The sequence below is a fragment of the Lytechinus pictus genome, chromosome 2, assembly GCF_037042905.1.
Source record: "Lytechinus pictus isolate F3 Inbred chromosome 2, Lp3.0, whole genome shotgun sequence".
Classification (NCBI taxonomy): domain Eukaryota; kingdom Metazoa; phylum Echinodermata; class Echinoidea; order Temnopleuroida; family Toxopneustidae; genus Lytechinus; species Lytechinus pictus.
In genome coordinates, this window is record NC_087246.1 from 4,909,786 (window position 1) to 4,981,874 (window position 72,089).

Below are 72,089 nucleotides of genomic sequence, written 5' to 3' on the forward strand. Positions count from 1 at the left end.
TTAATTGGCTCCATGTATTTTACGTGGCAGAAATATCTTTATCTTCCTTCCGATTATGATGATGATATTTTACTTTTTGTCGATTTTATTAAATGCAGTATACTATTCATTTATTGTATAGCGCCCTCATCCAGAAATATGTCATTATTCATTTCATTTGATTTGATTTGACTTTATTTTACATATTTCACAAGTACAAACAACAATATGAAAACAATATCAAAAAACTCATGAGAATACAAATCAGACAAGGCATAACAATTAATTCAAATTAAAGAAAATAGCGATTTGGAATTAAAGACAATTTAAAAGAGTGAAATATGAGGGAACCTGCATAAAAAAGCAATGCTTGTTAAGTCTGCAGGATCAAAATAAAAATATCAGTATTAATGAGTAGGAGAGGACAGGTAAGTAAATTAATTATAATAAAGTAATGCCAAAATGTGACAATTGTGGATATGTAAGGAATACCAAAAAAAATAAATAAAAAATAAAAAAGGGTCTGCCACTCTATGACTATTATTTATTACTCATTACTCAGCCAGAGCGTATTAACAAAGTACTTGTATATAAAAGTTTACACAAGGACATTATAAGAATTGTTAAGCATCGCTTTCAATTCACGTTTGAATATATTAAGTGAGGCACTATGTACCATATCATGGGAAAGATCGTTCCAAAACCTGGGCCCTTCAAATGCTATTGTTCTTTGAGCAAAGAGAGTGCGAGTACGCGGAAGGTGATAGGAGTCACTTAGCCGGGTGGGATATGTGTGGATTAGATTGTTCATATGAAACATAGAAGCAAATATATCAGGCAATTCATCTTTTGAAAGCTGAAACATGAATATACCAACTTGAAATGCATATATATCAGAAATTTTGAGTACTTTATTTTGGAAAAATAATGGATTTGTATGGGAATAAAAACCAACTTGATTAACCACCCTAATTGCTCGTTTTTGTATCGTGAATATTTCATCAATTAAGGTTGTATTGCAATTACCCCAGGCCAATATTCCATAATTCATATGGGATAAAACAAGTGTGGAATATAATGTTTTTAAAATGTGATCAGGGAAAAAATATTTTAGTTTATTCAGAATGCCAGTGTTTCGAGAAGATATATTACATATATAATCAATTTGGCATTTCCATGATAATTCATGATCAATGTAAAGACCGATAAATTTGGTAGAATCAACTTGTTGCAAATTAACATTGTTTATAACTACATGGTCCGGCAAATAATTCAAAGAGTTACTGAAAAGCATAAAATTTATTTTGTTTACATTGAGTGACAACTTGTTTGCTTGAATCCATGTCTGAACAGACTGCAGTTCCCTATTCAAAATGGTAAGTAGTGAATTAGGGTTACGGTGTGACAAAAAAGGTTAGAGTCATCTGCGAAAAGGATAAATGATAGGTCATTTGATGAATTATTAAAATCATTTATATACAACAAGAAAAGGAGTGGGCCTAGGAGTGATCCTTGCGGTACACCGCAAGAAATAGTTTTCATTTGAGATGTATGATCTTCTATTGAAACAAATTGTTTTATGTTAGTTAAGTAACTCGTGAACCATTCCAAGGCCTTTCCACGCACACCATAATGTGATAACTTGTAAAGCAAAATATCATGATTAATCGTGTCAAAGGCCTTGGAAAGGTCCAGGAATACAACAACTGTGTGCAGAGAATTATCAATAGCATTTTCCACTTTGTGAATAAAAGAAAGTAAAGCGTGTACAGTGGAATGTTTTTTTCTAAAACCAAATTGGGAATTGCATAAAATATGATTATCAGATAAGAAATTTATCAAACGAGAATAGATCAATCTTTCAAGAATTTTAGACAGGGAAGTAAGGAGTGATATTGGACGATAGTTGCTGACAATCCGTCTATCGCCTTTTTAAACACTGGAACAACCTTGGCTACTTTCATATTTTGAGGAACCAGACCAGTTACCAAAGATTGGTTTAATATAAAAGTCAAGGGAGTAAAAAAATTCATTAATGACACGTTTTATGACACAATTCGTAAGTTCGTCGCATCCAGGACTTTTTTCAGGTTTTAAATTATTTACAATATTTTTAATTTCAAATTCAGTGATCGGAGTAAGGAAAATGGTTTTAGGGTTGGGATTTTTTTAGAAAGTATTGGAATCTTTTGTCAGGTTCAGGAATATTATGGCAAAGAGTCGCACCAATATCAACAAAATAGTTGTTAAACACGTCAGCCATATCTGCAAGATTAACAACCGTTACATTATTATTTACAATTTCTTTAGTGAACTCCTTCGATTTCTTTGTGTGTAAAACATTGTTTATCACCTTCCACGTACTCGATGCATCATTTTTATACTTATTAAATTGATTAGCAAAATACTGTTTTTAGCTGAACGTAAACATTGTAGTGTTAGTTGTGAAATTGAGAGGAACAATCCAGTAAAACGCTTTAACTACCAGTCTATCAGTTTCAACTTTTACAGATCACACACATTAGTCTACAGTGTTAACAAACTTCATACAGAAAACTCTAACAATTTCTAGTTTTTGTATTTGTGATTTAATTACAAATCCAAAGTTTTGCTTTACCTACACACGTTAGGCCTATTGACAATAAAAAAAACAGTAAAGAATGAAACAATGATCAAAGCAGCACAACAAAGCATAGATAGATATTGAGAAAAATATTCAACAACAACATAAAAACAAAGAAAAGACCATTTCCCTAAACAAGCATAGGGTTTCTAAAAGGACAATCTAACAATCTAATATATAAATTACATTAGGTGGGCTGATGATGTCATATCCCCACTTTCCTTTTTCTTATGTTATTATATCAAATCATAATCGTTTCATTTTTTCATAAATGTGTAAATTATGCGTTTCCATTATGATGAAATAAATTGCAGCAATAAATAACTAATGCGCTTAATCAATCGTCAATCCAAGTATTTATTTCTTGGTAGAAAATTTGGAATAAACCTAATTTCATATAATGAAATACAAAAGAACAGGTGGGGATATGGCCTCATCAGCCCACCTAATGAATATTCATGAAGACATGCCTAGAACTGTTTCACCGGAATAATGCAAATCTTTAAAATTCAACAATTCGTTATTTGTTATCCGATTTTGATCAAATTTTCAGCATTTTGCTCTTTGAATTTTACTCTATTTATTGATATGTAAATATTTGTCAGCCCGGCGCACCCCTTTAACTTAATACATGACATTACATGACATGTCAATCCTGACATGTCATGTAATGGTTAGTTTCGGTCATGTTCGCTCATTTGGTTTCCGTAGCAGACGATGCCAGCCTGCTAGTATATAGTAAACTTACGCAGACCCTATTCCAAATCAAAATCAATTCCGGACTCGATATTTGCTTCCTCAAACTGTAGCTATATTATCAATATCAGTAGGCAAAATTTTATAGTACAAGACATTGTTACTTTCAACATTAAATGTGTTAAGTTTGTTTGGACTGTATGAATTGTTTCAAATAAAAAGGGTCTAGGAACGGAAACTATCATACGTTAGTCACGTGACGTTGTACACAGAAATATTCCATGTTCTGCCTGCTCGATCTCAAAGTTTGGGAGAAAAATGAGATGTAACAATATTATTATACCAGTCATAAAGTATTATACATCAAACTGTAGGTAATCTATTTAGCATTGAGATGACAATCAATCTCGACCCTTTTTTACTCTTAGGGATATTCCAGAGGGAAAACAAAGGTGCCAGTGTCTCGAAAATATGGTGGTTTTTGACCGTTTGTCATAGCAAGAGTTGTGAACATGGACACTTTCAAATGAACAGCGAGACGTAAATAGTGAATTAATTGTAATAATATTTACATCAAATCAATGGAATTGGATAAAATTTTCACACTATTATCAATCTGGTGTGAGATTATTAATAATTATAAAGATATACCCGGATTTCTGCAATATTACGTTCTTGAAAACCACTGTTCCCTGTGTTGAAACTGTGTGTGTGGACTTACGGACACTCAAATGCACACGACTAACCATTATGCTATATAAACTTCAAAATAACATGGGAAACTTTACATGAAGAACACCCTCTTACGATACCGAAGTAACGAATGTTAGCATTTTATGAGATTTTTTAATTCGACTTTATCTAGTTTGCAGAGGGCGGTAGTCATTTAAAGTTTGAACGCACTCATAGTAGACATGGTAGATGGAATTAGAAGCAAAGCTATGATAAGGGTTTAAAGCACAGAAAATGTATTTCTTTTTCCACTAATAGTATTATATTATTATTATATTATACCGAGGTTTTTTTACCTGACTGCTAAGAAAGCACGAATGCCTGTGAGCAAGCAACCAGGGGACCAACGGCTTAAGGTCCTCTCCGAGGGACCTGGTAATGAGGATAAATGCCTTACCAAAGGTAGCCTCTTGTCGAGGCCCTGTCGGCTGCTTTCCGAGCGAACATGGCAAAGCACGGGAGAGAGCGAAGCAGAGCGCCCGTCACCGGAATCCGAAACCCCCGCTCTACCGACTGAGCTATCGCGCCTCCTATCTGCGCTCTATCAATAGTCTGCACAGACTCATAATTGACACTTTAACCGATAACAGATCTAGAGTAAAGACTAGACACAAAGTCTGTTACAGCCAGCCACAGTAAATAGTGAATCTAGTCTCACTAATACAGACTCTGCATTATGCACTATGTGAATTGCGAAAACCATGGGTCTGTGCCTGCAGACTACACTATCCAGGTGGAAAATGTACTTGATGAGAAGGTGACGTCACCAAGTGATAAGCAACATTCTTACAATCCTCGGCGTGGGGGTTGAGTAGTGCTAGAAAAGACACAACATAGGAAGACTGAATAAGTAAATAAAACAAAAACAAAAAAAACTATCGCTATGCATCAGAAGTCTGAAAGGAACTGGTCGCTTTTAAAAGAGCTTCTAATTCTTGATTTCGTTTCTCCAATGCTTGGATGTATGATGCTTTTGATTCGTTCTCTCGTCGGAGTACTGATATCATCTGGACGTGTGTGTCGACCACTGTCTCTTTCTTCCGAGTGACCTCACCAGCTGAAGAATCCTGTAGTGTGAGATAATAAGATGGTTAGTGTAATGACGAGGGGTGGGATAGTGATAATAATGTTAATTATAAAATTAATGAGAATGACGACGATGAAGATGATGATGTTGGTGATGACAATGATGATGCTGCTGCTGCTGCTGATGAGGATGATGATGATGAAGATGAAGATAATGATGATCGTGATGATGATGGAGAAGAATAAAAGATGATGATAAGGAAGATGACGAATATAACGAGGGCGATGATGTACATCACCACTATAATGATGATGGTGGTGGTGGTGGTGATGATGATGATGAAGATGAGGATGATCATTATCATCATGAATATAATGAGGATAATGATGATGATGATGTAATGATGATGATGATGATGATGATGATGATGATGATGATGATGATGATGATAATGATGATGATGATGATAATGATGGTAATAATCATGTCGAAGAAGAAGAGGGCAATAGCGATAGTGATTTATGTGATCATTATCATCATGAATGGTAGTGACATTATGATCGTGGTGATGATGATGGTCCTCGAGGCGATGGTGACGTTGATGTACACTTAACCCACCTATTACATCAGTTAATATGGTCAGGAAATTTGTGGTACAAGTGTAAAGGACCAGACTCTTTTTGAGCATGCCAATAAATTGCATAACCCTTGGACATATTGGAGAAGTTCAGGAACTTGTTATCTACAGGGTCCATAGGTTCCATGAGGTTACCATCCCGATTGACTACATGTCCACCCACCATTCCAAGCTGAGGTCACACTCTTTGTTTATGTCTAGGGCCCCGCTCGTCAAGAGGGATCGTCCTTCTTACGTAATGATAAGGAAAATATCTCATTCGCGTGCGACCTCACCCTGCGATGACAGATCTATCGCGTGCGTCCTCGCCTGAACTTAAGCTGACGACATGTCTGTTATTTTATAAACCCAGGGTTTCTCTCGTCACAAGAGTCTGCCCTTGTGTTACATAACACATCAAGGACGCTCAGTCGCGTGCAGCCCCTGGCTGAAGCTGAGGACAAATGTTGTTCTTGGGAGAATGGCACTACGTCCATGGGTAACACATGTGTTACCCGTCGTCCATGGCTGCAGCCATGGACCCTACTAAAACTAAAGGATGCTTTGCTCAATGGCAACAGGAAGCTCCTTGATGGCAGGCAGCATGGACTTACAGCTTCCTATAAAAGCTGGTTAATTTCGAATACGAAAAGGCAATTTCTGTGGCATGTTTAACTTAAAAGTAATTTCTTATTATTCTATACCTGCTGCCATGTGAGAGCGCAAAGATGCATGCGGAGATAATCTGTTTTTACGTGACTAGTGCAACTTGATGGGACTTAAGTTTTTAGAGAGCAAGAGAGGTCAAAAACTTAGAACTTGGAGATTTGCAGATACAGTACAATGAGAAGTGACGAATGAACAATGATGAAATCATAATATTTAGATTTGTGCAAGCTTTATATATCAATTTTTTTTCAGAGTAATTTTCAACCCTTAAATTCGCAACAGCATGAATAGCTTCTATCAAATCATGTTTTTACAATGATAGGATGGCTAAATGAAAGGGGGAGAGCATGCTACTATTTCCCCTAGTGTCTCCCATTTCCTCCCCCATTATCTCTTCTTATTTTAATTGTTTACTGGATAGATTTTTTGGGGGTACAGGTACTGTTTTGACGAATGTATCACAAAGCTCTTCGTAACTAAACGGATGACTTAACGCACGACTAATAACCATTTTGGGGGGCTAAATGATACCATTCTTAACTATGTAACTGGTTTAATCATGTTACAAACATGTGTAAAGTCATGCGTGACTTTATAAACACCTTGTCAGGATATTTTTAGGAGCGCTGCCCCCCCCCCCCCCCCCCGTTGATCTGCCCCTGATCTTATATCAACTGATTTCCAGTGTCCTAGTACATACTATTTTCTCCAAAATAACGCCTTGGTCGTCTGGTTGCATCTCATCTATCACGATATCGGAAAGAGTCGAATAGCGAGCAGACGAATTCCGGTTCTTTGCTTTGATGTATTTGATCGTCTTGAGTATCCGTCTGGTCTCGTCGGGTTGGAGTGAATCATTTTGAGCTGAATCTTTCCCCGCTTCCGGATAAATATTGGCACCTCTGCTCAGTATATGAAAAAGACAAGAAATAATTTGAATAATACGATTTACTTGGTACCTTTCAACATTTCAAGTTAAATCCGAGTCAACTGTAACTCACTTGAATCAATATCACGTTCGTCCCTCATTCATGTCATTACGATCATCTTGAATTACTAAGAAATTAAAAAAAGTCAAATGGATTTACACAAGCTTATATAGGCCTAAATAAGTTGGCTTTTTAGCTATAGATAAAAAGATAATCAAATCAGAAATATATACATGACGTATAAGAAAGTACACATCCTATGTAGTATTGCTTTCAAATAAAAATCAAGTTAAAATCTCCAGAATTTGTTTTCTACACTGTTAATGAAAAAATAGATTTCATTTACCTTGTTTGAGCATGACTTTCGGTTCGGGTACGGTATCTTTCGTTATCCGTTCCATTGACACCGGTACAATCAGAATCTTTCGGTTGTAATTTGCCAAGTTTAATTAGTGCTTCCTCCTCAAACATACTCTGTAAACAAAACAAAACATCAAGGCTGACTTAGTTTAACTTATCTTTTTTAAGTCTCCATCATCTGATGCATCGAAATTTACATTGATAAATGAAATGATTATGCTGAGAAAAAAATATGCAAAACAGACCACTCAATGATAACAATTCTGATAGATTCGTACAAGCAATCAGATAATAAATATTAAGATGTAACCAATATTCCTTTTAGAGAGGACATTTTAAATTGACACATTTCAGTTTTATGTCGTACAAGCCTTTCGAGGGGCGGGGAGGGGAGACTAGAGGGCAGCGAGAAAAGATTCTCGAAAATAATTTAAAACCGAGCAATGATATACACCATTAATTGTTGAGACAAAATAACACAGTGAAGCTTCGGACCCAGGATGTCAGCATGATGTGGGAACACAAACAAATGTTATTGACATTGAAAAATTTCCTCTAATAATATAGGAACTATTTTTTTTCTAAAGAAGGTACAAGAGGGGGTAACCAGGGGCGTAACAGGGGTCGGTGGGCAGGGGGGGGGGGGGGCAAGAGCCCAAAATTTCCCGGTCATAATCGTGGTATGAACAAGCAATGGTGTAATAAGGCAAAATTTTGCTAGATATGGCGTATCGGGCAGAATTTATTTTTTAAAAAAGGAAGTTGCGAGAGAGCAAAGCGAGGGAGCAAAAATTTGACATTTTGATTACAGAAATCAAATTTTGTGACAGATTTTGATAAAGTATTCAGAAAATGATATCATTTTAACCCTTCTCTCTTTCCGTGTTTTTTTTTTGTCTGTACACCATTGTGAACAGGATTTTTGTTTTATGGTTGTGCGCTAAGATCTATGCAGCGGCAGCGTGAACAGTAAAAAAAGAAATAAAGAGGTGCACAGTGTGGCACATGTGCCAAAAAGCTACATAATAAAAGTCCCGAGTCATGAGAATCTCACTTAGAGACATTTCTGACATATTCAGTACGTGGGGGTATGATGCGGTAGGATGTGAAAGATATTGTATGTTTGATTTTGCCAGCGCCATAATGAGGCTGCGATGAATGCAAGAAATGCTCCCCAGGGAGGGGAAGTTGTGCACTTTTCGTGCGGGATTGAAATGAATCCAATGACCGGGGTAATAATATGCTGTAACGCGCTTTGAGCCATTCTGGGAAAAGCGCTTTATAAAAATTGGCTATTATTATTATGGGGCAGAGCCCCCGGAAGCTTAGGACATGTTGAAGATTTAGCCAAAATAAACATTAAGATACTTTTTTAGGTGAAATCCGCCAGGGGGCAGCCTGCCCCCCCCCCCCTGTTACGCCACTGGGGGCAACGTACCACAGGGTATCGTCGGTGTTTAAGTTTGGAGTGAAAAGGGAGTGAAATGTGCCCATGGCGCAACACCCACTGATCTCAGTGGCAACACCCCACCCCCTGGACCAGCCTCTGTACACCTTGTTCAATGAACTGGGAATAGTGCATGTCCGGGTCTATTGTTGTTCATAAATTGCAAAGTATTTATTATTTGGTTACCTTCACAGTCGGGTAGTCTTTCATCACACCCAAGACGTCCTCACGAGAGAGAGAAAAAAGCTCGGAAAATCCAACAGAATATACATCAGCTATTCTCCTATAACAATGATAAAAATGAGATTTATAATTGTCTTCTATAATTAAAAATGACAGTGATAACATAACACGGTATAATTGTTATACGAACAATAAAATAGTTTATTTTTTACAGAAACTAAGTTACAAAGGATGTGCGACTGATGTGATAAGCACAGGAGTGGTGCCAATACATTTTGATATGGAGTAAGACGAACTGAAGTTGATGTCAGTTTTGCAAATTACAACAGGGTTAATACGCAGTTAATCGATCCAGACCTCTCTTTTTTAATACCCATCTCTCTTCTTTCATCATCTTTCTTCCTGGTCCCTTTAGATTTCTATCATTTAAAAAAAAATATGCAAGGAAAATTCCTTGCTGAATGAAGGGTTCATTCCTCCAGAAAGCCATGAGTGAATTTAAATGTTTTAATTAGATCTATAATTGTGATCGAGTGTTTTATTTTCGTGTGTAGAGATAGCGTCGTATATTAGGCCCATAAGAATTTGTAATAACACCAGCCGTGGTTTATTAACGCCTTCTTGTTTTGTTGAGGCATTTAGTTTACAGTGTCACTTACTTCCTGATATGCCGATTTGTGGTACATATTTTGGTGTTTAATAAATACACAGGGAAAACCCCCGTTGTCATGGTTACAATTAATGTTAACACAATAGGACGAATATTAACCACAGAATGATGACTATTATTATCATGTAGGCCTCTCGGAAAAATTAATGATCTTGCAATGCATTAATATTATAATATGATTTTGATAGTGCAAATCTTCAAATAAAACTGCACACTGAAAGTCCCCGGTTTTTATGTTTAATTTACCTATGACTGTTTCCTTCGAGGTCGAGAATGCCGTCCTCTCCAAAATAGTCACCTGATTTGAGCGTAGAGATCACATGACCTGCCTCACTATATCAAGTGGGAATACAAAAGTGAATTAAATGTGGTAAATGATAGATAAAACATTTCAGGAGAGATGAAATAATCCATTCCATTCAAAGACAATTAAAGCATAAGCGATGTTGCGTCTCGCCCACTTGTGAAAGTAACCAGAAATATCATGATTTGCGAGGGCACGCAAATGTGGGAGCGGCAAGTGGGTAAGGGGGCGCAAAAATGAAATTCAGCACTATTGTCTGGAGGCATGTGCCCCCACACATGCCGCTCCCATGACAGTATATAATCTCTTAGAAAAATATTGCACATCAAAAAGCAGAAATGCAGAGGGGGGGGGGGGCAAAAAATTAACTACTTTCACGAATGTATTGTATTGTTTTATTTCAATCTATAATTTATTTTTTTTCTTTTCAATAATGATCTTGAGATGTACAAAATGTATTTACTTTGCTGTAAATGTGGAAATAAATGAAATGAAACAATTAAGAATGATTTGAGAGTAAAATTAGCAGATTAATTTAATTTATAGGCTACTGTTAGAGTATTCTACCACAACCGATTATCCATTAATTAAACCACATATTTATACCAGTTTTAATTAGAACAAGTTCAGAATACGGGCATAAATATATTAAACTTTATTTTTCTACTGTTATTTTCAGTCCATATCTGACCCGGAAACAAGAAAATAATACAACTTTTTTGTGGATACACCTAAAATGCAATCACAACTCCACCCACATGACATGGCTCTTTGAGAAGCGATTGAAACCAATGATATGATTTACGAGGATCATTAATTATAGTGCTTTGAAAGCAAATACTGCAATCATGGTAATGGTAAGTAGTGAAAATGTATTCGATATATAATAGCTAATTAACTTTCGATTTTTTATGATATGTTCATTCCATACTTCGCTTCTTCTCCTTCATTTCCTTATATCATTGAAATGTAACATAAGCTGGGGTATCCTGACCAATGTCCCATTTGCCTTCAAGATATTTATTTCTTAATAATTTACAATCATAAAATTGATGTTTTCTATCATACCGAAGTTTAAGTACGTGTTCATCCCATATTTATGATGTATGTTATATTCCTGTAAAAATCATGAGTTCAGTTTTCCATTTCCTTTTCTATTTCCTTTTCTTTCCTGAATCCCATGACAGAAGAGCAGTGTCAAGATAGGTACAGCTCATAATGGAAAATCCAACCGATACTAATGATATCAAATATTATCGTCTTACTCAGTAATCTTGAAAAATCCATGGGACACAATAAACATCTCCTTGGCAACGGCACCTTTCTTATAGACGATATCATCAGGAGTAAAGATACATAAATGCATCTTAAGAACAAGATCATGAAGGAATTCGGGAGGACAAAACTTCAGAATCGAAACCTGTATAATAGCAAAGAAGAATACAATTCAAACGATCGTTTATATGCAATACTTTGTTTATTGGTAAATTTATTTGATAATTAACAATGTGCATATGAACATATTATGACAAATCATAATATTTTCATTTCTACATGCAAATATCGCAAATGGGTTTATTAATTATTGAACATACACACGATACAAGTGAGAGTATATCCATACATAATCTGGATGAATATAGAACCAAACGGAAGTCTGATCAATTGTTCGCTGATTTGTTCGCAAGTCTAAAATGGATGACACTAGACAAACGATTTGAGCTCAGTCGCGTTTTGATGATATATAAATGTGTTCATAATGTAGCACCTTCTTACCTTCAGGTAAACTTAACCAATCCAAAAGATGTACATGAACATCATACCAGACAGAGAGACAGTGGATATTTACGCGTGCACAAGTTTCGCACTGATTGTTATAAGTGTAGTCTAATTGTTTCTCCAATATTTGAATGGAATAAGCTTGATAATTCAATTAGAACAGCTCCTTCTGTCATTTCATTTAAGAGAATGTTTAGAAGAACTTGTAATTTATAAATAACTTGCGGAACATCCACTGTTGTGCGTATTTTGTGTTAGCATGACCTTGATGATTTGGTGTATATTATCAGTATTTTCAAGATGTCGTTCTTAGTTAATTTGATTTATTGATATTTGATTTTACGTCAAACGAGTGCCCGTCTGCGTTTTGTTTGCTGCTAAGTTTGTTAATGTTTCGTTTTACATTCAAATCCTAATGTGAATCTTAATGCAGTAACATTCTGTACATACGTTATGCATTTTGTAAATATGTTTATTGTTATTCAGGGCCCCATGGAAGACCACTACTTATTGGTGAATGGGCTACCCTGTCAAAATATCAGAAATAAATAAAATAAATAAATAAATAAATAAATAAATGTGATTAAGTATTCTGACTATCATAATAAAGATTTATGACTCACTTAGGCTGCATAGTTCTTTTTATAAAATAGTGACATAAATCATAATCAAACATGTCAAACGATTGGCTGAAATCTATCACGTGACCACGGTGACAAGCCAACTATTTCAACTAACATGAAAATTTGCTGATGACTGCATTGTTTGTTTGTCCTCTTAATTTCCTTATATAAAATTACACAAACATAATGCATACATACACAGAATATTTGTGTTCAAAGTCACATTATGTGATAAGGATAACGAGTAAATAAAACATAGGTGCAATATAATGATGCTGATGGTTTTCTGAAGTTATATTTACCAGTGATTACTTCTATGGATTAATGCCTAGTTCTAATGACCAGTCATGGTTTGAGATGAGCATGTTTTATCAAACAAGACTCCACATTAGTATCTTGACTATCTTGTAAAACACACTTATAGAATGATTACACACACTTGTTACATTTAAAACAGTCCAAATGCCCTCGGCTATGCCTCGTGCGTGTCAGAATTCCCCCGAAAGATACACCATGCGTGTAAAGCTCTCGATGGTGGGTATTGTATGCTATGTATTTTGATTTATTATGTACATGTTTATAAATCATTAAGTCATTGTATTTACTATCACTTAATTTACATTGAATAAATAAAGAATCTTACAAAATGTAAACAAAACCACAAAAAAAACCGAACTATATCGATGGTAGATTTTATGAAAATGTCAATCAAGAACGACGAGAAGGTGATTTATTTTTATTAGTAAGAAATTTATATGAACATCGAAAAGAAGCATGGCATAATCCACATAAAATCAAGAACTGTTGATAAACATTTTGGTTTGGTTATTCACTACTCATCAAGCCTATAGAATATATTTTAATTAACATTAAATATTAAAGACGGAATGTTTATTATGAATATGATAAAAAAAAATATATTTATGTAGTTTATACGCCTGGCAAGTTACTTGATTGTCACAAAAAAAAATCAGTGCAAGAAATGTTGATGCCATTTAGTTTATAGACATGATAATGAGATCTTCCCATACTCATTTAATTTTCATTTCGTTTTTTTTCTTTTCAAACAAATACAATAAGTCGTCCCTGTCCCACATCTTGACATTATAATTAGAAAAAAAAAACATATAGGATAGAAAGAACAACATAGACAAGATAGTTAAGCAGCAGGTTGATAAATGGAGGATGCTGCTAAAAATTCATCCGGTTAAACTTAAATATACAAAATGGCAACTATATCTGTACATATACACTGTAGAGCATAATACCATTTAGATTGATAGTGTAAAAATGAACAAGAAAGATAGAATGAAAAAGAGAGAGATATGAGATCTCGACAATTTTGCCCCAGCCCTCACGATCGACGAAACCCACTGATCAACAGGACAATGGAACATAGTTTTTTTCTCCCAAAATGTATACAATGGCGTCCACGTTATATACAGTGGCGTACCGTGGGTCACGGCATTGAGGGGGGGGGTGCACCAGCAAACATTTTGAGTCACTTAATGATCGCGCTTCGCGCGCTCAGTTGCCATGTATATACTGACCTAATAGAGACATTTTAAAGACAGTGCCATTAAACGGATATGTATCTCACTGATCAAATAATGCGAGCACGAAGCGCGAGCTGAAAATTTTTGATATTCAGACCTAGAAAGGGACATTATAAGCAAATTTTTGTTATCATGTTACTTACCGGTCTCGCTAAACAAACAATCCGAGCGCGAAGCACAAGCTGAAATTTTGTATATATTGACCCCAACCAGGGATATTTTAAGGACTATATTTTAGAAATCCATATTCATATAATGTGAGTGCCAAGCGCTTGCTGATTTGGTTAGAATTACATCTAAACACATGAAGCACTTTTTGTAGTCATTATAATCATGATTATCATACGCATCTCACTAATCAAATATTGCGAGCGCGAAGCGCGAGCTGAAAATATAGGAAATTCATACCTGAAGAGGGGCATTCTACGGCTTGTTTGTAGGAATTCACTAAGACCATACGTATTTCACTAACCAAACGATGCGAGCGCGAAACGCGAGCTGAAAATTTTTGATATTCAGAACAGAAAAGGGGACATTTTAAGGACTGATTTTAGGAATTCATGAAGAGCAGACATATCTCACCAATCCTTTAATGCGAACGTAAGCACAGACAGGAAATGTTTTATATTAAGACCTTGAAATGGGGCGATCACTTTAAGTAGTCATGAAAAAGAAGCATATGTCACTACATAAAACAATAATAGCTCGAAGTGCCAGGAAATATATTTGGTGTATATTGACTCGATTTGATAATGTACGTCTCTCAAATGTACTTGAAAACTATAGTATTCCGAAAAAATATTTGATCTATTATATCTAGTTAAACAGACAATGCGAGCACCAGGAACAATGAAGACATAGGTCCTGAGCAAATTATGTTTCATAAAGTTATGAAAAAAATTTATGTAAAATACAGTCACATAACATAATTATCATATAATATAACATTATAATGAACAATAATTTCTTCTTTCCCATTACGTTTCTTTTCCTTTCTCCCTCTTTTTCCCCTTTTCCCCGTTTTTTTTTTGCCAGCCGATTGGGGGGGGGGGGGGGCCACGTGCCCCCCATGACCCCCTGTAGTTACGCCATTGGTTATATGTACTAACAAATATATGTGAGTGAATGATGAAGAACTAAATTAATTGAGAATTCTTTTTCATTTTTCAAACTTCAATTTTAACCTTACACTCTGACAACCGAGCAAGCAAGCAAATAAACAAATATAGTCTATGATCTCTAGCGAATAAGTTGTATAATCCATTAATGCTTAATCGTGAATTCCCATAGGGAATACTTGTTCCCCGATCATGTCGACTGATTCAGGCTCCGACATTCTGGAATAGATTTAATCAGTTGTATGCACCCTGGATTTCCCTTTTAAACAATCAGGATGGTATAACTGTAACTACATTAGTGTTGATACCACACCCCCTCTAAAATGAATGTTACATACTAAAAATACCTTTTTCAATGTTTGTAGATTGACATGAAGAGCGAGTTCCGTGCGGTGTGTCTCTGGAAGGAGACCAAGTGAATTAACGTCACATTGACCACGGGTAGCCCCACTTAAAACAAAAAATATACAGATGTGTGCAATTAAACAAAATAATTAGTACATTACTATGTGCCACTCCCTCACAAAGTATATGAAACTTTGAAAGCATTTTTTTTGGGGGAGGGAGGGTCGATATGGCGTATCGCGTAAAATTAATAAGTTGCGAGCGAGCGAGCGAGCGAAGTGAGCGGGCAAAATTTTTGTCATTTTTATCACAAAAATGCAAGTTAATAGATTTTGACATAATATTCGGAAAATAATATCATTTTCCACCCTTATCCCTTTCATTTTCTCTTTTTAGGGGGGGGGGGGGGTAAGAGCCCCCAAGCTATCCCATCTGTACGCCCATGTTGCTAATATTATAGACATACCAACAATTTTATACTATTACTACTATTACTACTACTACTACTACTACTACTACTACTACTACTACTACTACTACTGCTGCTACTGCTACTACTACTACTACTACTACTTCTACTACTACTACTACTACTACTACTACTACTACTACGATAACTTCGCTTTAAATGCACAAGAGCTAATCTGATCCCCAATTCCACTCCTCTTAGAGCATGGACCTTCTAGTAGGTCCATGCTTAGAGTGAGACGAGGGACCAGTCGTTTTGGAGTGGGATTTACATCTTTTGAGAGTGCATTACAGCTCCTTCTGGAGTGAAAATATCTAAAAATATAAACAGTGTACTACTACTACTACTACTACTACTACTTCTACTACTACTACTACTACTACTACTACTACTACTACTACTACTACTACTACTACTACTACCACCACTTCTTCTACTACCACTTACTGCTACTGCTTCTGCCCCTACTTACCGTTCCCATGTGTAATCATACCACCTAAGTATCCGCAGTTGAACATCTCTTGGAACATTATTTCTTCTCATGTAACCTTTCGCATGATCCTGATAGAGTAAACCAAAATAGAATCACAAGTAGAGTGTTGTTAAAATGATAAGAACAAACATGAACAACTGTAACAATAATAATGATAATAACAATAACGATATAATGATTATTATGATGATGGTAATATAATAGTAAAAATAATAATAATAATAATAATAATAACAATGATAATAATAATAAGAAGAAGAAGAAGAAGGAGGAGAAGAAGAAGAAGAATGATAACAAGAAATAGAAGAGGAAGAAGAAGAAGAAAACACTACTAATGATAATAATGTTTGTTATCATTATTATTTTCATCATCATCATTATGATTTTTGCTATAGAGTCCCCTACTTCTTTAAAAAGTAAATAATTACGTGAAAGCGATTTAATTGCATAAAGCAGAAGTTCGCATACAATTCTCTGGATTATATTAATTACTACATTCGATCTTTAATCGTTTTTTGTTATTATTTAAAATCTTGAATGCTTGAGTGTCCCATTAAGGAATATTGCCAATAAGCAAATAAAAAAAAATTACAATTGAGTGATTTGACAATAATATACAAAATAAGCAAAGGAAATAAGAAATTGAATACATCATATTCTCTCTACTTGCCCTTCAAACAAACAAATGATTAAAATAGACGAGTGAATAATAAAAACAATGTTATAAAGAAATACATATTTAGACCTCATGGTGTATAATAAACTTACCACTTCCCGTTCAAATTCCATTCGGGTCAAGTTGCGATTTCCGATGATATTTCCAACTTGTCCTATAATTCAATGGCAGTGAATATAAGGACCAAAATAATAAATGTCTCTTCTAAAACCTCTACTAGTATTCGAAAGAAACCCTACACAGTAAAGGCCTATACATTATTTAAAGAAACGATGCTTCTCGAACTTTGCAACTAATAGTCCTATGTTATACAGGTATGCTAAGTAATGTCTGATTGAAATTTGCATCTGAAAGTGTGAAAAGAAAGGCAATCAAGAATAAATACATGTCTTTTTGTCACATGTATTATCAGGTGCATGTAATCTTCTTCTTTGTTCCACCAAATACGCAATAATATGAAATTGCTTGTTTTTATAACATGATTGTTTTTTGCTTGTTTTTATAACATGCGTTTTCAGTCTAATAACAGGTGTGTTACGGTTTGTGATTTAACTAATATAACTGAACTCTTCTAATGTTGAAGAATAATTAAGAGTCATATGTGCATATAATAATAATAGGCATTTAAATAGCACCGTCTATCTAGAAATAATCTATTCCGGGGCGCATTGTTTATTATTATCATTACCCCGGTTTTAGCTCGAGCTGCCTTTCAGCGCTCAGTGCATTCAAAGAATTAATCATGCCGGGAACCCATTCACCTCACCCGGGTTGAGTGCAGCACAATGTGGATAAATTTCTTATTTATTTAAATTACGCCATGGATGGGATTCGAACCCAAGACCCTATGTTTTAAAGTCAGAAGACTAATCCACTGGACCACAACGCTCCACATATAACAGGTACAGACTTAGATAACGTTAAGGGTGCAATCCTTTGGGAAAGGTACAATGTGCAGCAGAAATCGAAAAGTGTCTCATCATTTAAGGTAAATCAATGGGAAGAGAGGTGCACTTCCATAGAAGGATATTTCAACCCAATTGTCAACCCATGTCATAACTGTATACAGTACGTTATATCAAATTTTGCAACATTGCAGGGCGATTCCATGCTAGAAAAATCAGCCATTTTCGCAACATTTTTAAACCTACTGTCCAAACAAATGAGGAACTTCAGTTTGTTTTGTGGTAATAATAAAGTACTACTGGAAAGTCATATGAAGAAATGACAACCGACAAAAATATCTTGTCCATGGGTGAATTAAAGGTGAAAATGTTGCGTGTCGTACGGGACATTTCTGAGTCCCGTACGACACACAACATTCTCACCTTTAATTCACCCATAATCCAACATTCTTTTGTTGGTAATCACTTTTTCAGATGACTACCTACTTCATTATTGACAAAAAATAATTTTCTACTGCTCAAGCAATCAGCTAATAGACTTAAAATTGTTGTCAAAATGTCCCGTACGACACGTATGGAATCGCCCTGCAGATGTTGGTACATGTGCAAGTTTGGGGCAAGTTTCACCCTATTTTGCCCGAAAAAGTATTCAAAGAGTTGCATTTTCACACCTAAGGCGTAAGATCGCACCTCTTGTTTGTGTGTACATGAGACATGTTATGTGTAGACGTATGATTGAAAATCTTGATCTTTCAATAACGAGAAAAAAGTAGTCACTGATTACTTTCGAAAGCTTGGTGATTTATAATTCATTTTAGAGGTAGGCCTATACCCTTTTAATAACGTATACAGTGCATATTAAATACGATAATTGACGACCTTATAATAAAATTAAGAAATAAATAAACGAATAATCGAATGAAATAGAAGGGGTCTCGGTTTAAACTTAAATCTTACCAACAACCGTTGCAAAGATGAAAATACCAATCAGATATCCAATAATTTGAATTATATATCTGCATATAGACAGAAAATCAGAAAAATATGTTTTGAATTCAAAATACGAAATTAATTACCGAAGCCATCTATCGCGTATGTACATAGCTATAAAATTTTACACAAAATAATATAATATCAGTGAGATTGTGTATATCAATTCCAGTAATTACACCTTGTTTATTGATGTTGTAGCTTATCTGGGAATGAAATTATATATCATATCATATCATCCATTTGAAAGCAAATTTCATATCGTATACACAAGAAAAGGCCATAATACAAATTATAGATGCAAAGGGGTATAATGATATAATCTAGATGACACACTGTAATAAAACGCTATTAAAATTTTAAACACATTGTTTAAGCTTGTCGCTCTAACAACAAGTTTTTTAACGAAAAAATTGTTTAAAGTTTGTAAATTAAATTGCTTAAACTTTTTTTAAATAACACGTTTAAAACTTTAAATAATTGTTAGATTGACTGGTTTAAACAACATTTTTACTGGGCAGAGTGGAGTAATGAATCTCGATTAATATCGAATCTGACTACAAATATCTGACAAAAATAAAAAAATAAAGTTGACACTTGAGATGTATACTTACTCAACTTCAGTGTGAGGAGAAGGAAGTTCACCAATCGTTGTCAGTGTCATGGTTGACCAATAGAAGGAAACAAGGTATTTCAATGCCAAAGTAGCGTTATCCCCATCAGGTCCATAAGTTATATCTGGTGCAAGTTGATGAACTGACTCTTCGCAGATAAGATAGTAAGCCGCTGCTGTCCAATGCAAGCCAAGTAGTAAGATGTGTGTTAGATAGAGGACACGAAAGGTATTCGGAAGATATGTTCTTGTTTCAACCTTGGTATACCATGTGTAGAATCTGTAGGCCCTAAGGAATCTTGGAAACCTGATAATTGTGTGCAGAGTTTCTGTATTGATGAGATAGAACAGATCTGTTGGCAGGAGGGAGATGATGTCAACAATAAATGCCTTTGACTTAACGTAATGACATAGTAGAATCTTTACGTCCGTGACTAGAAGACCTTCTTCCAGGTACGCAGTACGGGCCTGAACCACGATGTCAAGAATGTAGATAAAGTCACAGAAGTAGTCCGCAATGAACCAACCAACGGGACTCTTATCCTGGAGCTCTGGCCAGGCCTCACGGGCAATCAACACCCAGAGATTATACACCACAGCAATGCTGACCACTGTCAACCAGTAGAGAAGAAAATCACCATCAGGAACAAAGATTGTCTTCATTCCGTATTCGTCCCCGTCACTCTCATCTCTTTCTTCAATGACCACAGACATGACGGTTGAGCCACATTTCGTTGTGTGGTTACTAACATCAGGTTGTCTTCTTGTGGTAAATCTCTTAAGAAACGAATCCACCAGTACTGGCTGTCCACTTGTCATGTTATTTTTTCGATTCATCTTTTTCTTTTTCCTTGCAGCCGCAATTGGTGAAAGCACAACACGGCCCTGACTCACCATGGTCGGCGCTGGTTCCTCCGACATCATGGCAGAAATTGTCCTATTACAATACCCCAGCTGGAGATTTATGCTTGGTAAATGCTACCTAAATACCCTGAACAATGAATATGTTTTTCTGTTGTTTATAGTGGTTAAGCAGATGTTTGCTTCCTCACTGGAAAGCAAATATTTCAATAGACGAATCATTTCCAGAGTCAACAATACTTTTCATTACCTATGTCGGCTTTTAATAAGCATGCTCAATTGAGTTGGTCTGTACTAGAAGCTGTGAAAGCAAGAAGTGTATCCGTCAGTTATTCATTAGGCCTACTATAAATCACATCTAGTAAGTTACATAGGGAAATGAAAGTCTCGTGGATCCGGGTAATTTTGTGTATTAAGTACATCAAGCATTCTAGTCGTTAAAATTCTATATTATGTTTTTACATGATATCGTTTTGGTCGTTACGCTTCCGAAACTGGTAAGGGTACTCATATGAGGAATCCGTCCCCGAATATTTACTTAGAGTTGAGCAGCTGATCGAACTTCTTCTTCTTATGTTGGTTTGAGTGGAGATTACCATTGACTTTATCTATAAAATCGCTCTTCTCACATAGACTAATGATTATTATTACCAATATATAATTATGAATTTTGTTTTCTTGTGCATCCTTTCAGTATGAAAAAGACGGGAAAAAGATTACACAAAAACTCTTCTGTCTAAAATGGCATACAAAGAATCTTCACCAGAAACAAGCCAATATCTTCAGCACAGTTCCAACTAGTGACGAATGCAGTATGTATTTAAAACGACTATCATTACCCAGGTCTTATTCAGATCCTATATCCACCTCTGCTGTAAAGTCGTTCAAAGTTTAGAAGATTTATCCAGAATACCATAACCCGTGATGACCGATTAACCTTGTAGATAGAAAGTCTTCTCGTCTAACCGCGATAACGCTTGTCAATTAAATGAAAGAGCTTGAGAGTACGGAATCCTTCTCGCGATTAATTTAATTGTTCCCTGATCACTGATGAAATATTATCAATATTCTATGAATAGACTGGGAAATTCCAGTTAGTACAAAGTCATCGTTTAGTAGGCTATCGAAAAATGGTATAAGCCCTAGTCACACTAGTAGCAGAATAAACCAGGATGTGATGCATAGGAATGAACTTTCTTTAGTTATTATATATAATGTATGTGTATTTGAAATTCGTTCTGAGTATAGTTCAACCATGCTGTAACAGTTCGCTCCAATTCGTGATTTGCAGCATGAATAATTTACTTTATATGAACAACACTTTCCTTATAAATAGTATACTACATCCAACTTTGAATACATGCTATATCGCATTTTGAGAGAGAGCTGTAAGAATAATCAACTTTAAAACGACAACACTGACAGCAGCTACTGGAAGGCATCCTTAAAGGGGAATCCAACCCAAATAAAAACTTGTTTTTATAAGAAAAAGAAAAATCAGACAAGTTGATAGGTGAAAGTTTGAACAATATTGGACAAACAACAAGAAAGTTATGAATTTTTAAAAGTTGTAAATATTGGTAATCACTATACTCATGGAGACTTCAAATTGGCCACATATGGGATGTCATAGTGATGTAAGGCAAGGACTACTCTTCCATGTACTCCACTACATATTATGGCTAAAATGTCATTTTTCCTCAAAGTTTTATTTCAAATTATATTTTTCTTTCATGAGGACATTAAACAATATACTACCTGGGTTATATTTAGATTACTGCCCCAGGGGAATGGGTACTTAGGAGAAAACCACAAATCCCTGATAATAAAGTACATGGCCTATGGGAAAGTTGTCCTTGCCCCTTGTCATAATTTACTTACCCAGTTGCCAATTTGAAATCTACATACTATTAGTGATCCCAATTTTAAAGCAGCTATAACTTTCTTATTTCTTGTCCGATTTCTTTCAAATTTTCACCATTCTGTTTAATTTATTTTTCTCCTTCCCTACACAACAACAAGAAAGTTATGACATTTTAAAGTTTCGCTTAATAATATTTCACAAAACAGTTATATGCACATCCTGGTCGGTATGCAAATTGGCAGACTGATGACATCACCCACTCACTATTTCTTTTGTATTTTATTATATGAAATATGAAGTATTCTAATGTTCTCCTCGTCAAGTGAAACAAAGTTTTATTTCTCCCTGAACATGTGGAATTACCATTATTTTAACAGTTTATGGTTAAGTTAAGTTGATCCGTATTGCCAAATCTGTAAAAATTGAAATATTGTATTATTCAAACAATAAAAACAAAAGAAATAGTGAGTGATGGACATCATCGACTCTCTCATTTGCACATCGCTGAGTTGTGCATTTCACTGTTTTGTGAAAAATAAGCGAAACTTAAAAATGTCATAACTTTCTTATTTTACGACCAATTTCGATGAAATTTGCAGCGTTGTGTTTATTTGATTTTTCTCTATCGATTCAAATCAACAATTTTCTGGGGTGGACTTGACCTTTAAGGTTTGAAACTATCATTTGAACCTTGCCGATTAATTTTTTAATTTTTTTTTTCTGTTGATTCATATTGATTTTGAATAAGTGTAACTGGGGCAAAGGATATATCATTTGCTCTTTGAACTCCAACCACAGGAAACTAGGTAGCGGAAGTTTGTTGCTCTGGAAAGGATCGGACATAAAGCATATTGAAAATGACATTTCTTTTTTTTTTCGTTTCTGGAACTATTATGTCTGGCTTCTCTTTTTTCTTCATAAGAGATTTATTGATATTGTGATTTTACAAAACTATATGCACAATGAGCAAACATTGCGCATTGATTGGGGCACGGGTGTAAAACCCGGGGGGATGGGGGAATACTTTTCGGAGAGGGGGGATGGCATGTTCAATCATCCCCCACTTTTCAAGATTAAAAAAAAAATAATAATAATCACCAAATGGTTAATACCACTATTAATGTAAGATTTATCTTTAAATACAGTCAAAGTGCATCAATTGGCCTAATTTTGCATTCTCAAAATGCAAAATTTCTCGCGCGGTCGCTCCTCTCCCGCGCTCATCAACATATTCTTACAAGAATTTGGCCATGACAAATAGCTACGTTTAGCTTATTGCTAATGTTATATCCACTGTATTATGGAAGTTTAATTATAATAAGTCCATTTATTAATATGATTCCAATGACTTTCAAATATGATTATAAATTTTACCATAAACGAATGAAAACATTTTTTTTTTAATTGTGCAGGGCCCCTTGGTAGAGCAGTTTTGTAACTGAAAGGGCTACCCTGCTGAAATAAAACGGAAATAAATAAAACATACACTTTCGTGAATATGGGAGGGGTCATCTGGTATCTTTGTGGAAGCGGTATTTTGTACGAAAAATATTTGGCCTACCGTATTCTTCAAAAGTATACGATGAGTTACTGATGACATCGAACAAATCAATGCCGTTAATGAAACATTCATCTTTACCGTTTAATCCATTTATAGGGGAATTTAAATCACACTAATCAACACAACAATATAATAAATATTTCATAAATGAATTTTGCTCAAAATTTGGAATGTTGCATCATCTCCCAATATAATCTTAAATATTATTCGAAATCTTTCATTTTCATATTCATCATTGTGGTATTTCCACGTTTTTGGAAGTTTAGATTTCGTAGAAATTATTTATTTCGTGCAATCGCAAGGAAGTGTTTTATCTGGACTCCAGGAATCTCCAAAGAAGTGGAAGGATAAGCTATAGAGCATGCGTCGTGCCTTGATTTGACCGTGCACGTGGCATGTTATGAACCCTTGAGTGGGCAGGTACGTCAGATAAAAGGATTATGTACACGGTATACACAGCCCTAGGTGTGGGGGGTGTCCCCCAAATTTTCAATTTTCAGGTCAATATATTGCTTTCACCCCCCCCCCCCCCACTGCTCGAACCGGATTTACGCCAGTGGATTGGGGACAAAATTACACTCGAACAACCATAAAATGCACATTATTTTGACCACAGTCGTCAAAATTGGGGAGCCCAGGCCTCCCTTGAACATGATGAAAGAGGATCCGAAAACGAAACAATTTCAAGTGTCAGTAATTTGTTCATTACGACATTCATTTTGTCTATTTCCAACCAGGACTAGATTCAAGCTCGCCAAAGCTTGCATAATAATTTAGAGAATTTGATTGATTTGGCCTGACTGAACTCTTGCTTTTGGTTCTGAAATTAAATTTAGTAAATTTAATATTTTTATTTCTATATCTAGCACCAAAAGAAGAGCCGTGAAATCCTCGAATCGCACCCTTTTCATGTGTACCTCCGAAAAATCATTGGGAAAAAGAAAACATTTTGCTCATGCCGGACCAATTAACCCTCGCTTTCACAGTTTCTTAAAAAAAACAAAAAAATCTGGAAAAAGAGCGACCCCCCGCATCCTCCCCCTCCCTCCCCCTCTCTTACAATCTCATTCTCTCCCCCTCCCTCTCTCTCTCTCCCTCTCGCTATCTTTCTGCTTGTTTGTTTGCTTATTTATTTTGTTTGTTTGTTTCCCTCTCTGCTTTCATTTAGAAGCCGTGAGTATTGACTTGAAAATACAAATAAGAATTTTGTCATTCATATATCACCACACTGCGCATGCCGAGACGACCGAGTTGTCATATTTTTGGTCATTGCTTTATTCAGCGGAAGTGCGAAATGGATATACGTATTATGAACCTAAATCTAGAATCATATTAATATTCATCTTTGACACTGAGCCTATTGCAAATCAAATAGATGATCATTATATCGTTCTATGAGCAGCAAGTTTGTGCGATTTCTACAAGGTGCTAACGTACTCATAAAATAGTTGTTTTCAAATTCAATGGCGAATAACAAAAATCAATTTATTGGCACATTCTGTTCTTTTCCTTCAAATGCAAGTAATTCGTCAATAGTACTGTTCAAATTAAATGACTGCTAGAAACTGTATAAACATGACAAAGTACTGAGCAAAGGAGGAATTTACATGATTTACAAAAAAAACACACCTAATTATAATTACAATAAGGTTTGATGCTACACATACAGTATTTACACGCTGCCCCGGCTCATGGGTCTACCCCGTGAGCCGAGTAGTCTGCTGGGCAAACCCTTCACTAGAGTTAAGGGTCTGAATGTGCAGCCTACTCATGCCTTGTATACTGAAGGCTCTCTCGCTCAGGTATGTGCTAGTCTTTGCGTGGAGGCACACTTGTTGATCAAAGTTCCAATCAGGGTCTGTGCCTGTAGACTACGAGCCGAGGCAGCATACAAGGTAATAGGGGTGTAACTTTACTTACTAACAAGGTCAAGTGGAGGATAATCAGGAGGATAGATTGGCATCACAAAATACCATTGGCGTACTGGTTTTGGGGCTACCACCCATCCATCCAAAATATAAACTGGTATTTATTTATTTTGGGGGAGGGGTTAATTCAATATTTCAGCGATATGATTTTATAAAAATTTCTTTTGATATATGGCCGGTCGACTCTCTTGCTTCGTTTGCTCGTAATTTTAGAGAAAAAAAATCATTAAAAAACCCGCTTCTCAAAATTGTCTTATACTCACAAATTCTAAAGAGCTAATATTCTCTTATTACGTTAACATGCATCCGGGGGCAGGGGACGCCCCGTGAAAATATTGGGGCAAACACTTTGATTAGCCTCTGCCTTATAATTTTGACAACTTGAAAAAATTCATAATATGTAATGAATGTTTGAAGAGGCATCGTAAAGCACTGTAAAACCATGAAACAATAAAATACTATTAAAGATACAAAATTATAAACTTTTCGGCGCGCATGCGCGCGAAATTCTGTATCCTAATTCGATGCGCAAAGCGAGCCGAACGTTTTGGACACTTTTTGTAACTTTGCCTCCCCCATCTGAAACATATATCATCAGGGGCTAATGCTTGGAATAGTGTTTCTCTGTAAACGGAATGAAGATTGTGATGTTTGAATCTGGGTGGATCCGGGATTTCATGATAAAGGAGATGGGAACTGAAAGTGGATCGATTTTGTTTAGAAAAAAATGGGGCTCTGACAACAAATAATCGAAACCCATCTTTACTTCCAAAATGGGCACTTTAATTCTTGTCACGTACAACCGGGTGCATCTTTCAGCCAAAATGGGAGGCACACACCCCCTCATCCAACATGTTAAAGGCCTGAATCTGTGCCTGCTTTATATATTTTTTTTCCAAGCATACTTTGAATTTGTAAAGCAAACGGTGTTTGTTCATTTGTCAAGCATGTTTATAATTGTGATATTTGACAAATATGGAATATAATTTATTTTTGCTAATAAGGCATATTTAAATCTAAGTAATTTCTCAATCCAAACGAGAGTAACCTTTCTTGTAAAGGATTTTTTTCTCAAGAAAAAAGAAGAAAATATTCAGTGAACCATTTCGTGAAATTAAAATTAATCTACTTAATTACGTATACAAGGGCCTCAGAAATCTTCATTTTCGGATATCATCGACCTAAAATGATCAATTTATTCTCATATTAGCTATCTAATTTGTCTATCGGTACTTCATATACAGAATATTTAACCACATGTGTACACATCAATATTCGGCCTCCCGGAGACACTTTGGACCTATTACAACAAAGTAAGCATTATAATTATGATGATAGCGAATAACATGGAATGTATAAATGTCGAGACAAAACATGAACAATTTAAACTATTACATCGTGAATATCAATTAGCATTATTCAAGGCTGGGCTTAATATATGAAAATGGACGGCGATATATACTAAATAGATGTATACCACTATACGGTCGTGTGTTTTTTTTTCTGAATCCACGACAGACGTAGGCTATAAGAACTCTTCCCAATTTCTTTGGCACAATGATAGATAAGGTTTTTGACAACGATGGAAGGGAGAAAAAAATAAAAACATGCAAGTTGTACATTAGATAAATAGATAGAATGAAAATGAGTTTAGTTTCGATTATAGAATTAATAAAACAAAGGAACCAGGCATAATTATATTTAGTTAGATTTAGGTAAAGAAAACAATCCGATATTTTTTACTGACCTGAATTACAAATACCGTTTTAATCACACACAACACTTCAGACGTTTGACTTTCCCAATATTTAGCACAGAAAATGCACCGAATACAGAAAGAAAGACAAAAATAATAATCAAGAAAGTACATTATTACAATAAACATCAGAATATATGGAAAGAGATAATAAATTCAGAGCTGACTCCGGACAAAGAAACCGCATGACCATTTTGAACTTACACATTTTCGAAAATTTAAATTTTAAAATTAAGATAAAGATTGCATCTGTTCCAACTCATTCATTTTATACATAATGTTTTGTCTCAACGGTCTTCTATTAATAGCTGGAACAGATTCAACCATAGGCATGATCTGATGATAGACAAGTTCACTCTCTGCCATTGGTCACTACATCCTCTAATGACTGTATTTGTTTCTTCAGTTCTTGAATGGTTGCTTCCTTTGACTCGTTCTCTCGTTCGAGTGTCTTTATTCTGTCCGTTGTTGTCCCTTGAATTTCCTAAAACAATAAAAGCAAAATTTTTATTCAGATCTTGTGTACCTCGCAGTATCATTCCTCACTGAATAAGTCATAGTCTGGAAAAGTTTGATTACTTAGCTGATAAAAATGTGTGGTGTAAATATGTAATTTTATAAATGCCACAAGGGAATTGTTAGTGAGTTGATATTATTTATACCATTATTCCCATTCAATAATTGATTGATTGATTGATTGAGAATTTACTTTTCTTTCATTTCAAATTTCCAACAAAATTACAAAGTAAGACGAAATATAATACAACATTATGAAATGAATTCATTAGGTCATAGGAAGAGCACATAACAGAACGTTACAAGAACAAGAAATATATATATATATATAAACTAATACAAGAACATAATAAACAATACAAGTAAAAAAAACATAAAACAAAGCTGCACAAGTAAGAGGCCAACTGGGGAGGGACAGAGACGGGAGAAAGAAGCGAAATGAAGAGAGGGAGAGGGCTGAAAGAGAGAGGGAGAGAGGGGGAGAGGGGGAGAGAGAGGGGGAGAGAGGGGAGAGAGAGGGGGAATGAGGGGGAGTGGTGGAAATGAGTGTGAAAGAAAAGATCTTCAAAATATCATAAGAAAGAGGCACGCACGATTGCCCCATAATGATGTCCAAAAATATAAAGAGGACAAACAAGCTAGTGAAAACTGATTCCTAATGAATTTTAATATAATGAAAGCTAGAAAGTGAAACGATAAATATTTTGTTCAACCTTACCTCGAATTCATCTATTCGCTTTTCAAGTGCTAGAATATTTGCGTGTTTTGTCTCGTTAACTTGTTGCAGTGTCCTATTCATCTCTCTCAGTGTGTTTCTTTCTTCTTCCATAATCCTTACCACTTGAGCGAATGGGCCCTGCATGTGAAATTCAAACAGCAATGTTAAAACTTCTATTAAAACAAATCAGAAATGGTCAATTAGCTACATGGCGTATTTTTATCACCGGCTTCGAGCATGTTAACTTCATAGTATAATTATAAAGATATGAAATGTGTGATTTACTAATTTGTTTGTTCGGTTGTTTTTATTGAGGGTGGATGTCTAGCTGCGTATTTATAGAACGTCTGGTCGTGTGGTCTAGTGGTTATAGCATTGTACTCATAATCGCAGGGTTGTGTGTTCGAATCCCCTCTCTGCCATTATCTCCACTTTGATAAAAAGGCCCAAGAGTAATATCTGTCGTCTATATAGATTAGCCGCAATGACTGATTAAACTACACGTAAAATGTTAAATAAATAGGTAATTGGTTATAAACCAGCTTGGCGTTTACCAGCAGAAAAGCTGTACTACCGAGTTACCATAAACAGAAACAGTCTGTTGATCTCGATTGATAGGCTGTGATTTCGGTAGATTTACTTATTACCATGAAATTGATTGATTGATTGATCAATTTTTTTTTCATTTCAAAGTCAGCAATAAAATTACAAAGAAAGGCGAAAGATAAGACAGCAAGATGGAATGAAATGGGAACCTTCTGGAAAGCATGTTGATTTTTTTAGGTTCCCTATGGTTGCAGACCACGAAACCTCTGATAAAATGCATTAGTGATTTGCTTACGATTTTGTCCGATAGCGTTTCTTCCAATCCCAAGGTTGTTGACGATGCCATGTTTTTGTCCTGTACTTTGGTCTCGACTACGCTAACCCGTTGTGTTACTAATGAATTCTGGCTTTGGTCGTGTACTTCTGCTTCATCTTGTTTGTTCTTAGTGGTTCCCAGTGGTGGATCAAATGCACTGATGAGAGACAGTTTGTGATTGATATAGGATAACTGATTATAAAATATACAAAATCAAACAAACGTTAAACTTCATGAATATGGGAATTGGTATGGTTTTTTTAAATTTCTACCAAGGTATTGAAGATTGGTATTCCTTGAATACTAGATTTTAATTTTTCATCTGACTGAGGGTTGTAATCTTTTTGCCCCCTGCATAATACCCCGAGAAAATCTTTGCTCGGGTCGAGGAAGTTCGAATAATCATCACAAGAAAGATACTACAAGCATAAGATGTGAGAGAACTATCGACGGGGAATTTTTTGGTAGAGCGTTTTGTATATTGCAGGACCCTCTGTCGTAGGAGCATAATGTTGTAAGAGCATTTGTCACATGAACATTTCTCGTACACTGCAAAAATGCCATTGTTAATTGCGCATACATTCGTAATTCCGAAGGTTCGTAATTCCGAAGGTTCGTTAGTCCGAAAACGAAATGAGGTTTGATATTCCGAAGGTTCGTTAATCCGAAAAAGAAATGAGGTTCGTAATTCCGAAGGTTCGTTAGTCCGAAAACTAAATGATTAACTAACCTTATTTCGTTTTCGGATTATCGAACCTTCGGAATAACGCCACAAATGTTCGGATTAACGAACCCTTTTACTTTTTCGGATTAACGAACATCGAGGTATAGGCAATTTACGTGTTTCGGAATTACGAACCTTCGGAAAAAGAACCTTCGGAATTACGAACCTTCGGAATTACGAAATGTAACCGTTAATTGAACACCAGCCTGGCATCTATATAGGAAAACACCAGTTTAGAATCAAACCGATATTGGTTTAACACTAATTGATGCTGCTCAAATGCCAAATTGGTGTTAGCCGAACGCCAAACTGGTGTTGTTTCAAAATTTCTCTGTTGGTGTTTAATTATTACCGGCGATTTTGCAGTGAAGGATATGCTTTAAAAGATCTTCAACATATATATCTTTCTGATTTAAACTGGCATCCATATCCATGATAAAATCGATCTAAAGATTGGCTTACAGAATTTCTGTGTCTCTACTGACTTGATCATCACTATCGTCGTCAACATTCGTTTCAGCGTGACCATCACCGGCGTCATTGTCGGGTTTGTTAGGCTGTGGCCTCAGTGTCTCGAGTCTTCGCATCCCTTCCTCTTGTATCGTGTTCTGTTCTCAGTCAATATGTAAGAAAAAAATCTATCGGTGAAGGCAATGAGAATCGATAATGGTGACTTTATTTATCATAATTGAATTCATAACATATGACCGACGATGGCGATGGTGTTGGTGACGACTACGAAAACGACTATTACGATGAGGATGGAAACGGTGATAGTTGTTAATAATAAATAATAATAAAATAATATAGGATTTGTATAGCGCACGTATCCACCTTGCTATAGGTACTCAAGGCGCTCCTATATTACCCCGGCTAAGCTAGTCTACCGATTCGGTGCGCACAGCTTTTTGAGGAATTACTTCCTTCCGGTACCCATTCACCTCACCTGGGTTGAGTTCAGCACAATGTGGGTAAATTTTTTCCTCGCCATGTGGAAACGAACCCACGTCCTTCAGATTGAAAGACGACAGTCTTAACCACTAGACCACGACGCCCCCCAAATATAATGATGATCATGCTGCCTAATGACGCAGAAGATAATATAATAATTCTGTTCGATTATGAGCCTTGGCTAATAATCATTAGTACTGCTATTCGTGTTTATTATTTGGTATTCTTGATCGGAGGATAGGGCCTATCAGGAATTTGAAGGAAAAGGAGATAAAGATAAGGTAGGCAAAAGCGAGGAGGGGGGATAACTGATCCTCATTGAAACAAGTGTGCTAAGGCAAGCACATAATTCGCCCGCCTGTAACGCGAAAAATTGAGTTATTGGTCAAGCAAGAAAAGTGGAAGGTAGCGACTTTACCTGTGACATTTTGACCTCAAAATCGATAGAATTCATGGGATCTATGCTAGTAGATTACACACCAAATTATATGAGCCTAGGTTGAGTTCGCGTTTCAAAAGACTTATGAAGGGTAAGATGAAAACATGCCGGTGTGACCTTGACCTTTTGACCTCAAAATCAAGAGGCTTCCTGGGATCTATGCTAGTATTATACACACCACATTATGTGAGCCTAGGTTAAGTTAAACTGAAGTTAACGCCTTTGCAAAGGACTGCAGAAGGGTAAGATGAAAACATGTCAGTGACCTTTACCTTTAACACTTTGACCTCAAAGTCAATAGGCTTCCTGAGATCCATGCTAGTAACGTACACATCAAAATATACGAGTCTCACGCTTACAAGGACTGCAGAAGGGTAAGAGGAAAACAGGTCACTGTGACCTTGACCTTTGATTTCTGACCTCAAAATCAATAGGCTACATGGGATCCATGCTAGTATCATACATACCAAATTATATGAGAGCTTAGGTTAAGTTAAACTGATTTATCGCGTTTACAAGGAAAAGTTAACGGTCGGACAGACAGACAGACGGACGGACACCGAGCGTGATACCATAATACGACCCGTATAGGACGGGCGTATAAAGATAATATGATGGGAAATGTTGCCATTCTCAGTACAGTTAACAGTTATTTATCGGTGGGCTGCATGATTTCTTCTTTTTTTCGACGGAAATAGCTATTATCTATATCTAGATTGCAATGGGGACCAATCTAAAATCGAATCTCGATTAATATGCCTACCTCCCCGTCTTTTACCAGTCTACATACCATAACTGCTGGGTAATCTTTAAGAACGTCAATGATGTCATCTTTAGAAAGTGTGAAGAGCTCGGAGAATCCCACCGATTGCACGTTAGCCGTCCTCCTGACAATTTCAAGGTTATGATGTATATGTGTTAAGTCGGTATCGCACCCACAGAATTCAGTATTAAGAAAGTTATAATTTCTGAACAAATTTATCATACCGATATGGCTCCTACCAGAAGGAATAAATACAGTAATCATTATGTGGTGAGGCATATATAGTGCACACTGCAAAGTACAATTTAAACTTTTTAAAGTACAACATTTTTAGTCCTGACAAATTTATCTTAATTTCGAATATATATTTTTGTCCCAAATGACCAGTTCAAACGATTATCTCTTTCTTTCCCATCACTGCAACTGTCCATTTTAAAAGTGATTATTTATACAGCTGTTTAAATACCCCCCCCCATTTAAAATATTTATTTAATGTTATTCTAAAATTGAAATTGCTTTGATCGCTGAATTAGGGAACAACGATACAATTAGTATAACGTAAATCATGCAAGCATTTTGATTCTTCTTTGATTTTTGCCCATCTTACCCAATATTTTTATTGAGTTATAATATGATTGTTTTACCTGTAACTATTTTCTTTCAAGTTGAGTATGCCGATCTCTCCGAAGTATTCACCAGAAGCCCGAGAAGCTACTACCCGACCTGTACCACTTGAATGTACGTGAACAAAAAATAATAGGAGATAAATCCAATTATTTCTTGATATCATAAATACCATCTATACCTTTTTACATTCGTTATGTATCTTGTTTCTGCCCTTGAATAAAATCATGGAATACATTGTTTCAATCCATGTTTGGGCATTAATCCATTTTCTAGTTTGGGAGCCGGGAAAGGGGGGGGGGGTGACGTATCGCTTATAAGATCGTAACAGACGTACCATAATAATAGATCGACCGTAATGACAAGTATAAGCTAGAAGGTACCTGAGAAGTATGGAGCCCCTACATCTCCAGATTTCTTTGGGTTTCTTGGTGATTCTGTACTTTTTTTTCTTTTCTTTGAGGGGGGGGGGGGGACTTATTGGGCCTGGACCATGTTCAAAGATAAGCAATGGATCAGCGGGAAATGGACAGGGTGATTATGTCAACTGCCAATTTCGATCCTCACACCTTACTGGTCTAAATTCTTGCTTCCGTAACTACCTTTGATTCAGATTTAGTCAGAATCATGATATATATTAGAGAATGCATTTTATAATTATATATTATATACAAATATGGCACCCATCATTCTGATTATGCCAAACCCATATATTATACGAGCTGGGGGAGCGAGCGAGAACAAAAAAGACAATAACTCTCATAGGCCTAAACTTTCACATGCGTTTTTCGACCATCCCAAATGCTCAATTTACTTGTAAATGTGAACAAAGGTACACTATGAATTTATTTTGAATTATTTTTTCCTGTTTGAAATTAATATATGCGAATTTTAATTTCAGTTTAAATTTCTTGATACATCTTGCATAATTCCGTTTATGTCACACTATATAAAGTATTATGAGAGATATCGGAGCAAGTAAGGAAAAACAAGATACATACCCTTCGACTACCTAACCAAACATGTGATGTATGCCTATTCGATCAGAAATTATGATTAAAGAGTGTTTTTTTTTTGGGGGGGGGGCTGTCATGTACTACGTAGAGCAGTGTTCATTTATTTCGGGTTTTTTTAAATTGATATTATCATTATTTAATCATAATGAAATAGATAATAATTTACGAAGATACTCACTCAGTAACTTTGAAAAGGCCATCCGATATAAAGAACATCTCCCGTGCGATCGCTCCTAGCTTACAAACTATATCATCAGGGGTACATATGCGGAATTTCATCCGAAGAACTAAATCAGGCAAGATTTCTGGTGGACATACCCTGAAAAGCGAAACCTGGATAATGAATAAAAATACATTAGAGACCCATGGGTTATTTTTTTTCTTGTCTGCCCCTTGTATTTATTTCCCTTTTCTCAATTTCCAAATTTCTTCCAATATTTTATTTCTTTACTTCTTTATACTTCTTTTTTTTCTTGATGTTGTTCTTCTTCTCCTTTTTCTTCTTCATCTTCTTCTTCTTCTTCATCATCATCATCACCATCATCATCGTCAACATCATCATCATCATCATTATCATCTTTTTCTTCATGATCATCATTATCATCATCATCATTATCGTGGAGCGTCGTGGCCCAGTGGATTAGTCTCCGGACTTTGAAACAGAGGGCCGTGGGTTCAAGTCCCAGCCATGGCGTAGTTTCCTTCAGCAATGAATTCATCCATAGCGTGCTGCACTCGACCCAGGTGAGATAAACGGGTACCGGCAGGAAGTAATTCCTCAAAAAGCTGTGCGCACCTAAATCGGTAGCCTAGCTTAGCCGGGGTAATAATAATAGCAGGGCCCGCTGGGAGAACAGTTTTCGGTACTGAAGTGGCTACCCTGGGTAAATATATCATTATTATTATTATCATCATCATCATCAACATCATCATCAACATCATCATCAACATCATCATCATCATTATCTTCATCATCATCATCATCGTCTTCATCATTATTATTATTAATGATATTATCATTATTAATATTATTAGTTTTATTATCATTATTATTATATTATTGTTATTATCATCATTATTATTAATATCATTTTCATTATTATTATTGGTCGTCTGTTTTTTCTTCCTTTGCTTGTAAACTTCCTTCTCGCACTCACTGTTTTGAGAACTGCGCATGTACAAGGCCTCTTGGCTTTTTTTGCAGTTCCCAGTTTAATTAATTTTGTATTATTTATATTTTAACCGAGAATGAAATAAATGCGAATTGAATTGAAAATTACCCTTTTGAGTGTTTGTAGATTGACATGAAGAGCGAGTTCTGTCCGATGTGTGTCTGGAAGAAGACCCAAGGAATTAACATCACATTGTCCATGAGTGGCCCCTCTACAATTAAAACCATAGAAGTTGTTGATTATAAAAAAGATATGATCAATATTTTGTGAAGACATGATTTTTCAATACACTCTTATTTGTCAAAAAAATTGTGAATATGTGTTCGACCGCCAAATTGGTAAAAATCAACCAATTTGTTGATGAGTGCCTACTGGATTTGGATTGATATTTTCCATATTTATTAGTCAGACACATACTATAAAAACGCTGTCAGTGTAAAATTTTACTCAATATTGTGTAGAAAGGGACATGCATGTTTGCTGGGCGTTTTTTTACCCCATATTGGGCTATTTCTACGCAACATTGCGTAAATTTTACCAAATATTTTTTTACCCAACCAACATGCATGTTCCCACTTAACCAAATATTGGGTAAACCTTTTTTTAGAGTGCAATATTCATTTAAAAAAATTTGGTTATTTTGACCAACCCTTTTAATTGTGTATATTAATCCTTTCTTTTGAATCCACGCCCCTTTCAGAGTGATGAAGTCCCCCTTTCTCATAAAAGTGATGGAGAATGAAAGGCTCTGCGGGGGGGGGGGGGGTCGTCGTCGGAGGAGTAAAAAATGAGTAAAAGAATGAAAATAGGCGATATGCATATATAGTATTAGCATTATTAATGTAATTCATGCCATCGATATATCAACAATATCAATATGTTCAATAATGATACCATTGTGTCATCAATATTAAGACCATTATCATTATCATTATCGTTTTTATTCATATTTGATATCTTCAAGCATTATGATCAATTTCTTTGATGTGTTTCCCGATGGAGAATTAAATATATTTAACAAGCAACAATACTCAAGTCAACAATAATCATTCTGAATCATCTGAATTGTAACATATTTAAAAACACTGGGAAGCGGAAAAGTTCGTGCCATCAAGGAGCCGCGGAACGGTTTGGTGAAAAGGGTTGGGCTGACCATGAAAAACTAAAAATAAGACGCTTTTAATTTAAACGTTTACGCGAGCTCAGTTTATTGATCTGTATCATACCCCTTCCCTCTCACATTATACAGTGCGTATCAAAAAAAAGTTTACACTTCCTGTAATTCCTGTAAAATGTTATATTTGTAATATCCTGAAGATTTTTCCACATTTTAACATTGGTACAGATCCATTTAAGCAAATGACGATATAACTGTCGAAAAATATTTCCGCTTGAGTGAGCACCACTTACTTTTGAAAAGTTAGTGAAAAATGATTTGCGCAGAGCTTTGAAATATTTATGCGAATGAAAGTAGACCTTAAATCATGAAGAACATTTTGTTAATCATTGTCAAGCTTGGGAAAAGTGTGGAGAAACAAGTATTAAATGAAAAATAAAATGTAAACCCACTTTAAATGATAAAAACTGCTTGAGATGTCTGATATAAACTTTTGTTCAGATTCAGTTATGTCCTGATATCCAGCTGGCACAAAAAGGGTAAAGGTTGTGCTTACTAAGTGTTGAAATTTCAATTTGGGTGGCAAAATTCGTACAAAATGCTTGAATGTATCCGTTTTATTTCTATTGACTAAAAGTGCAAAGGAAATGTATGAGAAATGTTTCGCAGGGTAAGTTTGATTTCGCCCTTTCCCCTTGACACAGCGTGAAAACGAGCATTTCTGCGAAAACAGATTTCTGCGAGCTTTACAAAAATGGACAGTGCTCACTCAAGTGTAACATTCTGTCAAAACTTTTACTTTCATTAGATAGATGAGACCCAAACCCAAGATTATATGTGAAAAAAATACCCACATGTTGTATATTTTTTAAATCCCAGGGCTTTTTCAAAGTGTAAACTTTTTTTGATACGCACTGTAGAGTAGTACGGATATTAAGGATAAACGCGATAGGGGATTATTTCGTAAATTTAATCTCTAGATGTATTAATTTTACTTGGCTTATAAAAATAAGAAGTTATTGTTCATATTTTAACACAAATCTTCAGTCTATACAGCGTGTCCTACCTTGACCATGTGTAATCATACCATCTTAGTACTCGTAATTGAAGTGATCTCGGAACATTGTTTCTTCTCATGTATCTCTTAGCATGATCCTGTATAAAAGGGTGGGTAAATATACGAACATCGTGGATAGATGCAAATAAATTTTAATGAATCAATTTTTAAAGATTTTTTAAAATGGTTGGTTCATAAAAATACAGTTTTGTTTTAGCTGTGGTTGAATTCTTGTCACAAAAGCGATTTGCAACAATCCGGGGCTATATACAATAATTAAAGGAATGATCGATACTATTCAATGGATCTTAGACATGAGACTACTGAAGAATTACATTGCTTTATTATCAAAATCCTCTATCGTAATATTAAAGACAACGTGGTACCTACATATACCTTCATAGACATGATTTATTAATGTTGCGAGAAAAGCACATGAAGAATATAACAAGCGACAAAAATAAAACCACTTTTGGTTTGCGACTTACTACTTGGCACTCAAAGTCCATCCGAGTTGCATTACGATTGGAAATGATGGCACTGACCTGCCCTGGTAATTTAAATCAGAGACTAATTGATTAATGTCAATTAAATCATTAATGAACCCTACCATGTCGAAGTATATTGATGTATGAAAATATGTGCTAGGTTTTTTCTCGACACAAACATTTCAGATTACACTTTTTTGTTCAGTGGTGACATATCATGATAGAAAATGTAATGTAAATCATAGATTTGACACTTATGAAACGATGTTTGAAAATATGATAAACAACATAATACATTTGACACGAATATTACTCTTTTTTCCTTCAAAGAAAATTCCACCTGAAATATACTTTAATCCCAATAATGCGAAAGAGCGTATACGCTCTTTCATTTGATACCAAATTTGTCATGGTAGTATTTATATTTATAATTATATTAAATTTTACGATGTTTGGCAAGCGAACAAATTTCACTGAATTCCATGGGTGTATGTAAACTTTTGGCCTCAACTGTATATATATGAATTAATGATCAACATATAAACCTGAAAATTGTAATTTATTCACCTCAAACATATATCAAAAGAAACGTAAATAAAAATTCAAAATCTGTAACTTTGATAATATAGATAAAGGGCAACATAAAAATGTAAATACTTATTCTAAACTCCCCTGATATGTAGTCAAACACTCAGCTTTGAATAATGAATTCAATTGTTTTTAAGATCGATAGGCCCTTAAAATATAGTTAAGAGCGTAGCCAGATTATTTCCCATGTGAAAGCCTAGTATGAGAAGGTAGGATGGGGTGACTTGGTTTAGAAAAAGCAGGAAAGTAATGAAAAACACAACAGTGAATATTTTGAAGAAATCCATCAAAGATAAATTGATGGTTTATTTGAATTGTGATTTTGAGACTCATGCGATTAGCTCCTCCATTAGGTGATATGAATGTTATTAAGTACCATGTTATTCGATTTTTTGTTTTGTTTGCACACTCAGTACAAACACATTTTTTCATACAAGCTGCAATAAAACTGTTTCCACGCCTCATGAACAATAAAAATATGAAATTATATTATGACATTAAAACTCATAAACTCTAATTGTTTGACTTTATTTTATAATAATATCATTAATAGATTTCCCTCCTTTCCTGCCTCATTTAAAACTAACTTAATGTCGGAGTGAATTTCTCATGTAAGTCCCAATATTAACATTCTATGGAAGCGGGCACAATACATCTGAAAATGATCTTGAGCTATTCATTACTATCATTGATAAAGCAAAGCAATAAATAAAAATTAATCAGAATAGGTTGATAAACACAAATCTACAGCATATAGAAGAGAGAGAAGTATACTTAGAAACATTATTTCGTACCTACAACTGAAGCGAAGATAAAAATACCAGCCAGATAACCAACTATTTGCACGACATACCTGAAAATTGATATTTAGATACAAATTATATGATTAAGTTCATGGTCTATTTTCCGCGTGTACTTATTCGAAAAATAAATTATTTATGTAATACACCTGATAATTAGAACAAAATATGCATTAATAATCGGAATATCACTGATCGTACTTTCTGTTTCAAAGAAATATATAGTTTTCCATTCGATCAATGAAGAAAGTATATATAATCATGATATGACACATTAAAGCAATATAAATTTTCAAACACGTATGTACTTTTTCGATGTATAAGTTAATGACAATATGAGTTACTCATGAGTGTCATCAATAACTTATACATCGAAAAAGTACAAACGTTAAGTTGTTTATCGCATGGTATGTATAATTGAAAGATACAGTCTTAGAAATACAGATAGGTGAAGAGATACATACAGTGGCGTACCGTGGGTACGCATGGGGGGGGGGTTAGCAAAACATTTGAGTCACTTTGTGGGTGCGCGAAGCGCGCTCAATTGCCAGGTATACTGACCTAATAGAGAAGTTTTAAGGACTGTGCCATTAAACGGATATGCATCTCACTGGTCAAATAATGCGAGCGCGGAGCGTGAGCTGAAAATTTTTGACATATATTGACTTGAAAACGGGATGATTTAGTACAACAGGATTACATATCTCATTAAACAGACATTGCGAGCACCAGGAATGATGAACACATAGGCCCTCAGCAAATTATGTTTCATAGAGTTATGAAAAATATTTATAAAATATGATATAATATATATAATATAACATAATATAATAGAATATACACTACTTTCTTCTTCCTCTACTACGTCTCTCTTTTTTTCTCCCTCTTTTTCTCCTTTTCCTCCGGTTTTTTTGTGCCAACCGATTGGGGGTGGGGGCACCCCCGTGCCCCCCCCGTAGTTACGCCACTGGATATATGTATAGAATCGTGTTTTATTCTAAAAACCTTCATCACCATGTCTATAAGCATTATTTCGGTGAAGGCGTCGTACGGAAGAAAGAGGAGGTAAGGAGGAGAGTAATGAAAAGAGACAGCTTATTCCTGGTTGGACTCGCCACTCTTTAAGCATAGCCAACAAACATTTTGTGAAAATCTTGGGGAATCTAAACAAAATGGTAGAAAGTGGTTCCCTGATACATCAATACGATGATAAAGGTGAGGGTATGAATTTCGACACGGCTGTGAAATAAGATAGCTCTTGTCAGCAAATCTTTATATGAGCATGAGGAGGTTAATATTTGCTTAAAGGGTATGTGTGTATAGCTAATTTGAAGCAAAGACGGTTGTGAAACCAATCGAAATCTGGGTTTGATAAGTTCATTTGTGCTCATAAATTATCAAAACCAAAATAGGATAACATTCATCATGCGCTGTAAAGAGCCAGGGCATTTAATTGACATCATAATTCCCCATAATTTACAGATAGAAACATTACCATTAACAAAAATATATATGTATGAATAACGTTAGGTTCCGGAAGTAAAGTATTTTTATCACAGGGTAGTTGTTCCTATTAATAATCTCTAAATAATTATATATTATTACGGACAACAGTACACGTAAATCACCAAAGCTGATCAAGTCAACTTTGCATATACCCTGGCGATTTGCTCAGCTTAGGAATGCATACGATCCAAATGGTACAAGATCAGTTTGAATAGGTGAAAACTATAGAATCACCTTAAATAAATTATATTATTCTCCTTTATTAAAAAATCTTGTTTCTTAGATGACAATTGATGCATGTTGAATGGGGTGGAACGATTACTCACTCAATCTCATAGCTGGGAGACGGGAGGTCGCCTATAGTGGTCAATGTCAATGTTGACCAGTAGAAAGAAGTTAGGTATTTATGAACCAACGTTGCATTCCTTCCGAGGGGATCCGACAATACCCACTCATTTGGTTGTGGGTTTGCTCCTACAATCGCTTTGCTTGTGCTGATAAGATAATATACTGCACCGGTCCAGTGAAGTCCTAACAGCAGTATGTGGATATGATTTAAGACACGGAAGACATTCGGAAACTGTATTCTGTACTCGACTTTTATATACCACCCATAGAATCTGTAGATCCGAATAAGTCTTGGACATCTAACAATAGGATGTAGACGCCTAGTGTCCAGGAGATAGAATAGATCGGTTGGTAGAAGAGAGAGGATGTCTATGATGCAGTACCTGGATCGGACATAGTGTCTTAGGAGTTTCTTCTCATCTACAACATGGAGACCATGCTCTAGGTACGCAGTACGTGCCTGAACCACGATGTCAAGAATGTAGATAAAGTCACAGAAGTAGTCCGCAATGAACCAACCAACGGGACTCTTATCCTGGAGCTCTGGCCAGGCCTCACGGGCAATCAACACCCAGAGATTATACACCACAGCAATGCTGACCACTGTCAACCAGTAGAGAAGAAAATCACCATCAGGAACAACGATTGTCTTCTTTTGTTCATTCTGTTCCTTCTTACTGAGTTCGATTATCACTGACTTGCCATCTGTGTTATCTGTCTGCTTATCATGTTTTTTTTTCCTGGAGCTTAATTTCCTCAAAAATATTTCAGTCTGCCAGTTATTCTCCTTTTGACAAGCGGCCCCCATTGCAAGTGATGTCTTGTCATCGTTATCATATCACTGCAATTGTGACTTTCAGATTTGGACATGCCCACTAAAAAAAATACCTGCATTGTGTAGGCCTATTCTAAATGACGCACTGATCGTCATCCAAAGCACGTTGACACCGGCGTTGACATATCGCGAACCAACATTTTCAAGAGTATCAAGTGGTAGAATCAACCCGGAAGTCCAAAAACTTTGATTACCAACACAAACTCACATGAACAGGCCAGCCTCGAAGCTTGTATCTCATATTAACGACAGGAAGAACTCAAATTTCACGGATAGGCCTACAACATTAAAATATCTCCATTAAGTGATATTGAAAGCGAGACTGGGTTATTACAGTGATCAGAAGCAGACAAAGTCAAACTTCATTGATTTGGGGGTGTAAGAAAATACAGCATACACGAAACAGAATGAGTATACTTATTTGCAGTGGAGTTATTGTCAACCAAACTCTAAATACTATTTTCTTTTGTCAACTTCGTCTCCCTTCGTCTATAAACGCGAACATGCAGCATTGCTCACTCTACTGAGACTAGCAGTTCAATATGTGATTATATTTTAGCTCATTGTTATTCAAAAATATTTTTTGAGCAAAGTGAGTGTCACGTTGGAGCTAGCTAGGCCAGTCTCACTGGAGGGTGATCACCAAATTCCCGGAACAAGGGTAAAAAGAACTGTTGTTATCATACTCATTCTACATAATATTTAGTTAGCGTTTTGTCTCCCCCCCCCCCTCTTCTCCAGCGGCGTAACAGGGGTCGGTGGCCAGGGGGGGGGGGGGGGCAAGAGCAAAAGATTTCCCGGTCATATCATGGTATGAACAGGCGTAATGGTGTAATGAGGCGACGATTTTGAGAGGGCCAGACATTGCGTATCAAGCAGAATTTATCTTTAAAAAAAAGTTGCGAGCGAGCGAATCCAATTTTGTGATAGATTTTGACATGATATCCAGAGAATAATATATTTCACTCTTCTCTCTTTTCATTCTTTTTTTGTGGTCTGTATGCCACTGTGAACATGATTCTTTGCGGCAGAAGCGTGAAGAATAAAAAAACGAGAGGCGCGCGCGCGGCAGTATGGCGCATGTGCTAAAAAGCTGCTTAATATAAGTCAAATTTTCATGAGAATTTAACTTTGAGATATAATTTTGACATTATATTCAGTAAATAAAATCATATCCTACACTTTTCCTTTGCTTTTCTTTCCTCCTTTTTTTTTAGCAATGTGGGAAAATTTGTAAAAAGTCGCCAGCGAGCAAACGAGCTGGAAAAAATGCCTATTGAAATTAAATTTTAATTGATAGATATCTATTGTGTGATATGTGATAGATATCCATTATATTTAGCAAACAACACATTTCATTATACGTTGTCTCTTATAATTTCTTTTATTTCCTCTTGGGTGTGGAACCAAGACCCCCCGCGCCTGTGCGCCAGTGATTGAACGTAAAGCTTAATGTAGGAAGGGTCCCTATACATGGGGGCGTTATAGAGCCATTTGAAGGTTATAGATGAAGAGCCCCTACTGCGTGGGGTCTGGGGCAAAGCCCCGGTAGCTTATTTGCATAAAATTTAGCAAGCTTATAGCACAATATTGTATGCAGTCCATCTTTCTTCCCGCTCTTTATTTTCTATCCTCGGCAGCCCGGTCATGTTATTAAGTTTTTTTTTCTTGTCCCTTTTCTTTGTTTTCCAATTTAGCTTTTGACTCATTCCATTCTACCTTCATTTCCCGATATTGTTTGCCATTTTGTCATCTTTTAATTTATTTCCCATCATGATATTGCATTACATAGGCCTATTTCGGAATGATTTGTTCATTCTCAAAATAATGTTCTTTCGTTCCTTTTTCCGCTTTCCTTCCTTTTCCATTAAAAATATATTTTTCTTCTTCGTTTTCTTTTCACTTTTCCCTTTCCTTTTCCCTTTCCTTTTCCCCTTTCCTTCCCCTTCCCTTTCTTTCTTTCTTTCTCCCTCCCTTTTTTCCCCCCGTTTTTTTTATTTTCCCGGTGAAATCCGCCAGGGAGGCAGCTTGCCCCCCTCCCCCCCCCCGCCTGTTACGCCATTGCTCTCCTCTCCCTTTCTTCTTTTTCTTTCTTTCTTGCTCTTTTTCCCGTTTTTTTATTATTTCATTCTTTATTGTCTTTTATTTATTTATTTATTTTTCTTTCTTTCTTTCTCTCTCTCTTTTTCTTTGCTTCTTCCTTCTTTCATTCCTTCCTTCCTGTCTTCCTTCCTTTAATACCGGGCTTATATATTTTTCTTTCTTGTTTTTTTTTTCTTTCTTTTCCCCCCTTTTTGCTCTCTCTTCCGTTCGTTCTTTTTTATTCTTTTTTTTTCTTTTGTTTCTTTCGTCGCGTCTTTCTTTCGTTCCATTCAGATAATAACTAGTATTGAGTAAAGTATGTATGACAGCGAAAGGATGAATAAAGGATGTGTACAATTCGAATAGATGAAAACATTATTTTAAATCACATGAAGTTACATATAAGTACAAAAATTCCTTTTTGTAATACAACGATTTTTTTTTGCTTGTTAAATTTTCATTCAACTCGAACCCTTAAAAATCCTGCGTATATACGCTGAATAGAGGGATAGACCAAAGAGACCTTTGAGCCAAAGTGACAAAGAAAGTTGTGGGAGAGCAGAGCTAAAAGACAAAAGTAATTATTGCATCATTAAAAGTAATTATAAAAACAAACAAAATATACATGAACAAATAAAGACAAAGTAAAGCACCTATATATATTTACCACTGAGTCTAGCTATCTTTCTTTATATCCTACATAAATTAAATCCTGTATGCTGATTGGTTTAAATGGCATCATGTGACCAAACAAATTCTCACTATTTTGCGATGATGCGAAAATGAAACGCCCACCGATGAAAATGTGCTATTTCGTGACGTCAATGATGGAATAGTCGACTATTCCATCACTGACGTCACAGATCATTGACGCAGATCATGTAATTTCTCGGGCGCACCGGTCAGCGAGTTGACTCTACCGGGCAAGTCCCGTGAAGGGATGGCGCAGGCAAAAATCCGCGTTCCGCTGAGCGCGTGGTTTCGGGAAAAGTAGATCAGTCTGCGCAGCGCGTTATCTATATTTAAGTTCAGATTAAGAAAAGGTGAACTACGTGTATAAGAGTGTAGATATACTAATGTTCTACCTTATTAAACGTAGGATATAAAACAAACATACCTGGTGGGTGTTTCATAAAGCTGTTCGTAAGTTAAGAGCGACTTTAAGAACGACTGGTGAACCTTTCTTACGCGCGTAACTATCGCTAATGAACATACCATTTACCACAATAAAGGATCACCAGTCGTTCTTAAAGTCGCTCTTAACTTACGAACAGCTTTATGAAACGGCCCCCAGGCCTTTGTTTCGAAAGTATAGAGAGAATTATTTATCCTCGGTTGTACTGGCAAAATTACTATTTTGCCTCTCGGGAAAATAGTAATGCCATGCAGTTCAACCTCGGAAAATAATTCCCGCTAACTTACTCAAAGCCTGGTATATTTGTATAACATATCTTTCCTTAATCCATAGTATATATTTTTTTTATATATAATCTTATTCTTTTTTTTATATCTCATTCACCTTTTTTTTTCTTTCACGCTTTTGGATTGCAATTTTCAATTAAAATGAGCATGCCCCTTGACCCAAAGTAACAGTAAAATTAAAAAAACCTGTTTCTATATAGATGAAAGATGTAAAGGAAGTTTGCAGTTGTAAAATTGATACAAACTTCCAGCAATATGCTTTTTTTCACAACAATGGACCTTTGTAATAAGAGCAATTGTTAGTTTCGGTTAAAAGGAAATTTTTGAGATATTATACCAATACCAGGATACTAATGAAAGCTGTGATTTTAATCACAACTACATGTTTTATTTTTACTTGTTTTTTTTAACAATAATTTATCTGAAAAAAAGTGGTAAGATTTGATCACAAGCCAAAATATGTTCGAGATTAACTTCAGGCACAGATGCAGAATCGAGCTATTACGGGGTGAGATTTTATCCGGGGGAAAAATGCGCCCACATCTTCCATTCACGCCTGAACTTGAAAACGGGATCCTCTTGGAATTATTATCAATATTTTTTTTTGCTCTCCCCCTCCCCTTATTCTGAATATCTTCATCCCTTTATTGCGATCCTCTTTTCTCATTCCATTTCTTTTCACTTCTTCCCCTTTTTTCTTATTGTATTTTGCGCCGCGGCTGCTCCCCCCCCCCTTCAGGATTCGTCTACACTATGGGGGTGTTGCAAGAAAATATTTGCGATCAATTGCAAATATTCTGTTGCAATTTTACAACTTTTATAGATCAACGTTAGTGTAGCAAATCAGATTAAAATTCTTGTTTCAAGGAGCAGATTAGCAATCAATCGCTAATTTGCAATTAACTACAAGACAAGTGATTGATTTAGGGACCAAAAAGAGACTTTTAATTGATCGCAAGTTTCTTGCAACATTGGCGGTGGAGCAGAGGATTATCTTTTGTGTTTGGGGGGACGCAACAATAGGCGTCCCCCCACAACACAAAAGATAATCCTCTGCTCCGCCGCCAATGGTGTTGCAAGAAACTTGCGATCAAAATGTCATATAGAAAAAATTATGTGTACGTCAGAGGGCCGTGCCATATTATAAGCACCTCAAGAAAATATGTTAAACTACCAATTAATGAAAGCTCTATCGATTTAATTTAACGAGTCCATTGGTCAAGCTCAAAGCAAAGGCCTACTGCACTGTATCCGATCATTGTCAGAGAAGGGAATTGTTAGTGAGATTATTCCCTGGTCGATCAGAGGGTATTTCACGAAGAATCTTTACAGTGATCTTCATTACAACCGTGTTACAAGCTATGAATATCCTTGCATCTGATTGGCTGGTACCAACTTTGTCAATGTAAATCACTGACAATGTACGTGTGTCGTGAAAATTCATACAACCGGGACTTTTGAATTGAATTCGGTAGACGTATATAAAATAGGCTCCTATAGGCTATGTACAGCTTCGATTATGTGAACGTGATCTTCTGCTCTCTCTCTCTCTCAGGCTGAGTTTCTTCATCTATGGATATGGTGGCAATGTAAGTCAACTCTCTTTCATCATGTTCATGCACTGTATACAGTAGTTTGAAAATATATATTATATTCATGTTTTTAGAGAGAGAGGGGGAGAGGGGATCCTGCATTATCAAAGAACAGTTTTGCAGTCTCTCATTTCATCATCACCATTGTTAGGCCTACGTATGAATATAGGCCTATGTATAGTTTTCGAAGATCATTAATTTCCCAGGATTTTGGGCATTTCGATCTTTTATTCAATTTTTTTAATATACTTTATTGCACATAATTTAGTTAATTTTGCAATTCATTTAGACAGCTGCTTTTTTATATAGACCTAGATACAAACAGGCCTACACTGTAAAAACGCTGTTTAAAATTTTAAGCACCTTGTTTAAGCCCGTCACTCTAACAACTACTGTTGTTATTTGAAAAGTTTAATCAATTACATAAAGTCTAAACAACCTGTTGTTAGAGTGACAGGCTTAAAAAACGTGCTACTTTATTTACTGTATGGTATCTAAATGTCCTTGTAATGGGAAATTATTTAATTTCATAAAATATTCAATCTTGTTATGGTTTCAGAAAACAATGTATGGAGACCACGGGGATAATATTGTCCAAGGGTTACTCGATGAACATCTAATGTCAGTTAAAGACGTTGAAACAATTTTCATTCCTTTTCTTCTTCAAAAGTATCATGAATGTATTTGTTGGTGCTGTATATAATATATGCACATTTGTTGTCGATTTTTATTCATCTATATGAAAATGTATTAGACAAAAATAACACTTATATATATCACTTGTAATTATTATCAGATGATCTCTTAATGATCTTTGGAGGTTTGCATGGTGGAGTTTATAACATGGAGAAGGTTTACGGTTCACCATGTGTATTTATGAAGGAGGGAAGGAAATACAGGCAGAAAGATTGAAATGGAAAGACGAGATAGGATAAAAAGAGGAAATTAGAAGTATTCTTTTCTTGAAACTGAGTGAATTCCTGAAAAGGACTGTAAACCAGATGAGATGAGCTGAATATGGCTTGAGTAGCGAAGGTTTGAGTAGTAGCAGGATGAAGTGAAGCTACTACGCAAACCATCGCTACATGGCTTGAGTAGCGATTGTTTGAGTAGTAGCGGGATAAAGTGAAGCTACTACGCAAACCATCGCTACATGGCTTGAGTAGCGATTGTTTGAGTAGTAGCGGGGTAAAGTGAAGCTACTACGCAAACCATCGCTACATGGCTTGAGTAGCGATTGTTTGAGTAGTAGCGGGATAAAGTGAAGCTACTACGCAAACCATCGCTACATGGCTTGAGTAGCGATTGTTTGAGTAATAGTAGCGGGATAAAGTGAAGCTACTACGCAAACCATCGATACATGGCTTGAGTAGCGATTGTTTGAGTAGTAGCGGGATAAAGTGAAGCTACTACGCAAACCATCGCTACATGGCTTGAGTAGCGATTGTTTGAGTAGTAGCAGGATAAAGTGAAGCTACTACGCAAACCATCGCTACATGGCTTGAGTAGCGATTGTTTGAGTAGTAGCGGGATAAAGTGAAGCTACTACGCAAACCATCGCTACATGGCTTGAGTAGCGATTGTTTGAGTAGTAGCGGGATAAAGTGAAGCTACTACGCAAACCATCGCTACATGGCTTGAGTAGCGATTGTTTGAGTAGTAGCGGGATAAAGTGAAGCTACTACGCAAACCATCGCTACATGGCTTGAGTAGCGATTGTTTGAGTAGTAGCGGGATAAAGTGAAGCTACTACGCAAACCATCGCTACATGGCTTGAGTAGCGATTGTTTGACTAGTAGCGGGATAAAGTGAAGCTACTACGCAAACCATCGTTACTCAAGTCTTATTCAGTTCATCTCATCTGGTTATTACAGTAATTTTAAGGACTTCACTCACTTTCAAGAAAAGAATACTTCTAATTTCCTCTTTTTATCCTATCTCGTCTTTCAATTTCAATCTTTCTTCCTGTATTTCCTTCCCTTCTCCATATTACACATGTTGAACCGTAAACCTTCTCCACGTTATAAGTATTATGTTTTCTAAGATAATAGGATTACTTGAACATACAAGACATTGACATGAACCCTGGCAGATGGGGATATTAACCCCCTCCCCCACCCCCCTCAGAGATGTCTTGTATATAGGCCTACAACCCTATACTTTTCAAGACAGAAACGACAAATTTTAAAATCAAATGATCGATATGCTACTGTAAGGCGTACATTCATCTTTATACTGCTTAAACCAGTCCAAATTTACATTATCCGATCAAAAAAAAAATCATCTTGTGGTCTCTGATTTTCATCGTGTAAGTGTGGTTTAAACGAATTTTAAATAAAGTTATAGTTTTAAACATTAAAAAAAATCGACGCACGCGGTACCCTTTAAGTAAATAGGGAGATCATGGTATCTGTAGGAAGGCACGGTTCTAAACTCTTTTCTTTTTGGTGGGGGGGGGGGGCCGGCTTTTGGAGGCTTTAGGAAATTTTAACATTTACAAGATAAACTGATAATACCAGATCGCCCCGTGATTTTTCATAGTCACCTTTTCATTATTAAAATCGTACACAACAATAATAAAGGAACTAAATCTAGCCTTGGAAGTGGAGTCAAAGGGTATTATTTTTAATTTTGGACGCGGGCCGCTCGTGCACTCGTTAAGGGTATAAAAACACAGCTTTTAAAAAAAAAATGGGTGGTTTTGAAAAACTGGTCAATGGTCGATCGCAGGGTCAAACGTAGCTATTTTTTATAGGGCTTTTTTTTTAAAATCTTTTTTTTTCTAAGACTATAGCCAAACGTCTTTAGGGTATGTTTTTCCCTAAGCCTTTTCCTTTTACCTTAATTAATACCGAATTTGGATGACACTTATTTACAGTGTTAACATTGTATTCCTTTGTAGTATTTTAACCCTAACTGCACTTGGGAGCATGCAATACCCATGAATATAGTTTTGTCTTTATAAGCTTATTGTTAGCAAGTAGAAAAAACTTGTTTAGGTGTCATATTCTGGCGACAACTAATAGGGGTCAAAATTTGTAAATGATGCCTGCCGAAAACTTGTTTAGGGGGTTTTCTTTGCACACAGAGAAAAACTCGTTTAGGGGGTGTTTGGAAATAATGGGTCATGCATGTGTACAACAATACATTTGACTGCCCCCCCCCCCCGGGTAGCATTGCCACTTTAGACTGTTGGTGAGGCGAGTACTGTGCCTACTCAGTAATGTGTATCAACTTTTATCTTAGTTTACTTGTGTAAGGTATTATTGTGCATGCCAGAACTGTAGTAAATTTCACCGCTTTCCCTCTTTTTTCTAACTGGATGCCTATGAACTTAACATGTCCAATGGGGCAAATGAGGCCCCCGGAATACATAATTAGCACTGTGTGGGTCCATCTGATAAAACAGTAAAATGCAGTGTAGATATCTCCACACTTGCTTATGTTCACCAAAAGTATTCATTTTCAATAGAACATGTATAAACATGATAATATAACTTTTACAGTTGAAAACACAATCCTACAATTATTTTTGTTTCATCATATTGGATAAGATGAATAAATAAATCCTTAAATGGGGGCTCTTAGGAGAATAATAAAAATCTTATCCTGTGATTGTTACTAGTGAATGTTCAGTGATTGTATCAAACTAACTGACCTATTTCTACTTTGAATATATAGCGACACAAATTAGTTTTTAATCAAGGGGCCTCATTTGCCCCACTTCGATGGGGGCAATTTAATAAGGCCACCTGACAACAATACTTAATGCTCATTAATATGCAAATGAGATTGATTAGTTATCACATTTCTCTTGGATAATATAGGTCTGCTGTAGACCTAATATTATACCTCTAATCACATTTCTGTGGGTGTGCATTAAAAAGATATGAATGGAATTATGAAATAGGTGTACTTATTTACCCCCACTCTCCCATATATGTATGCTTGCTTCAATTGCTCGCAACGTTAGAACTCTTGCTTCATCCGCCATGTCGATGTTGGTCCCCTCAAAAGATTTTGCTCATTACGCCACCAATAATATTGTGAGATTAGAGATAAACACTCGTCCACTCATCACATGATCTACCTCCAATTAGTCTACTGTCATTCCGTCCTTCAATATTTCGTCTAACAACCATTTGGTCCAGTGACCATTTGGTCCAATCATCACTTCGTCTAATCACCAGTTTGTCTTTGATCATTTCGTCTCATAACCATTTGGTTTAATATCCATTTATTCTCATTTATTTCAATTAGACCAAATGGTATATGCACTAAATGGCTATTGGACCAACTGGTTATTAGACGAAATGGTGAGTGGACAAAATGGCAATTAGATCATAAAGATAGTGGAAGAATTGATGGTAGACCAAATGAGAGTGAAGAGATGGTAATTGGACAAATTTATATTAGACCAATTGCACATAAACCCTGTGAATAATGAGCATATACTGCATGGGCTTGGCCCTTAAAGTGTAGGAGAACGGAATGCACAGACAGATTATCATTATTTCTTTGTATTTGTAAGAATGTAGTTAGTATCTGTCTGGTAGATGGTATCCTGTGGATGATGAGCCTACTGCTGGGCTTGACCCTTAAAGTGTAGGAGGACGGAACGCACAGACAGATTATTATCATTTTTTTAATGTTTTTTTTTAAATGTAGGTAATCATTTGTTGCATTTTTAAAATGTAGTTTATTTCTGTCTGGGAGATGGTGTCCTGTGAATAATGAGCCTACTGGGCTTGACCCTTAAAGGACAAGTCCACCCCAATAAAAAGTTGATTTGAATAAAAATAGAAAAATCCATCTAGTATAACGCCGAAAATTACATCAAAATCGGATGTAAAATAAGAAAGTTATGTCATTTTAAAGTTTCGCTTAATTTCACAGTAATATGCACATCCTTTTCGGTATGCAAATGAGGAGACTGATTACATCATCCACTCACTATTTCTTTTGTATTTTATTATATGAAATATGAAATATGAAATATTCTAATTTTTTCCTCATTGTCAAGTGAAACAATGATTAATTCCTCCCTGAACATATGGAACTAACATTGTTTAATACTATATGGTCTAGTCAAGTTGATCCTTATTGTCAAATCTGTAAAAATTGAAATATTGTATAATTCAAACAATAAAAACAAAAGAAATAGTGAGTGATGGACATCATCGACCGTCTCATTTGCATGTCACTGAGTTGTACATGTCACTTTTTGTGAAAAAAGAACAAAACTTAAAAATGTCATAACTTTCTTATTTTACCACCGATTTTGATGAAATTTTGAGCGTTATGCTAGTTTGATTTTTCTCTATTTATTCAAATCAACCGTTTTCTGAGGTGGACTTGACCTTTAAAGTGTAGGAGAACGGGACGCCCAGACAGACTATTATCATTTTTTATGTTTATATTTAAATGTAGTTAATTATTTTTTGTGTTTGTAAAATGTAGTTAATTTCTGTCTGGTAGATGGTGCCTGTGAATGATGAGTCTACTGGGCTTGCCCCTGATAGTGTAGAAGAACGTAACGCCCAGACAGACTATCAATATATTTTTTTTCAATTTTTAGTAATTGTAAGAATGTATTCAAAATCTTAAAGTGTAGGAGTACGGAACGCCCAGACAGATTATTATCATTTTTTATGTTTATATTTAAATGTAGTTAATTATTTTTTGTGTTTGTAAAATGTAGTTAATTTCTGTCTGGTAGATGGTGCCTGTGAATGATGAGTCTACTGGGCTTGCCCCTGATAGTGTAGAAGAACGTAACGCCCAAACAGACTATCAATATATTTTTTTTTCAATTTTTAGTAATTGTAAGAATGTAGTTAATTTCTGTCTGGGAGACGGTGTCCTGTGAATGATGAGCCTTCTGGGCTTGGCCCTTAAAGCGTAGAAGAACGGAACGCCCAGACAGACTTTCAATTTTTATTTTTTTGTATTTGTAACTTTTGTAAGAATGTAGTTAATTTCTGTATGGGAGACGGTGTCCTGTGAATGATGAGCCTACTAGGCTTGGCCCTTAAAGTGTAAAAGAACGGAACGCCCAGACAGACTATCAATTTTTATTTTTTATTTTTTAGTATTTGTAAGAATGTAGTTAATTTCTGTTTGGGAGACGGTGTCCTGTGAATGATGAGCCTACTGGGATTGGCCCTTAAAGTGTAGAAGAACGGAACGCCCAGACAGACTATCAATTTTAATTTTTTATTTTTTAGTATTTGTAAGAATGTAGTTAATTTCTGTTTGGGAGACGGTGTCCTGTGAATGATGAGCCTACTGGGCTTGCCCCTTAAAGTGTAGGAGAACGGAACGCCCAGACAGATTATCAATATATATATATTTTTTTTAGTATTTGTAAAAATGTAGTTAATTTTCGTCTGGGAGATGGTGTTCTGTGAATGTTGAGCCTACTGGGCTTGGCCCTTAAAGTGTAGAAGAACGGAACGCCCAGACAGACTATCAATTTTTATTTTTTAGTTTTTGTTAAAATGTAGTTAATTTCTGTCTGTGAGATGGTATCCTGTGAATGACAGGCCTACTTGGATTGCCTCTTAAAGTGTAGGAGGACAAAACGCTGAGACAGATTATTATGTTTTTTTTGTATTTGTAAAATGTAGTTAATTTCTGTCTGGGAGAAGGTATCCTGTGTATATAATGAGCCTACTGGGCTTGCCCCTTAAAGTGTAGGAGAACGGAACGCCCAGACAGATTATCAATATTTTTTTATGTTTTTGTATTTTGTAAGAATGTAGTTAATTTCTGTCTGGGAGACGGTGTCCTGTGAATGATGAGCCTACTGGGCTTGCCCCTTAAAGTGTAGGAGAACGGAACGCCCAGACAGATTATCAATATATATATATTTTTTTTAGTATTTGTAAAAATGTAGTTAATTTTCGTCTGGGAGATGGTGTTCTGTGAATGTTGAGCCTACTGGGCTTGGCCCTTAAAGTGTAGAAGAACGGAACGCCGAGACAGACTATCAATTTTTATTTTTTAGTTTTTGTTAAAATGTAGTTAATTTCTGTCTGTGAGATGGTATCCTGTGAATGACAGGCCTACTTGGATTGCCTCTTAAAGTGTAGGAGGACAAAACGCTGAGACAGATTATTATGTTTTTTTTTGTATTTGTAAAATGTAGTTAATTTCTGTCTGGGAGAAGGTATCCTGTGTATATAATGACCCTACCGGGCTTGCCCCTCAAGTGTAGGAGAACGGAACACCAAAACATACTATCAATATATATTTTTTTTTTAGTATTTGTAAGAATGTAGTTAATTTCTGTTTGGGAGACGGTGTCCTGTGAATGATGAGCCTACTGGGCTTTCCCCTTAAAGTGTGGGAGAACGGAACGCCCAGACAGATTATCAATATTTTTTTATGTTTTTGTATTTTGTAAGAATGTAGTTAATTTCTGTCTGGGAGAAGATATCCTGTGTATATAATGAGCCTACCGTGCTTGTCCCTCAAGTGTAGGAGAACAGAACATCAAGACATACTATCAATATATATATATATTTTAGTATTTCTAAGAATGTAGTTAATTTCTGTTTGGGAGACGGTGTCTTGTGAATGATGAGCCTACTGGTCTTGCCACTTAAAGTGTAGGAGAACGGAACGCCCAGACAGATTATCAATATTTTTTTTTTAGTATTTGTAAGAATGTAGTTAATTTCCGTCTGGGAGACGGTGTCCTGATAATGAGCCTACTGGGCTTGCCCCTTAAAGTGTAGGAGGACGGAACGCCCAGACAGATTATTATCATTTTTTTAATGTTTTTTTTTAATGTAGGTAATCATTTGTTGCATTTTTAAAATGTAGTTTATTTCTGTCTGGGAGATGGTGTCCTGTGAATAATGAGCCTACTGGGCTTGACCCTTTAAGGACAAGTCCACCCCAACAAAAAGTTGATTTGAACAAAAATAGAAAAATCCAACTAGCATAACGCCAAAAATTTCATCAAAATCGGATGTAAAATAAGAAAGTTATGTCATTTTAAAGTTTCGCTTAATTTCACAGTAATATGCACATCCTTTTCGGTATGCAAATGAGGAGACTGATTACATCATCCACTCACCATTTCTTTTGTATTTTATTATATGAAATATGAAATATTCTAATTTTTTCCTCATTGTCAAGTGAAACAATGATTAATTCCTCCCTGAACATGTGGAACTAACATTGTTTAATACTATATGGTCTAGTCAAGTTGGTCCTTATTGTCAAATCTGTAAAAATTGAAATATTGTATAATTCAAACAATAAAAACAAAAGAAATAGTGAGTGATGGACATCATCGACCGTCTCATTTGCATGTCACTGAGTTGTACATGTCACTTTTTGTGAAAAAAGAGCAAAACTTAAAAATGTCATAACTTTCTTTTTTTACCACCGATTTTGATGAAATTTTGAGCGTTATGCTAGTTTGATTTTTCTCTATTTATTCAAATCAACCGTTTTCTGGGGTGGACTTGACCTTTAAAGTGTGGGAGAACGGAACGCCCAGACAGACTATTATCATTTTTTTTTACATTTTTTGTATTTGTAAGAATGTATTTAAAATCTTAAAGTGTAGGAGAATGGAACGCCCAGACAGATTATTATCATTTTTTATGTTTATATTTAAATGTAGTTAATTATTTTTTGTGTTTGTAAAATGTAGTTAATTTCTGTCTGGTAGATGGTGCCTGTGAATGATGAGTCTACTGGGCTTGCCCCTGATAGTGTAGAAGAACGTAACGCCCAGACAGACTATCAATATATTTTTTTTCAATTTTTAGTAATTGTAAGAATGTAGTTAATTTCTGTCTGGGAGACGGTGTCCTGTGAATGATGAGCCTACTGGGCTTGGCCCTTAAAGTGTAGAAGAACGGAACGCCCAGACAGACTTTCAATTTTTATTTTTTATTTTTTAATATTTGTAAGAATGTAGTTAATTTCTGTTTGGGAGACGGTGTCCTGTGAATGATGAGCCTACTGGGCTTGCCCCTTAAAGTGTAGGAGAACGGAACGCCCAGACAGATTATCAATATATATATATATTTTTTTAGTATTTGTAAAAATGTAGTTAATTTTCGTCTGGGAGACGGTGTTCTGTGAATGTTGAGCCTACTTGGCTTGGCCCTTAAAGTGTAGAAGAACGGAACGCCGAGACAGACTATCAATTTTTATTTTTTAGTTTTTGTAAAAATGTAGTTAATTTTCGTCTGGGAGACGGTGTCCTGTGAATGTTGAGCCTATTGGGCTTGGCCCTTAAAGTGTAGAAGAACGGAACGCCGAGACAGACTATCAATTTTTATTTTTTAGTATTTGTTAAAATGTAGTTAATTTCTGTCTGTGAGATGGTATCCTGTGAATGACAGGCCTACTTGGATTGCCTCTTAAAGTGTAGGAGGACAAAACGCTGAGACAGATTATTATGTTGTTTTTTTTGTATTTGTAAAATGTAGTTAATTTCTGTTTGGGAGACGGTGTCCTGTGAATGATGAGCCTACTGGGCTTGCCCCTTAAAGTGTAGGAGAACGGAACGCCCAGACAGATTATCAATATTTTTTTATGTTTTTGTATTTTGTAAGAATGTAGTTAATTACTGTCTGGGAGAAGATATCCTGTGTATATAATGAGCATACCGAGCTTGTCCCTCAAGTGTAGGAGAACGGAACACCAAGACATACTATCAATATATATATATTTTTTTAGTATTTCTAAGAATGTAGTTAATTTATGTTTGGGAGACGGTGTCTTGTGAATGATGAGCCTACTGGGCTTGCCACTTAAAGTGTAGGAGAAAGGAACGCCCGGACAGATTATCAATATTTTTTTATAGTATTTGTAAGAATGTAGTTAATTTCCGTCTGGGAGACGGTGTTCTGTTAATGAGCCTACTGGGCTTGCCCCTTAAAGTGTAGAAGAACGGAACGCCGAGACAGACTATCAATTTTTATTTTTTAGTATTTGTAAGAATGTAGTTAATTTCTGTTTGGGAGACGGTGTCCTGTGAATGATGAGCCTACTGGGCTTGGCCCTTAAAGTGTAGAAGAACGGAACGCCCAGACAGACTTTCAATTTTTATTTTTTTGTATTTGTAACTTTTGTAAGAATGTAGTTAATTTCTGTATGGGAGACGGTGTCCTGTGAATGATGAGCCTACTAGGCTTGGCCCTTAAAGTGTAAAAGAACGGAACGCCCAGACAGACTATCAATTTTTATTTTTTATTTTTTAGTATTTGTAAGAATGTAGTTAATTTTCGTCTGGGGGACGGTGTTCTGTGAATGATGAGCCTACTGGGCTTGGCTTTTAAAGTGTAGAAGAACGGAACGCCCAGACAGACTATTATCATTTCTTTTTTTTGTAATTGTAATAATGTAGGTAATTTCTGTCTGTGAGACAGTGTCCTGTGAATGATGAGCCTACTTGGCTTGGCCCTTAAAGTGTAGAAGAACGGAACGCCCAGACAGACTATCAATTTTTATTTTTTAGTATTTGTTAAAATGTAGTTAATTTCTGTCTGTGAGATGGTATCCTGTGAATGACAGGCCTACTTGGATTGCCTCTTAAAGTGTAGGAGGACAAAACGCTGAGACAGATTATTATGTTTGTTTTTTTGTATTTGTAAAATGTAGTTAATTTCTGTTTAGGAGACGGTGTCCTGTGAATGATGAGCCTACTGGGCTTGCCCCTTAAAGTGTAGGAGAACGGAACGCCCAGACAGATTATCAATATTTTTTTAATGTTTTTTGTATTTTGTATTTTGTAAGAATGTAGTTAATTTCTGTCTGGGAGAAGATATCCTGTGTATATAATGAGCCTACCGGGCTTGTCCCTCAAGTGTAGGAGAACGGAACACCAAGACATACTATCAATATATATATATATTTTAGTATTTCTAAGAATGTAGTTAATTTCTGTTTGGGAGACGGTGTCTTGTGAATGATGAGCCTACTGGGCTTGCCACTTAAAGTGTAGGAGAACGGAACGCCCAGACAGATTATCAATATTTTTATTTTAGTATTTGTTAGAATGTAGTTAATTTCCGTCTGGGAGACGGTGTCCTGATAATGAGCCTACTGGGCTTGCCCCTTAAAGTGTAGGAGGACGGAACGCCCAGACAGATTATTATCATTTTTTAAATGTTTTTTTTAAATGTAGGTAATCATTTGTTGCATTTTTAAAATGTAGTTTATTTCTGTCTGGGAGATGGTGTCCTGTGAATAATGAGCCTACTGGGCTTGACCCTTTAAGGACAAGTTCACCCCCAACAAAAAGTTGATTTGAATAAAAATAGAAAAATCCAACTAGCATAACGCCAAAAATTTCATCAAAATCGGATGTAAAATAAGAAAGTTATGTCATTTTAAAGTTTCGCTTAATTTCACAGTAATATGCACATCCTTTTCGGTATGCAAATGAGGAGACTGATTACATCATCCACTCACTATTTCTTTTGTATTTTATTATATGAAATATGAAATATTCTAATTTTTTCCTCATTGTCAAGTGAAACAATGATTAATTCCTCCCTGAACATGTGGAACTAACATTGTTTAATACTATATGGTCTAGTCAAGTTGGTCCTTATTGTCAAATCTGTAAAAATTGAAATATTGTATAATTCAAACATTAAAAAACAACAGAAATAGTGAGTGATTGACATCATCGACCGTCTCATTTGCATGTCACTGAGTTGTACATGTCACTTTTTGTGAAAAAAGAGCAAAACTTAAAAATATCATAACTTTCTTATTTTACCACCGATTTTGATGAAATTTTGAGCGTTATGCTAGTTTGATTTTTCTCTATTTATTCAAATCAACAGTTTTCTGGGGTGGACTTGACCTTTAAAGTGTGGGAGAACGGAACGCCCAGACAGACTATTATCATTTTTTTTTAATTTTTTGTATTTGTAAGAATGTATTTAAAATCTTAAAGTGTAGGAGAATGGAACGCCCAGACAGATTATTATCATTTTTTATGTTTATATTTAAATGTAGTTAATTATTTTTTGTGTTTGTAAAATGTAGTTAATTTCTGTCTGGTAGATGGTGCCTGTGAATGATGAGTCTACTGGGCTTGCCCCTGATAGTGTAGAAGAACGTAACGCCCAGACAGACTATCAATATATATTTTTTCAATTTTTAGTAATTGTAAGAATGTAGTTAATTTCTGTCTGGGAGACGGTGTCCTGTGAATGATGAGCCTACTGGGCTTGGCCCTTAAAGTGTAGAAGAACGGAACGCCCAGACAGACTTTCAATTTTTATTTTTTTGTATTTGTAACTTTTGTAAGAATGTAGTTAATTTCTGTATGGGAGACGGTGTCCTGTGAATGATGAGCCTACTAGGCTTGGCCCTTAAAGTGTAAAAGAACGGAACGCCCAGACAGACTATCAATTTTTATTTTTTATTTTTTAGTATTTGTAAGAATGTAGTTAATTTTCGTCTGGGAGACGGTGTTCTGTGAATGATGAGCCTACTGGGCTTGGCTTTTAAAGTGTAGAAGAACGGAACGCCCAGACAGACTATTATCATTTCTTTTTTTTGTAATTGTAATAATGTAGGTAATTTCTGTCTGTGAGACAGTGTCCTGTGAATGTTGAGCCAACTTGGCTTGGCCCTTAAAGTGTAAAAGAACGGAACGCCCAGACAGACTATCAATTTTTATTTTTTAGTTTTTGTTAAAATGTAGTTAATTTCTGTCTGTGAGATGGTATCCTGTGAATGACAGGCCTACTTGGATTGCCTCTTAAAGTGTAGGAGGACAAAACGCTGAGACAGATTATTATGTTTTTTTTTTGTATTTGTAAAATGTAGTTAATTTCTGTTTGGGAGACGGTGTCCTGTGAATGATGAGCCTACTGGGCTTGCCCCTTAAAGTGTAGGAGAACGGAACGCCCAGACAGATTATCAATGTTTTTTTTATGTTTTTTGTATTTTGTATTTTGTAAGAATGTAGTTAATTTCTGTCTGGGAGAAGATATCCTGTGTATATAATGAGCCTACCGGGCTTGTCCCTCAAGTGTAGGAGAACGGAACACCAAGACATACTATCAATATATATATATATTTTAGTATTTCTAAGAATGTAGTTAATTTCTGTTTGGGAGACGGTGTCTTGTGAATGATGAGCCTACTGGGCTTGCCACTTAAAGTGTAGGAGAACGGAACGCCCAGACAGATTATCAATATTTTTTTTTTAGTATTTGTTAGAATGTAGTTAATTTCCGTCTGGGAGACGGTGTCCTGATAATGAGCCTACTGGGCTTGCCCCTTAAAGTGTAGGAGGACGGAACGCCCAGACAGATTATTATTATTTTTAAATGTTTTTTTTAAATGTAGGTAATCATTTGTTGCATTTTTAAAATGTAGTTTATTTCTGTCTGGGAGATGGTGTCCTGTGAATAATGAGCCTACTGGGCTTGACCCTTTAAGGACAAGTCCACCCCAACAAAAAGTTGATTTGAATAAAAATAGAAAAATCCAACTAGCATAACGCCAAAAATTTCATCAAAATCGGATGTAAAATAAGAAAGTTATGTCATTTTAAAGTTTCGCTTAATTTCACAGTAATATGCACATCCTTTTCGGTATGCAAATGAGGAGACTGATTACATCATCCACTCACTATTTCTTTTGTATTTTATTATATGAAATATGAAATATTCTAATTTTTTCCTCATTGTCAAGTGAAACAATGATTAATTCCTCCCTGAACATGTGGAACTAACATTGTTTAATAGTATATGGTCTAGTCAAGTTGGTCCTTATTGTCAAATCTGTAAAAATTGAAATATTGTATAATTCAAACATTAAAAAACAACAGAAATAGTGAGTGATGGACATCATCGACCGTCTCATTTGCATGTCACTGAGTTGTACATGTCACTTTTTGTGAAAAAAGAGCAAAACTTAAAAATGTCATAACTTTCTTATTTTACCACCGATTTTGATGAAATTTTGAGCGTTATGCTAGTTTGATTTTTCTCTATTTATTCAAATCAACCGTTTTCTGGGGTGGACTTGACCTTTAAAGTGTGGGAGAACGGAACGCCCAGACAGACTATTATCATTTTTTTTTAATTTTTTGTATTTGTAAGAATGTATTTAAAATCTTAAAGTGTAGGAGAATGGAACGCCCAGACAGATTATTATCATTTTTTATGTTTATATTTAAATGTAGTTAATTATTTTTTGTGTTTGTAAAATTTAGTTAATTTCTGTCTGGTAGATGGTGCCTGTGAATGATGAGTCTACTGGGCTTGCCCCTGATAGTGTAGAAGAACGTAACGCCCAGACAGACTATCAATATATTTTTTTTCAATTTTTAGTAATTGTAAGAATGTAGTTAATTTCTGTCTGGGAGACGGTGTCCTGTGAATGATGAGCCTACTGGGCTTGGCCCTTAAAGTGTAGAAGAACGGAACGCCCAGACAGACTTTCAATTTTTATTTTTTTGTATTTGTAACTTTTGTAAGAATGTAGTTAATTTCTGTATGGGAGACGGTGTCCTGTGAATGAAGAGCCTACTAGGCTTGGCCCTTAAAGTGTAAAAGAACGGAACGCCCAGACAGACTATCAATTTTTATTTTTTATTTTTTAGTATTTGTAAGAATGTAGTTAATTTTCGTCTGGGAGACGGTGTTCTGTGAATGATGAGCCTACTGGGCTTGGCTTTAAAAGTGTAGAAGAACGGAACGCCCAGACAGACTATTATCATTTCTTTTTTTTGTAATTGTAATAATGTAGGTAATTTCTGTCTGTGAGACAGTGTCCTGTGAATGTTGAGCCAACTTGGCTTGGCCCTTAAAGTGTAGAAGAACGGAACGCCCAGACAGACTATCAATTTTTATTTTTTAGTTTTTGTTAAAATGTAGTTAATTTCTGTCTGTGAGATGGTATCCTGTGAATGACAGGCCTACTTGGATTGTCTCTTAAAGTGTAGGAGGACAAAACGCTGAGACAGATTATTATGTTTTTTTTTTGTATTTGTAAAATGTAGTTAATTTCTGTTTGGGAGACGGTATCCTGTGTATATAATGAGCCTACCGGGCTTGTCCCTCAAGTGTAGGAGAACGGAACACCAAGACAGATTATCAATATATATTTTTTTTTTAGTATTTGTAAGAATGTAGTTAATTTCTGTTTGGGAGACGGTGTCCTGTGAATGATGAGCCTACTGGGCTTGCCCCTTAAAGTGTAGGAGAACGAAACGCCCAGACAGACTATCAATTTTTATTTTTTAGTATTTGTTAAAATGTAGTTAATTTCTGTCTGTGAGATGGTATCCTGTGAATGACAGGCCTACTTGGATTGCCTCTTAAAGTGTAGGAGGACAAAACGCTGAGACAGATTATTATGTTTTTTTTTTGTATTTGTAAAATGTAGTTAATTTCTGTTTGGGAGACGGTATCCTGTGTATATAATGAGCCTACCGGGCTTGTCCCTCAAGTGTAGGAGAACGGAACACCAAGACAGATTATCAATATATATATTTTTTTTAGTATTTGTAAGAATGTAGTTAATTTCTGTTTGGGAGACGGTGTCCTGTGAATGATGAGCCTACTGGGCTTGCCCCTTAAAGTGTAGGAGAACGAAACGCCCAGACAGACTATCAATTTTTATTTTTTAGTTTTTGTTAAAATGTAGTTAATTTCTGTCTGTGAGATGGTATCCTGTGAATGACAGGCCTACTTGGATTGCCTCTTAAAGTGTAGGAGGACAAAACGCTGAGACAGATTATTATGTTGTTTTTTTTGTATTTGTAAAATGTAGTTAATTTCTGTTTGGGAGACGGTATCCTGTGTATATAATGAGCCTACCGGGCTTGTCCCTCAAGTGTAGGAGAACGGAACACCAAGACAGATTATCAATATATATATTTTTTTTAGTATTTGTAAGAATGTAGTTAATTTCTGTTTGGGAGACGGTGTCCTGTGAATGATGAGCCTACTGGGCTTGCCCCTTAAAGTGTAGGAGAACGAAACGCCCAGACAGACTATCAATTTTTATTTTTTTAGTATTTGTTAAAATGTAGTTAATTTCTGTCTGTGAGATGGTATCCTGTGAATGACAGGCCTACTTGGATTGCCTCTTAAAGTGTAGGAGGACAAAACGCTGAGACAGATTATTATGTTTTTTTTTTTGTATTTGTAAAATGTAGTTAATTTCTGTCTGGGAGAAGGTATCCTGTGTATATAATGAGCCTACCGGGCTTGCCCCTCAAGTGTAGGAGAACGGAACACCAAAACATACTATCAATATATATATTTTTTTTAGTATTTGTAAGAATGTAGTTAATTTCTGTTTGGGAGACGGTGTCCTGTGAATGATGAGCCTACTGGGCTTGCCCCTTAAAGTGTAGGAGAACGAAACGCCCAGACAGATTATCAATATTTTTTTATTTTTTTTTGTATTTTGTAAGAATGTAGTTAATTTCTGTTTGGGAGACGGTGTCCTGTGAATAATGAGCCTACTGGGCTTGCCCCTTAAAGTGTAGGAGAACGGAACGCCCAGACAGACTATCAATTTTTATTTTTTAGTATTTGTTAAAATGTAGTTAATTTCTGTCTGTGAGATGGTATCCTGTGAATGACAGGCCTACTTGGATTGCCTCTTAAAGTGTAGGAGGACAAAACGCTGAGACAGATTATTATGTTTTTTTTGTATTTGTAAAATGTAGTTAATTTCTGACTGGGAGAAGGTATCCTGTGTATATAATGAGCCTACCGGGCTTGTCCCTCAAGTGTAGGAGAACGGAACACCAAGACATACTATCAATATATATATATTTTTTAGTAATTCTAAGAATGTAGTTAATTTCTGTTTGGGAGACGGTGTCCTGTGAATGATGAGCCTACTGGGCTTGGCCCTTAAAGTGTAGAAGAACGGAACGCCCAGACAGACTATCAATTTTTATTTTTTAGTTTTTGTTAAAATGTAGTTAATTTCTGTCTGTGAGATGGTATCCTGTGAATGACAGGCCTACTTGGATTGCCCTTTAAAGTGTAGGAGGACAAAACGCTGAGACAGATTATTATGTTTTTTTTGTATTTGTAAAATGTAGTTAATTTCTGACTGGGAGAAGGTATCCTGTGTATATAATGAGCCTACCGGGCTTGTCCCTCAAGTGTAGGAGAACGGAACACCAAGACATACTATCAATATATATATATTTTTTAGTAATTCTAAGAATGTAGTTAATTTCTGTTTGGGAGACGGTGTCCTGTGAATGATGAGCCTACTGGGCTTGGCCCTTAAAGTGTAGAAGAACGGAACGCCCAGACAGACTATCAATTTTTATTTTTTAGTATTTGTAAGAATGTAGTTAATTTCTGTTTGGGAGACGGTGTCCTGTGAATGTTGAGCCTACTTGGCTTGGCCCTTAAAGTGTAGAAGAACGGAACGCCCAGACAGACTATCAATTTTTATTTTTTAGTATTTGTTAAAATGTAGTTAATTTCTGTCTGTGAGATGGTATCCTGTGAATGACAGGCCTACTTGGATTGCCTCTTAAAGTGTAGGAGGACAAAACGCTGAGACAGATTATTATGTTTTTTTTGTATTTGTAAAATGTAGTTAATTTCTGACTGGGAGAAGGTATCCTGTGTATATAATGAGCCTACCGGGCTTGTCCCTCAAGTGTATATAGGAGAACGGAACACCAAGACATACTATCAATATATATATATTTTTTAGTAATTCTAAGAATGTAGTTAATTTCTGTTTGGGAGACGGTGTCCTGTGAATGATGAGCCTACTGGGCTTGCCCCTTAAAGTGTAGGAGAACGAAACGCCCAGACAGACTATCAATTTTTATTTTTTAGTATTTGTTAAAATGTAGTTAATTTCTGTCTGTGAGATGGTATCCTGTGAATGACAGGCCTACTTGGATTGCCTCTTAAAGTGTAGGAGGACAAAACGCTGAGACAGATTATTATGTTTTTTTTTTGTATTTGTAAAATGTAGTTAATTTCTGTTTGGGAGACGGTATCCTGTGTATATAATGAGCCTACCGGGCTTGTCCCTCAAGTGTAGGAGAACGGAACACCAAGACAGATTATCAATATATATATTTTTTTTAGTATTTGTAAGAATGTAGTTAATTTCTGTTTGGGAGACGGTGTCCTGTGAATGATGAGCCTACTGGGCTTGCCCCTTAAAGTGTAGGAGAACGAAACGCCCAGACAGACTATCAATTTTTATTTTTTAGTTTTTGTTAAAATGTAGTTAATTTCTGTCTGTGAGATGGTATCCTGTGAATGACAGGCCTACTTGGATTGCCTCTTAAAGTGTAGGAGGACAAAACGCTGAGACAGATTATTATGTTGTTTTTTTTGTATTTGTAAAATGTAGTTAATTTCTGTTTGGGAGACGGTATCCTGTGTATATAATGAGCCTACCGGGCTTGTCCCTCAAGTGTAGGAGAACGGAACACCAAGACAGATTATCAATATATATATTTTTTTTAGTATTTGTAAGAATGTAGTTAATTTCTGTTTGGGAGACGGTGTCCTGTGAATGATGAGCCTACTGGGCTTGCCCCTTAAAGTGTAGGAGAACGAAACGCCCAGACAGACTATCAATTTTTATTTTTTTAGTATTTGTTAAAATGTAGTTAATTTCTGTCTGTGAGATGGTATCCTGTGAATGACAGGCCTACTTGGATTGCCTCTTAAAGTGTAGGAGGACAAAACGCTGAGACAGATTATTATGTTTTTTTTTTTGTATTTGTAAAATGTAGTTAATTTCTGTCTGGGAGAAGGTATCCTGTGTATATAATGAGCCTACCGGGCTTGCCCCTCAAGTGTAGGAGAACGGAACACCAAAACATACTATCAATATATATATTTTTTTTAGTATTTGTAAGAATGTAGTTAATTTCTGTTTGGGAGACGGTGTCCTGTGAATGATGAGCCTACTGGGCTTGCCCCTTAAAGTGTAGGAGAACGAAACGCCCAGACAGATTATCAATATTTTTTTATTTTTTTTTGTATTTTGTAAGAATGTAGTTAATTTCTGTTTGGGAGACGGTGTCCTGTGAATAATGAGCCTACTGGGCTTGCCCCTTAAAGTGTAGGAGAACGGAACGCCCAGACAGACTATCAATTTTTATTTTTTAGTATTTGTTAAAATGTAGTTAATTTCTGTCTGTGAGATGGTATCCTGTGAATGACAGGCCTACTTGGATTGCCCCTTAAAGTGTAGGAGAACGGAACGCCCAGACAGATTATCAATATTTTTTTATGTTTTTGTATTTTGTAAGAATGTAGTTAATTACTGTCTGGGAGAAGATATCCTGTGTATATAATGAGCATACCGAGCTTGTCCCTCAAGTGTAGGAGAACGGAACACCAAGACATACTATCAATATATATATATTTTTTTAGTATTTCTAAGAATGTAGTTAATTTATGTTTGGGAGACGGTGTCTTGTGAATGATGAGCCTACTGGGCTTGCCACTTAAAGTGTAGGAGAAAGGAACGCCCGGACAGATTATCAATATTTTTTTATAGTATTTGTAAGAATGTAGTTAATTTCCGTCTGGGAGACGGTGTTCTGTTAATGAGCCTACTGGGCTTGCCCCTTAAAGTGTAGAAGAACGGAACGCCGAGACAGACTATCAATTTTTATTTTTTAGTATTTGTAAGAATGTAGTTAATTTCTGTTTGGGAGACGGTGTCCTGTGAATGATGAGCCTACTGGGCTTGGCCCTTAAAGTGTAGAAGAACGGAACGCCCAGACAGACTTTCAATTTTTATTTTTTTGTATTTGTAACTTTTGTAAGAATGTAGTTAATTTCTGTATGGGAGACGGTGTCCTGTGAATGATGAGCCTACTAGGCTTGGCCCTTAAAGTGTAAAAGAACGGAACGCCCAGACAGACTATCAATTTTTATTTTTTATTTTTTAGTATTTGTAAGAATGTAGTTAATTTTCGTCTGGGGGACGGTGTTCTGTGAATGATGAGCCTACTGGGCTTGGCTTTTAAAGTGTAGAAGAACGGAACGCCCAGACAGACTATTATCATTTCTTTTTTTTGTAATTGTAATAATGTAGGTAATTTCTGTCTGTGAGACAGTGTCCTGTGAATGATGAGCCTACTTGGCTTGGCCCTTAAAGTGTAGAAGAACGGAACGCCCAGACAGACTATCAATTTTTATTTTTTAGTATTTGTTAAAATGTAGTTAATTTCTGTCTGTGAGATGGTATCCTGTGAATGACAGGCCTACTTGGATTGCCTCTTAAAGTGTAGGAGGACAAAACGCTGAGACAGATTATTATGTTTTTTTTTTTGTATTTGTAAAATGTAGTTAATTTCTGTTTAGGAGACGGTGTCCTGTGAATGATGAGCCTACTGGGCTTGCCCCTTAAAGTGTAGGAGAACGGAACGCCCAGACAGATTATCAATATTTTTTTAATGTTTTTTGTATTTTGTATTTTGTAAGAATGTAGTTAATTTCTGTCTGGGAGAAGATATCCTGTGTATATAATGAGCCTACCGGGCTTGTCCCTCAAGTGTAGGAGAACGGAACACCAAGACATACTATCAATATATATATATATTTTAGTATTTCTAAGAATGTAGTTAATTTCTGTTTGGGAGACGGTGTCTTGTGAATGATGAGCCTACTGGGCTTGCCACTTAAAGTGTAGGAGAACGGAACGCCCAGACAGATTATCAATATTTTTATTTTAGTATTTGTTAGAATGTAGTTAATTTCCGTCTGGGAGACGGTGTCCTGATAATGAGCCTACTGGGCTTGCCCCTTAAAGTGTAGGAGGACGGAACGCCCAGACAGATTATTATCATTTTTTAAATGTTTTTTTTAAATGTAGGTAATCATTTGTTGCATTTTTAAAATGTAGTTTATTTCTGTCTGGGAGATGGTGTCCTGTGAATAATGAGCCTACTGGGCTTGACCCTTTAAGGACAAGTTCACCCCCAACAAAAAGTTGATTTGAATAAAAATAGAAAAATCCAACTAGCATAACGCCAAAAATTTCATCAAAATCGGATGTAAAATAAGAAAGTTATGTCATTTTAAAGTTTCGCTTAATTTCACAGTAATATGCACATCCTTTTCGGTATGCAAATGAGGAGACTGATTACATCATCCACTCACTATTTCTTTTGTATTTTATTATATGAAATATGAAATATTCTAATTTTTTCCTCATTGTCAAGTGAAACAATGATTAATTCCTCCCTGAACATGTGGAACTAACATTGTTTAATACTATATGGTCTAGTCAAGTTGGTCCTTATTGTCAAATCTGTAAAAATTGAAATATTGTATAATTCAAACATTAAAAAACAACAGAAATAGTGAGTGATTGACATCATCGACCGTCTCATTTGCATGTCACTGAGTTGTACATGTCACTTTTTGTGAAAAAAGAGCAAAACTTAAAAATATCATAACTTTCTTATTTTACCACCGATTTTGATGAAATTTTGAGCGTTATGCTAGTTTGATTTTTCTCTATTTATTCAAATCAACAGTTTTCTGGGGTGGACTTGACCTTTAAAGTGTGGGAGAACGGAACGCCCAGACAGACTATTATCATTTTTTTTAAATTTTTTGTATTTGTAAGAATGTATTTAAAATCTTAAAGTGTAGGAGAATGGAACGCCCAGACAGATTATTATCATTTTTTATGTTTATATTTAAATGTAGTTAATTATTTTTTGTGTTTGTAAAATGTAGTTAATTTCTGTCTGGTAGATGGTGCCTGTGAATGATGAGTCTACTGGGCTTGCCCCTGATAGTGTAGAAGAACGTAACGCCCAGACAGACTATCAATATATATTTTTTCAATTTTTAGTAATTGTAAGAATGTAGTTAATTTCTGTCTGGGAGACGGTGTCCTGTGAATGATGAGCCTACTGGGCTTGGCCCTTAAAGTGTAGAAGAACGGAACGCCCAGACAGACTTTCAATTTTTATTTTTTTGTATTTGTAACTTTTGTAAGAATGTAGTTAATTTCTGTATGGGAGACGGTGTCCTGTGAATGATGAGCCTACTAGGCTTGGCCCTTAAAGTGTAAAAGAACGGAACGCCCAGACAGACTATCAATTTTTATTTTTTATTTTTTAGTATTTGTAAGAATGTAGTTAATTTTCGTCTGGGAGACGGTGTTCTGTGAATGATGAGCCTACTGGGCTTGGCTTTTAAAGTGTAGAAGAACGGAACGCCCAGACAGACTATTATCATTTCTTTTTTTTGTAATTGTAATAATGTAGGTAATTTCTGTCTGTGAGACAGTGTCCTGTGAATGTTGAGCCAACTTGGCTTGGCCCTTAAAGTGTAAAAGAACGGAACGCCCAGACAGACTATCAATTTTTATTTTTTAGTTTTTGTTAAAATGTAGTTAATTTCTGTCTGTGAGATGGTATCCTGTGAATGACAGGCCTACTTGGATTGCCTCTTAAAGTGTAGGAGGACAAAACGCTGAGACAGATTATTATGTTTTTTTTTTGTATTTGTAAAATGTAGTTAATTTCTGTTTGGGAGACGGTGTCCTGTGAATGATGAGCCTACTGGGCTTGCCCCTTAAAGTGTAGGAGAACGGAACGCCCAGACAGATTATCAATGTTTTTTTTATGTTTTTTGTATTTTGTATTTTGTAAGAATGTAGTTAATTTCTGTCTGGGAGAAGATATCCTGTGTATATAATGAGCCTACCGGGCTTGTCCCTCAAGTGTAGGAGAACGGAACACCAAGACATACTATCAATATATATATATATTTTAGTATTTCTAAGAATGTAGTTAATTTCTGTTTGGGAGACGGTGTCTTGTGAATGATGAGCCTACTGGGCTTGCCACTTAAAGTGTAGGAGAACGGAACGCCCAGACAGATTATCAATATTTTTTTTTTAGTATTTGTTAGAATGTAGTTAATTTCCGTCTGGGAGACGGTGTCCTGATAATGAGCCTACTGGGCTTGCCCCTTAAAGTGTAGGAGGACGGAACGCCCAGACAGATTATTATTATTTTTAAATGTTTTTTTTAAATGTAGGTAATCATTTGTTGCATTTTTAAAATGTAGTTTATTTCTGTCTGGGAGATGGTGTCCTGTGAATAATGAGCCTACTGGGCTTGACCCTTTAAGGACAAGTCCACCCCAACAAAAAGTTGATTTGAATAAAAATAGAAAAATCCAACTAGCATAACGCCAAAAATTTCATCAAAATCGGATGTAAAATAAGAAAGTTATGTCATTTTAAAGTTTCGCTTAATTTCACAGTAATATGCACATCCTTTTCGGTATGCAAATGAGGAGACTGATTACATCATCCACTCACTATTTCTTTTGTATTTTATTATATGAAATATGAAATATTCTAATTTTTTCCTCATTGTCAAGTGAAACAATGATTAATTCCTCCCTGAACATGTGGAACTAACATTGTTTAATAGTATATGGTCTAGTCAAGTTGGTCCTTATTGTCAAATCTGTAAAAATTGAAATATTGTATAATTCAAACATTAAAAAACAACAGAAATAGTGAGTGATGGACATCATCGACCGTCTCATTTGCATGTCACTGAGTTGTACATGTCACTTTTTGTGAAAAAAGAGCAAAACTTAAAAATGTCATAACTTTCTTATTTTACCACCGATTTTGATGAAATTTTGAGCGTTATGCTAGTTTGATTTTTCTCTATTTATTCAAATCAACCGTTTTCTGGGGTGGACTTGACCTTTAAAGTGTGGGAGAACGGAACGCCCAGACAGACTATTATCATTTTTTTTTAATTTTTTGTATTTGTAAGAATGTATTTAAAATCTTAAAGTGTAGGAGAATGGAACGCCCAGACAGATTATTATCATTTTTTATGTTTATATTTAAATGTAGTTAATTATTTTTTGTGTTTGTAAAATTTAGTTAATTTCTGTCTGGTAGATGGTGCCTGTGAATGATGAGTCTACTGGGCTTGCCCCTGATAGTGTAGAAGAACGTAACGCCCAGACAGACTATCAATATATTTTTTTTCAATTTTTAGTAATTGTAAGAATGTAGTTAATTTCTGTCTGGGAGACGGTGTCCTGTGAATGATGAGCCTACTGGGCTTGGCCCTTAAAGTGTAGAAGAACGGAACGCCCAGACAGACTTTCAATTTTTATTTTTTTGTATTTGTAACTTTTGTAAGAATGTAGTTAATTTCTGTATGGGAGACGGTGTCCTGTGAATGAAGAGCCTACTAGGCTTGGCCCTTAAAGTGTAAAAGAACGGAACGCCCAGACAGACTATCAATTTTTATTTTTTATTTTTTAGTATTTGTAAGAATGTAGTTAATTTTCGTCTGGGAGACGGTGTTCTGTGAATGATGAGCCTACTGGGCTTGGCTTTAAAAGTGTAGAAGAACGGAACGCCCAGACAGACTATTATCATTTCTTTTTTTTGTAATTGTAATAATGTAGGTAATTTCTGTCTGTGAGACAGTGTCCTGTGAATGTTGAGCCAACTTGGCTTGGCCCTTAAAGTGTAGAAGAACGGAACGCCCAGACAGACTATCAATTTTTATTTTTTAGTTTTTGTTAAAATGTAGTTAATTTCTGTCTGTGAGATGGTATCCTGTGAATGACAGGCCTACTTGGATTGTCTCTTAAAGTGTAGGAGGACAAAACGCTGAGACAGATTATTATGTTTTTTTTTTGTATTTGTAAAATGTAGTTAATTTCTG

At 35.7% G+C, this 72,089-nt stretch overlaps 2 protein-coding genes across 2 annotated transcripts; both read right to left on the reverse strand.

The window, feature by feature from the left end:
- Positions 1–2,562: 2,562 nt before the first annotated feature.
- LOC129254957 (cyclic nucleotide-gated cation channel alpha-3-like) lies at positions 2,563–21,653 on the reverse strand. Its single transcript, XM_054893506.2, has 11 exons — positions 19,804–21,653; positions 19,157–19,215; positions 17,387–17,448; positions 16,598–16,686; positions 15,659–15,761; positions 11,501–11,655; positions 10,178–10,264; positions 9,265–9,361; positions 7,618–7,745; positions 7,043–7,244; positions 2,563–5,097 (listed from the first exon to the last, which is right to left on the reverse strand). Exons 1-11 carry the CDS (start codon positions 20,724–20,726, stop codon positions 4,912–4,914), a joined length of 2,091 nt encoding a protein of 696 aa, XP_054749481.2. The 5' UTR covers positions 20,727–21,653; the 3' UTR covers positions 2,563–4,911.
- Positions 21,654–25,552: 3,899 nt separating this feature from the next.
- LOC129253645 (cyclic nucleotide-gated cation channel alpha-3-like) lies at positions 25,553–42,751 on the reverse strand. The gene is made up of 12 exons (XM_054892068.2): positions 41,440–42,751; positions 39,602–39,660; positions 38,220–38,281; positions 37,741–37,829; positions 35,666–35,768; positions 34,564–34,718; positions 33,390–33,476; positions 32,773–32,869; positions 31,055–31,200; positions 29,848–30,025; positions 29,007–29,144; positions 25,553–28,256 (listed from the first exon to the last, which is right to left on the reverse strand). The coding sequence occupies exons 1-12, from the start codon at positions 42,267–42,269 to the stop codon at positions 28,125–28,127; spliced, it is 2,076 nt and encodes a 691-aa protein (XP_054748043.2). The 5' UTR covers positions 42,270–42,751; the 3' UTR covers positions 25,553–28,124.
- Positions 42,752–72,089: the final 29,338 nt, after the last annotated feature.

Bases quoted from the DNA above. Each gene is read 5' to 3' on its own strand.
- LOC129254957 (XM_054893506.2), bottom strand. From the start codon at position 20,726: ATGATGTCGGAGGAACCAGCGCCGACCATGGTGAGTCAGGGCCGTGTT. The intron at 15,762-16,597 runs GTAAGTAGGGGC...TTTTGTTTTAAG, and splicing joins TATGATTACACATGGGAACG to TGGGGCTACCCGTGGTCAAT. The intron at 5,098-7,042 runs GTATGTACTAGG...CTCACACTACAG, and splicing joins GCGTTATTTTGGAGAAAATA to GATTCTTCAGCTGGTGAGGT.
- LOC129253645 (XM_054892068.2), bottom strand. From the start codon at position 42,269: ATGGGGGCCGCTTGTCAAAAGGAGAATAACTGGCAGACTGAAATATTT. The intron at 39,661-41,439 runs GTGAGTAATCGT...ATCAATTTTCAG, and splicing joins TCTCCCAGCTATGAGATTGA to GTATGTCGTGCAAATAGTTG. The intron at 38,282-39,601 runs GTACGAAATAAT...TTAAATTACCAG, and splicing joins TATCTTCGCTTCAGTTGTAG to GGCAGGTCAGTGCCATCATT.